The sequence below is a fragment of the Equus przewalskii genome, chromosome 2, assembly GCF_037783145.1.
Source record: "Equus przewalskii isolate Varuska chromosome 2, EquPr2, whole genome shotgun sequence".
Taxonomy (NCBI): domain Eukaryota; kingdom Metazoa; phylum Chordata; class Mammalia; order Perissodactyla; family Equidae; genus Equus; species Equus przewalskii.
In genome coordinates this window covers 93,494,055-93,566,143 of record NC_091832.1, presented here as the reverse complement: position 1 = coordinate 93,566,143, position 72,089 = coordinate 93,494,055, and positions in this window count along the sequence as shown.

The following is a 72,089-nucleotide window of genomic DNA, read 5'->3' as shown; positions in this document are numbered from 1 at the left end:
GACTTCTTTACTGGTTTATCAACCTTATTTTCATAGCTTCTTATTTGCCGGTGTCAAAAGTATTACATACATTTAAAAAAAGTGCACTCATCCATGCCAGGCAATTGTAAGTAGAATTGTATTTTAAGTGATATGGCAAACAAAATTGACCTTGGTAAGGCTTATGACTTGTCAGAAATATGACCATTCCTTCAATTTGAGTTTTATTTACAGAACGCAAGAGCTGAGCTTAAGGAAAATGGACTGTTTTAAGAAGAGAAGGGCACAGTTATTTTGTAAATATCATGTCAATTGTGCCCTCTTCAGCAAATGACAGCCTAGGATTTTATTTGAAAAAATGACCAGAGTCTAGTATTCTTTTCTGTCTCACAGAGGTGATTTCTAACCTGTGGTCCGCTGAGCAGCAGCAGCAGTATCACCAGAGAACTTGTTAGAAATTCAAATCCTCAGGCCACGTCCTCCAGAACCACAGGATCAGAAGCTCTGGGGCGGGGCCCAGAAATCTGGTTGGTTTTCAACGGCTCCCCAGCTGATTCTGATGCACACTCAAGCTTGAGAACCACTATAGTAAGGAAGCTGTAAACTATAATTACAAGCAAGATGAGTTCATGTTCGTTTTTTTTTTTAAGATTGGCTCTGAGCTAACATCTGTTGCCAATCTTTTTTTGTTTTGTTCTTCTTCTCCCCAAAGCCCCCCAGTACATAGTTGTATATCCTAGTTGTAAGTCATTCTTGTTCCCCTGTGTGGGATGCTGCCACAGCATGGCTTGATGAGTGGTGCTAGTTCCACGCCCAGGATCCAAACCAGCCAACTCCAGCCAGTGAAGCGTATCACGTGAACTTAATCACTCAGCCACCGGGCGGCCCCTTATATTTTTTAATTGCCATTTATTTCTACAACTTCCCTGGTCATGATATTCATTATGTGGAAATTAATTAATTAGTTAATTAAAGATCACTGAGCACTGTGCTTGGGAGAAAACTAGAAAATGATAGCTTACAAATTTGAAGCCCATCAACTCACGCTATCACCAAAACTCACCAAGGGTGGGGGGCTGAGGAGGAACTGAAGTGAAAAATGCATATGGTAAACAGAAAACAAAACCGTAAAAGGAGAATAGGAAAAGTCAGAGAGGAAAGAACCCCAATCCCAAACCACGCAATGTTCCCGTTGACTCACTGAGAGTTACAAACAATTCCAATGATTTATGACCAAACAAGGCAAGCATTCGGGACACACGTGCGGGGGATTTACTCTACAAGGCAGCTTACGAAAACAGTGAACCATTTGCCACCATAAAAAAAGTGTGTACTATCCAGAAACTTCTTGAGAAAATACTGCCAGATTGGGTAATTTCTTGATGAATAAGCCTGGAAAGTAAAGGCTTTATGGAGCTTAATAGTCAAGACAGAATCAGGGAGTTGGAAGAAATGCATTTTCGCTTCAGTCATTTGCATAACAGCAGTTTTGTTTTAAAAGGTTTCGTGCTGAAACTAGAAAGGCTCTGAAAAGAGAAATGGCGAGAATCCCTATTTTGAAATGAGCTGAGTAGGAGCGAAAATATTGCCAAGCCGGCTGGCTGCATCTCAGGATCTTTGTAAAAATAAGTTATGGTGAACTGGGGCCTGAGTCAAAGGCTATGGCCGCAGAGGGCAGGATAATGGCTGAGTACTGAGGACTGCATTCCGTTCCCATCACTATGAAAATAGAAAGCAAATACGAAGAATGAAGCTTTGGTGTACGTAGAGATTTACAGGCTCTTCAGTTACGGAATAGAAGGTTTTCTCTTTCCTCTTGAAGAAAGGGTCTATAAAATAGAGTATCTTTTTCTTCAAATTCCTAAACATCAAACATGTGCATACTGCTAATAAGACCATGATATTATTGCCCTGTGCAATTGTTTTTTGTGGAAATGAATACAATTGGAATGAATTGCTTTGTACCAGTATCAAAAAACTTTACTTCCTTGCAATATGTATTTTACAATGTGGGGGCTCCTTTAATCTTGAATAGCCAAATTTTGAAAATCTGAAAAAGTTTGGAAACATAATGACTTCCACATACTAATCTTTAACACATAATACAGCTTTTCAAATCCTCAAACCTCACATAACACTTTTTTTCTATAGATAGTTCATAACCAGTTGACTATCTCAAAATGGTAATGTTGGTTTAATGTTTACTTAATGTTAAAGCCCACATTTTGCTATTGACCACTATATTTCCTACTGATTGGTAATTTTCTCCATCAATCTTTGAGGTTAACATTCATGGTTTTATGAAGGCAATTTAGCTGTGAATCTAAATAAAAGAAAACAAACCTAGACCTCAGCGCTTGAATGCAAGCCATCAATTACTAATTTCCTACTTGGAATCAAGTCATTATAAATAACGTATCCATTCCTACATGCTGGAGAATAATTTTCTATACAAAGAATACTGAAAATGATAATATTTTAGGACCATAAAAAAAATCTTACTGAAATGTCATCTAGTGTAATTCCCATTGCACAGATAAGGAAACTGAGCTTCAAATTACAGTAATTTGCCCATATCACATAATGGCAGAAGTTAGAGCTGAATGGATTTCCAGCAGATTATAAACTCTCAAAGGGAAAGCACTATTTTTTACCCTTTAAAGCATGCAGAGCACATAGTACTGTGCCTTGCACATATAATCACCACGTAATATTTAATGAATGAAATATATTTTAAAGCTTTTTTCAAGTTGAAAACTGGGGATGATATATGTGTGTCTACAAAGTCAAGATTTAATGTTTCATCTCACTGGAATGTAAATTTCTTAAGTATATAGGGATAATATCGTATTTACTGTGTGTATCTCAGAACAAAGCACAGTACCTAGTAAATGTTTAACAAAAATAGTTGAATTAATGAGTATAAAAATATATAACATATTATATACTATACGGGTTGCATTAATAAATTGTTAATTTTAATATTAATGAATATTAATAGTGAAATTAGTGAATATACACATATATTATATCTCATATATTTAAAATACATCTCACTTTAAAAGAAAGCACACTGCAAAACCTGATAACCAGATGTAATGCTTAGTTTTCTGTATCAACTTGGAAAGGCTATAGTATCCAATTATTTAATCAAATGGGCATCTAGGTGTTGGTGTGAAGGTGTTTTGTAGACGTTGCTCGCCTACCATCAGTTGACATTAAGTAAAGGAGTTACCCTGGATAATATGAGTCGGCCTCATCCAGTCAGTTGAAGACCTTAGGAGCAAAATCTGAGGTTTCTTGGAGAAGAAGGAATTCTGCCTCAAGAATAACATGGAAACCCTGTATGAGTCTCCAGCATGCCTGCCATCCCTACCCATTTCAGATTTGCCAGCCCCTACAATCACCTGAGCCTATTCCTTAAGTTACATATATATTTGAATATTAGAATATATATATTACATAATATTCAACATATATATATATATATATATATATATATATATATGATCGGTTCTGTTTCTCTAGACAACTCTACTAGAATTTTACAATCAACTTGGGAAATATCTGGCACTTCCTGTTACCAGTTTTGTTAGAATATCACTGTCATTTTTAACATCAGACAATTTAAACTGTAGCAATACTTGATCAAAAAACAGAAAATAATTGAATTTTTCCAGATTAGTTGGCCAAAAATGTGTATCTCATTTATTTATTTTCTCTCTCTTGAACAAAGCATTCACTCTTAACCAGGGCGTTCTCTTAGTTCATGATTTTCATGAAGATATAAGAGTCCTTTATAAGGAAATGATGTCTAAATATTCCTAGTTTGTGACCAACTTTATGTATTCCCTCCCTTGAATATAATCACCTATTTCTTTATTATGTATCTAAAACATATCATGGATAAGAAAGCTATATTTTATAATATATTCCACCCACATATTGAAATATCTTAAATTGCCTGATTGATCTTTTAATAAAAGAAAGAATAAATTTGTAAAAATAGGACGCCTCAACTGCTTGGCTTACCCTTACTGATTATGTGTTTTGAGAAAAGTTTAATTAAAACCATCTGTTGATGACAGTCACTGTTGATTCATCTAAAATATTCTTTTCTCCAACTTGTACCAAGGTTTGACAAAATACCTTTCAAAATTTCTGAATTACCTTTTTTTTCCATTAAAAACAAAAAGCCAATCAAAGAAGTTAGTTAGAAATCAGGGAAGTTTTTCCTGCAATTGATATGATCATGTGATTTTTCTTCATTAGTCTTCTTTTTTTCTCCATGTAGTTTTATTTTTTAATTTTTTGCCAGCTTTATTGAGATACAATTATTATTGACACATAACCTTGTATAAATTTAAGGTGTGCAACAATGTTGATTTGACACATTTATAAATTGCAAACTGTTTACCACCTCCATCCTGTCACATAGTTATCACTTCTTTGTTGCGTGATAACATTTAAGATCTACTCTCTGAGCAACATTCAAGGATAAGATATGGCATTATCAGCTATAATCCATGCTGTAAATTAGATCCCCATTGTTAATGTTATAAATCAAAGTTTGTACCCTTTGATCAATACCTCACCATTTCCTCCACCCCGCAACTCCTGATAACCACTACTCTACTCTCTGTTTCCATGAATTTGTTTTTCTTAGATTCCACATATAAGTGATATCATACAGCATTTGTTTTTCTCTGTCTGACGTATTTCACTTAGCATAATGCCCTCAAGATCTATCCAAGTTGTCACAAATGGCAGGATTTCCATCTTTCTCAAGGTTGAATAATGTTCCATATATATATGTGATTTATATATATCACATCTTCTTTATGCATTGATCTGTTGACAGACAACATATTGTTTCTATATCTTGGTTATTGTGAGTAACGCTGCAATGAACATGGGAATGTAAACATCTCTATGAGATCCTGATTTCAAGTCTTTTTGCTATATACCTGGAAGTGGGATTGCTGGATCATATGACAGTTCTATTTTTAATTTTTTGAGGAACCTCCATGTCATTTTCCTTAGTGGCCATTCCTATTTGCATTCCCACCAATAGTGCACTAAGGTTCCGTCTACACTCTCACTAAAACTCATTTTCTCTCATCTTTTTGATGATAGCCATTCTAACTGGTTTGAGGTGATAATCTCATTGTGGTTTTGCTTTGCTTTTCCTTGATGATTTATGATGATGAGTGACAGCTAGTGATGTTGAGCACCTTTTTAGGTACCTCTTGGCTATTTGTATATCTTCTTTGGAAAACTGTCCATTCAGTTCCTCTGCTCATTTTTTCATTGGGTTTTAGTTTTTCTTACTCTTGAGTTGTGTTCTTTATATATTCATAGTATGACTCCTGGCACTGGCCACTCTGTGTGACCACAGAGCAACCAAAACCGAAAGGAGCACAGGAAGGATATGGAGACCTCAGGGGCTGGGGGAAGGAAATAAAAGCCTCAGAGGACAGCAATCAGGAGGTGGCAACAAAAGTAAGATTCCAGGACTAAGGCTAGAAGCAGAGTTTTAATAAAGCATTTGGTCAGCAATTTGAAATAAAGGCTGATGCTTTTTCTGTAACGTATAGAACTAATAGTCGGAAAATTGGAAAAGATATAGAAGAATAAACAATACCAACAACTACCTGGATCTAATTGATAGCTACAGAACACTACACTCAACAGTAGCTGGATATACAGAATTTCCAAGTGCACATGGAACATTCACCAAGGTAGACAATTTTGGAGGTTATAAAATACACTTCAATAAATAGAAAAGAATTCAAATAATACCAAGTCTGTCCTTTAACTATAATGGCATCAGCTAGACAGATAACAAAAAGAAAATCATCAGATATCTGGAAATTAAACAGTATATTTCTAAATAATCCATGGGTCAAAGAGGAATTCTCAAGAAAAAATAGAAAATACTTAGAACTGAATGAAAACAGTATTATAGTATATCAAAATTTGTGGCCGCAACAGTACTTAGAGAGAAAGCGTTAAGGCAATGCTTGAGTAATGAAACAGCTAAAGCAATGCTTAGAGAGAAATTTAGAAATGCTTATATTAAAATAGAAGAAAAGTCGCAAATCCATAATTTAAACTTCCACCTTAAGAAAGTAAAAAAAAAAATTTTTAATTAATCTAAAGCAAGCAGAAGGAAATAAATAATAAAGAGTAGAAATTAATAAAATTGAAAACAGACCATTAAGATATGCCTACATTAAGATAATGCAATGATGAATCAGTGAAAGGCTGACTAGTTATTAGAGAGAAGAAAAGAAAAAAAAAGAGATGATATTCTTTGCACTTCAGGAAGAATTTTCAAGAGAAATATGCTGGTCAGCAATGTTAATACTGTAAATATCAAATAGGAAAATCAGAAACAGTGGGTTAAGTGTGACAATCAGGGAATCATTCCTGACTTTTGATATAAAGTCAGGTGATAAAACCAAAGTGATATAGAAGATTTCAATGATCCAAATGGTAAGTAAGAGATGAGGATGTGGAAGTAATTTTGTAGACACTCGTGAGGAGTGAGTGAAGCTTGATGATGTGGCAGGATTAAAGGAAGGTATTTCAGTGTATTTTACAGTCCACCATGATCAAAGGTCTTGACAAAGAGCCACAGGGAAGGAGAAAATAGAAGATGAAGAATGGAAGAGGAAATGATCAATGTAACATGATCAAGGGAATGTAAGCATAATGGATCAGCAGATAGGCTGGAGGTGTCATGGTTGGAAGGGCAGGAGGATGCGAATTTGGAAAGGAGAATGATAGTTCATCCTTTGAAAAGAGAAGTGATTAGAAAATCATGGAAATTGTGCAGAGAGATTTTGACAGGAATGAATAGCAACACTAAAGAAGTTCACATAAGATTGGTTTGTGATTTGTGAATGAGGAGGCAAGGTTAACTCACTCTAGTAGTGAGAGGGTCAGAATGGTCTCAGGGACATTAGAGAGAAGAAAATGCTAAGCTAAGTCATGCATAGAGATTTGCTGATGTATGAATAAAAAGAACACTGTTTATGGAAGTCAAACTGAGGTTGGTGCTATGAATTTTAACAAAACAAGGAAGCATGATTAAAGGATTTCTCCAAAATCTAGTGACAAAATATCTCCACCATTTTCACTAATTGAGTTCTGGAAGTAATAGAAGATGTTTATTTACTGTTCTTGAACATCTAATATAGTACAAAAACCACTTTTTTCTTTTTTTGGCTGAGGCAGATTTGTCCTGAGTTAACATCTGTTACCAATCTTCCTCTTTTTGCTGAGGAAGATTTGCCCTGAGTTAACATCTATGCCAGTCTTCTTCTATTTTTTTTTTAAAGATTTTATTTTTTTCCTTTTTCTCCCCAAAGCCCCCCAGTACAAAGTTGTATATTCTTCATTGTGACATGTGGGGCGCTGCCTCAGCCTGGTTTGATGAGTGGTGCCATGTCTGCGTGCAGGATTCGAACCAACGAAACACTGGGCTGCCTGCAGCAGAGTGCGCAAACTTAACCACTCGGCCATGGGAGCCCCCAGTCTTCTTCTATTTTTGTATGTGGGTTGCCACCACATCATGGCCTTGATAGTGGTACTGGTCTGCACCCAGGAACCAAACCTGGCTCACCAAAGCAGAGCACGGCAAATTTAACCACTAGGCCATGGGACCGGCCCACAAAAATCATTTTTAATATTACTTCCACTCATATTATAATCTGCCCTCTAAACTCAGTTCTTTTTATTTCTCTCCTGTATTTTCCTGGACTTGTTTGTTCCTTTTTCTCTCCTGTATCTTTTACCTGTCTCTTTATTTCACCACTTCATTTGCCTTTTATATATAATGTGCATTCTCTCTCTCATCAGTCCTTCATATTTTAGCACTTATTTAAACAACTCAGTATTTTCTCCATATTATAAAAGTTAAATTCTCTAAGGAAAAAAGTACTTATAAAGTCATGATTTTAGGGATCAGCCCAGTGAAGCAGTAGTTAAATGCACATGTTCCTCTTTGGCAGCCCGGGGTCCCAGGGTTCACCAGTTCAGATTCCGGGTGTGGACATGGCACCACTTGGCACGTCATGCTGTGGTAGGTACATATAAAGTAGAGGAAGATGGGCATGGATGTTAGCTCAGGGCCAGTCTTCCTCAGCAAAAAGAGGAGGATTGGTAGTAGATGTTAGCTCAGGGCTAATCTTCCTCACAAAAAAAAAAAAGTCAACTTTAAAAATTTAATAATACTCTTCAATATTATAGCGATATAATACATAATATTAATTTTTAATCCATGCTCAGATTTTCAGCATAATCTAATCAAAAGCTAATAGCATGTGTGCACGACAAAACTATCAAAATATTCAACAGGAATAATTCTCCTTTTCTTCATATTTGGTTGTTACTTGGCCTATCATTCTTGCTATTGTGTTTATTTACATCTATTAAATTATATACTTTTCAGAGTAAAACAAAAGAGTAAAACTTTACTTGAAGTTTTAATTTCTGATCATAAATGTTGTTAGCAATGCGGTTAACAAAAAAAGAAAAGAAATTTAGCCTTGCACAAGAACAGAGAAAATTTCTTGTGCCACAAAGTTCTACTAGATTTTCAGAATTTTACTGTCGTCTGAGGCTTGGTGCCTCTCTGGCAATGAGGATCCATCCCGGAACAATGTTAATACTTTGATTCACATTTTCAAGTTAATTAAAATTCTTCCCTGTCTTTAAATTGTTTTCCTTTATTTCTGAAGTTCAATCCCTTTGAATCGTCTGCCTGTGGGCCCCAAATGATTTATGTAGCTGCACTGGTAGACAGTTCAAAAACATGCTTAGAATAGCTGATTCCATTTTTGTTGTTTTGATTTAAATACGTGCTTCAAACATCAAGGGCAATCACTTCTCGAAGCCTCTAGGAAAATTGGACGAGGCTCCTTTCTAGTCTTCTCAGTAATTGCGGCGATACTAGACCCACTAACACGCCTAGTCTGAGGACTGCATTTAAAAGCGTATCTAAGCTGTTATAGAACAATTCTAACTGGGAGTGACATCAAACAAAGCTGGAAAGCGTAGCCTGTGAGACATATTCATAGAAATGAGAGCCCAGGCTTAGAAAAACTTGCTGACACTTGTGGACCGGCACTGAAATTCAATGGAAATGAAGGTGCGAATATAACATATTTTAATTTATAAATTGCATAGCCAATTCTGTTGGTAGCAGAGAAGATTAGAAAACTGTCACCCCCAATTATAAGGTAAAGAATCTGAAGGGCACACAAGAGAACAGTATTAAACAGCATTCTCATCATAATTCCATGTGTGAGGAAGACATTTATTACTCAAAATCAAACAATAATCTTTGGAATCAAGTATTTCTCCATGTTAAAAATGTAAATATAAGAAATGTGCAAAGATTGATGATTTTTTAATATGGAATATATTAGGTGTTAATTTTGCTTTCCATAAAATATAATGCTTTTATATTAAGAGATATTTCTCAATAGCCAATAATGTAGTATTTAATTATAGACTCGTCAATACACAGACACACAAAACAAACGAGTAGTTTTAGAGAAATACTCTACAAATTATATGGTGAGTCTCCCGACATTAACTCATATTTATTTGTTAAACCCATATAGGGCTTACCATGGGCCATGAACTCTTTCAAACACTTTATAAACACAAACAATTAATACTCATAACAATCCTAAAGTTATACATTATTAGTGCCACAATTTTACGTATGAGGAAACTGAGGCACAGAGAGGTTGAGTAACTTGTCCAATGTAGTGTCAGAACTAGATTGTGAAAAGCTTCTGAGACAGGCTTCAAACCCAAGCACTCTATATAGTTCATTTGAGCAGCGGCTGTATCAGCTACTGCTAGAAAAGAGCAAATTTAGGGTCATAGTTCTCTATGTATTATCCACAAGTATCTATTTTGGATAATTAGACATCCTCATCTCAGTACCTAACATCACCTGCTTTTCTTCCTTCCTCCCTCTTCCTCTCACCACCTTCTTTTCTTCCCCCTTCATTTTTTCTCAACGCTGAATGAGTGCCAGGCATTTTGCCAAGTCTCCGAGAATACAAAAAAAAAAAACAAAACTCTCAAAATGCTTAAAACAAATACAGTGCACAGACAGGTATATAGACCAGCGTGGGCTGTACACACATGTTCACATTGCATTAAGGAGCACAGAGGACGGAAAACCTTACCCACCCTGGATATAGGACTTAACTAGATTTCCTAAAAGTGACAAAGTAAACTTGGCTTAGGAAAAGGTGGTGATAGTTAAACACCAGAGGGGTGGCTAGCAGAGGGCAAATGACATAAATATGAGAGAACATGTACAGTTCTGGAAACTTCAAATAGTATGTTATAAAACCCAACAGTTAAGCAGGAATTAGAGCATTAAAAGACAAGTTAAGGGCTGACCGGTGGCATAGTGGTTAAGTTCACACACTCTGCTTTGGCAGCCCAGTGTTCACAGGTTTGGATCCTGGGCACAGACCTAGCACTTCTCTTCGAGCCACACTGTCTCAGCCTCCCACATAAAATGAAGGAAGACTGGCACAGATGTTAGCTCAGCAACAACCTTCCTCAAGCAAAAAGAGGAAGATGGGCAACAGACGTTAGCTCAGGGCCAATCTTCCTCACGAGACAAAAAAAAAAAAAAAGACAAGTTGAGAAGGTAAGATTTTATTCTCGAAATTATCACAAGACATTGAAGAATTTCAATTAGGGGAAGTATGTAAATTCCATGTGGTAATAAGATCATCCTAGAAAATACACCAGTTAAACAAGAGGAAGTGTGTAATCCCTCACTTACGAAATTGTTAATGTTGGACCACTTGACCAGAGCAGGAGAATGAAGAAGAGGAGACGTATGTGACAAGTATCGTGTAGGACATTTATATGTTGAGGTCACTGTGGGACACTTAGGCAGTGGTGTAGAGTGGTATTTCAAATAAAGAAACAGCATTTAAAGAAAGGTCCAGATTGAAGGTAAACCTCTTGGAGTCTCCGTCTCATGGAGGATAGTTGAAGTCATTGGAAATGGTGAGATTTCTCAGAAAGATTGTGTATAATGAAAAGAAAGAAAGGCCAGAGGCCAAAAAGCAGAATGAACTAATATTTAAAGAGTGGGCTTCAGGTGGGAAATTCAGGATTGAGAAAGAGTAGGTTGGTAGGAGGAAAATCAGAACAGACAGGGCCAGGGAAAACAAAAGGAGTAATTTTTTAAAAGTATGGAGAGTTAAACGGTTTCAAATGTAGGGCTGGCCAAGCAGTTAATTTTGCACATTTCTCTTCGGCATGCCAGGCTTTGCCAGTTCAGATCCCGATGCAGAGGTACACATCACTTGTCAAGCCATGCTGTGGCAGGAGTCCCCCATATAAAGTACGAGAAGATGGGCACGGATATTAGCTCAGGGCCAGTCTTCCTCAGCAAAAAAAGGAGGATTGGCGGCAGATGTTAGCTCAGGGCTAATCTTCCTCAGGGAAAAACAAATAGATTTCAAGTGATACAGCAATACTAAATAAGAACAGAGGATGTTAAATGAACTTAACAACAAAGATGTAATTAGCAACAAAGGCAAAAGTACTTTTAGTGACCTGTTGGAGTCAAAGATATTGTAGCGATGTGAACACAGAAAGAGAAAAATGAGTTGAAAAAGCAAGTATAGGATACTTTTTCAAAATAGCTTAGCCACAAGGTTCCTTGGCTTCCTTCAGCCAATAAAGTTTCTCCTCCATTCACATTCATTCTGTCCCAAAGAACCAGGGCTGCAACTGAAATTTACCATTAGGTGAAATTTCTTCACCCACAACCACAATGTATTACCCAACAACCTCTCTCTCACATTTTGTCCAGCCCACCACTCCTGCTCTCACTGCCTCTCACTCTATAATGACCTTTCTTTCCAAATTCCTAATCTCTCCATATAACTCAACATGATCAGGCTATTAAATGATACTCCCTGAGGCACTAGAGGATCCTTTCCTCTTGCATTAGTCAGACTCTTGGGGCTGCAAGTGACCAAAATCCAACTCCAACTAGATTCAGCATAAAAGGAAATTTATTGGCTCATGTAACAGAAAAGGCTATGGGTACACTAGCTTACACACAGCTGGACCCAGGTGATCAAACCATACCGTCATGAACACATCTCTCCATTTCTTGGCTCTGCTTTCTTCTGTGTAGCAGTAATTCTCAGACAGATGTTCTTAATGTGTTGGTGAGGAAGACAACTCCCAGAAGCTCCAGACCTACATATTTGTTATTACTTGTGATATTATGATTTATAAGAAGAAACAAACTTTCTCTTTTCATCCACTGTTCCTGGCACAGAGCTCCTAAAACCCTTGGAATTTCCTAAGTGATGAAAGAGAGAGAGCAGAGCAATAAAGGTGTCTTTTGTTATTTTAATGAGGTGACTTTTGGAAAGCAACTAAGGATGGGGGCTGGGTGCCAGGAGAACCAACCATATGATTAGAGGGTGGGAACTTTCAGTCTCATGCCCTAATCTCCAGGGAGGAGGGAGGGGCTGGAGGTTGCGTTCAATCACCAATGACCAATGATTTAATTAACCAATGAACCCTATGTAATGGTGGCTGTCTTGCAGTGTTACATTGTGGTTTCAAATTGCATTTCTTTGATTTTCGTTCAGGTTGAAAACGTTTTATTATATTTATTGGGCATTTGGAGATCCCCCTATGGGGCTGTCTGTTTTTTTCTCATTGATTGTGAGGAGTTTCTTGTATATCCCAGATTGACCATTTTGTTAGTTGTATGCATTGCAAATATCTTCCCCCCACCTGCAGCTTCCTTTTCACTCTCTTAATGGTCATTTTAGTGTTTTACTAACCAATTTTGATAAAGACGAATGGTTTAGTTTAACAGTAGTATACATCCAAGGGGATAGAAAATATTTTCAGCACCTATTAACTAGTATGCGAAACCACAGAAACTATCACTCTCCAGGAGACACAATATTTAAATATAAATATTTTTGAAGTAAACATAGACATACAAACACATACGAATCATCAGAGTTTATATATTAAACACTTATGTTATCAATTTCAAGGTCAAGAAATAAATATTAACAATTCAGAAGCCTCTCCCTTGCCTCCTCCTAATTACTACCCTTTCTTCCCCTTTAGAGATAATTTCTATTTTGATTTTGTAGGGGAGGAGGACATTTCCTCTCCCCAAATGGGGGTTCGTCTGGCCGGAGAACAAATTAAATTCACATGAGACAGAATAGCAAGAGAAAATTAAACAAAGCTTTATGAGGAACCATGGCCTGGGGCCTTTCTTCCCGAAGGAAGAAAGGGCACTGAAGAAGTGGGGTGCACATAGTGGTTATATACCCCCAAACGGGGTGTTTCACATGTGATTGAAATGTCCCTCCCACAATAGTCACAAGATTGCCCTGTCGGCACAGTGCTTGATGGACACAGCAGGTAGTGGTCTGCTGTCTCAGAGGGCGTAGCCGGAGGCAAGTCGATTGTCTGGAGCTGGGCGGGCACAGGTGAGCTCAGCAATCAGTTCCTAGCCTAAAGAAAGATGCTTAATCCTTAAAGAAATGCCAAAGTTGGGAGGGGAGGGAAGTCAGCTACAGGAGGTTACCAGACTAGCACAATAAAATGCAGATTTAAGTCCTTGCCTTTGGTATTGATTAAGAATTTTTGGAGAGAAGGTCATCTCCTTTCTTCTTCTTGGTACAGAGAGGGAGGCACCTTTTACAGATAGAGATTTACCTTACAAGTGTAAACGTGTCCTAACAAAGGGCAAGTTCCATTCCTCAGAGCCTCCTTCCCTGTCCCAGTTTATCAAAAGCAATCAGCCTCAAATAATCCTGATGCCAAAGAGACATATCTTGGGGTGGCCAATTCCAGGTCCCCACAATTTCTAAAACCAAAGTCTAGTTTTGTGAGGTTTTGAATTTCATTTACATAGAATCATTCTTATGTATTCTTTTTGTGTGATTTTTTTGTCACTCAAGTTTATATTTGTCAAATTCATCCATGTTATTACACATGGGAATAGTTCATTGTGTTTTTGCTGTATAATGTTTATTGTATGAATATGTGCTGTGTTTTATTTATTCTTTCTACTCTTGCTATCCACTTAAGTTATTTCTAATTTGGGGCTATTATGAAGAATGCTGCTATGAACATTCATTATTCATTTACGTCACACACACATGCACATGACTTCTGTTGGATATACGCTTAGGACTGGATTTTTGGGTCCTAGGGTATGCGTATTCCAACTTTTGCTGAAAATACCAAACAGATTCCCAGAAGGATTATATTAATATACACCTCCTTCAGCATTGAAGAAGAGTTTTATTTGCTCCACATTCTTGTCAACACTTCACATAACCAGTCATTCATTTTAGCCATTTTTATTGGTATGGAGCAGTATCTATTTGTGGTTTAAATTTTCATTTACCAGATGAGTTTAAACATATTTTAATAAATTTATTGACCGTTGGATATTCTGTTTTCTAAAAATAAATGTTCAGTTTATTCGTCCATTTTTCTACTGAGTTTACTCTTTTTTATTGGTTTGTAGGAGACTATACATATTTTGGTTATGAGGCCTTTTTATTTAATTTATCCAAGTGTTTTAATTTTTATTTGGATATGAGCCATAGATATCTTTTTCCCCCTCTCTTAATTTTCTTCATTTTTACTCTCTTAATACTCCCTTTTGATGAGAAGTCCCAAATTTGATATGGTTCAATTCACTATTTCCTTTATGTTTAGTGCTTTATATATTTTGTTTCAGAAATCTTTTTCAACCATAATTGCATGACGGATGATATACTCCTGTGTTATCTTCCAGAAGCATTTTGCTCTGCCTTTTGTATATAGATTTACAAAATGCTTGGAATTGACTTTTGCGTGTGGTGCAAAGAGGGGGTCAAGTTTCATTTTTTTCCAAATGGATATTGAACTGACCCAGTACCATTTGCTAAAAATACCATCTTTCCTTATTGCTTTGACATTGCCGTTTTTGTTATTATATCAATCATTCCATTGACTTTTGGCTTCTAATGTTCATGTTGAAACGTCAACTACTAGTCTAATTGTTTCTGCTTGACAAATAATGTATTTTTTGTATACATGTTTTGGTTTTTTTTTTGAGAAAGATTAGCCCCAAGCTAACTACTGCCAATCCTCCTCTTTTTCTTGAGGAAGACTGGCCCTGAGCTAACAACCATGCCCATCTTCCTCTACTTTATATGTGGGACGCCTACCACAGCATGGTGTGCCAAGTGGTGCCATGTCCACACCCGGGATCCAAACCGGAGAAGCCCGGGCCGCGAGAAGAGGAATGTGCGAACTTAACTGCTGCACCACTGGGCTGGCCCCTTGTATACATATTTTAAAAGAGTATAGCTTTGTCTTTGATTTTCACCATGTTATTATAACATGTATGTATAGATTTTTTTTTTTGTCCTGCTGTGATTTTGTGTCTTTCTTTGCTACTGGGAAATTTTCAGGCATAGGCATTTCAGATATTGTTTCTGCCTCGTCTTATCTCTTCTGTGTTTCAGGTTATGTACCCAATGGACCAGTGCACTGTATTCTCTAAGTTTCTAACTCTCTCATCATTATTCATTATTTTTTCTAACTCTCTCATCATTATTCATTATTTTTTCTCTCTATGCTTCATTCTTAATATCTTGTTCTGATCTAACTTCCAGTTCCTTATTCTTACCTCAGCTGTTTCACACTTGCTAAGTGCAATCATCACGTTAAAATATATTATCTTATTTTTATTTCAAAAAAATTTTTATTAATCTTTCATGTCATTTGTTTGTAATTTCCAGTTCTTTGATAAATTTTAATGCCCTTGAAGAATAGAAGCTTGGATATTTAAAAATATGGTAGAAAACTCTAACATCTCAGGCACCTGTAGGGCTGTTTTTAATTTCCTGTGTTTTTGCTGGTTCTCCTCATGTTGACTTTCTTGTTCATGTACCTGGTCATTTTAAATAGAGTTGCAAGATTTCCATTTGAAAGTGTGTTAAAATATTTCAGGCCTGGGAGAATACCATCTTCCTTCAAAGAAGATTACTTTCGGCTAGTCCGTGGATAGTGGAAATCTTGGATCAGCCTTCTTCAATTTCAGGGTGAAGCCTCTGATCATCTCAAACCAAAGTATGAAGAATTTCCACACCAATCTTCTCCCTCCATCCCCTTGGTATGACCTGCTCTTTAACCTTGGTCGCATTAGACCGGAAATGCTTTCACAATTGCCACGTGGGCATTTTTCTCTTACTTGTTTCTTCTGGTATCAGCTAACAACCCCAAGAAAAAGGCTGCAGATAAGTGGCTCTAGCTAATTTCTCTTGATTCTTCTTCTCCATTATTTTCATCAGGTAATTCTTCATTGGTTTATTGGCTTCCTGATGCTTAGAAGAAAAAAAGTATATATTTTCAAGCTTTTCTACTTATTTAATGATAAAGATCAACCTGAATTTCCAAATCCACCGTTACTGGAAGTGAAGAACCTCAACTCTGGATAGTTTTGGGGTCATTTAATTTTTTTTCCCTTCATTGGTATGTTCTGTTCTTCCTAGTGGAATATTAAATATCTTAAAAACTAAAAATTTCTGCCAAGTAAGCAAACTTTAAAAAAAAATGATCAATCTAAGCAGTAAAATAGCAGTATGTACTCATAATCATCACTTTCTTATGACTCATTCACTTAGTCAACAGTATTTCTAACATTGGTTTGGATCTTTATACATTGAACAAGTATTTTATTGAGTACCTAACATTCAGCCACTCTACTTACACTGATTTTTTGGTAGATAACTGAATTTCTACACCTAATTGGAAATTCAAAACCCATTACAAACATCAAACTCCAGTAAAAGCTGCTGAGTCTTACCTTCTGTCTTATCCACAGCTTTGATCCTTTGGATAATGCTTTTCATTCCAATTTGCTGAATATGAGTAATTATCATTTGCGTAATCTTCCCATTTCATTAGGAAATTTTCTCTTGCTGTGCTTTCTAAAGCTTTATTTATGGCCCCCTTATGTGTATCTCTTTGTGGTCTTGAAGTACAAAGTAATTATTAGTCAATTTTGGAAGAAGTTTTTGATTCCCTCCAAAATGCTCTGCAAAATGTTGTTTTCCTGTGATAATTATCGCTGAAACACCTGCAATCGTACTCTGCAGCTCTGCTTCTCTAACATGAACATTCATTTATGTTCCCTCTCTGCAATAACCAGGATTCTGAGTGTTCTGTTTTATTGGGGAAAAACATTTTAGATCCCTTTTTAGAAGTGACAGTTACTTTCTGATTAGATTCTAAGCTGAAAATGCATTTTTCACATTTTCTGCATTACCTTCTCCCGGAAAGAAAAGGGAATTGTCTAAGTACCATTATTATTTAACTATTTTATTCACAGTATTATATAGATCTGTAATTCCAAACTGGATTGATTTTTACAACCGTTTTTTTAAACCACAGAACCTCATGGTGCAATGTAGACCTACCGAATCAGGATTCCTGAGGACAGAATCTAGCAACTTCTTGTCGTTTTGTTTTGTTTGGCTCTTGACCTCCTTTGATAACTGTAATAATCAGCTGGAACTGACTACTATCAGGGGTAGATTGCTTATACCTCTCAAATCAAATCTCCTGGCCAAAAAATTGAACTCTTTAGTTTTTACTTAGCGATTGTCACATTTTGATATATCTCTACTTAAATCCATGTTTTTACCAATTATTTTACAATTCCTATCCTCCTAGGATTGTAATACCAAAACTACCATTGACTTTTTTCTCTCCTGCCTTTGCCTCTCCAATTTCCATCCAGTCTGCAAGGCATATTGATTCTGTTTCCACAATATTTTTCTCCTCTGTCTTCTGCTTTACATTTCCAGTGTAACTACTCTAATTCAACTCCCATTTCTCTTGCTAAGACTTTTTAAAAAACCTAATCTCTCTGGCTCCAAGATTAACACCATATAATTCATCCTACAACCTAGTCTCAGAAACCATAGCTTGACCTTAGCAAGACTGTTGCGAACATATTTAATAGCTCTGCATTTTCTACAATGTAAAGTGTTCATAGGCTGCCATTCCAAATCTACGATTACCTGGTCACAATACACCATTTTAGTTTGGACTCTCTTTTTTCCCTTCATGCAACTGTTTGTTAGTCAGTCTGTTTCTCCAAAGATGATCTGTACTTTTTATTTGCTTACAGTATCCCTTTCATCTGATTTGTCCTTCCTCCTTCCCTATCCATTCAAATATTATTTATATTTCAAAATAAAGTTCAAATGCCACCTTCTTCTTCAAACCTTACTTGATCTCACATGGTTGCAATGATCCTTTGGTCTTCAAAATCTTGTTACTTTACGTTATAGGTATTTTGCATGTAGCTTTTCTGCCTTCATTGTTTGTAAGCTCACTGAAAGAGTAAATTATTCAGCTTTCTCTGCTCCATGATGCTTGGCACAATGCCGTACCCACAAGGAGGGCTCAGTAATTTATGGAATAAATTGGTGGGTGCATGAATAAACGACTATACTGAGAATCATAAAATAGCAGTAAAATGACTATCCAGGCATCACTAAAATTTGCTTACAAGATTCTAATGGGAAAAATTGAAAGTAATAGAGCAACAAATATATTAATATTATCTAAGAATTATTTCACTTTGATGAGACTAGCAAGTGATTATCTGTGCCTGCACATATAAAGACTGAGTATATAGAAAGCTCTACTTAGTGATTATTTAAAATGAATTTATTTCCATCATAATATTTAGGTGAATGAATTTCAAATGTAAAACATTACATAGTCTGGGCAAGAGATTTTTTTCTTTTAATAATTCTTATCTGGAAAAATTAACTATTTTTAACATTAGGTGACTAACATTTACATCATTTCTGAAAGCAAATTTCCCGATACATTTGTGATTATTGCAGGCAAACATAGGCACTTAACTCTGCATTCATTATCTGGACCACCAGTAACTTGCACTTCAAAGTAGTTGTCATTTACTGAGGAAAAATGCTCCTGCAAATTCATTTGAATTACTTGCCCCTTATGGAATTTGTTTTCACTTATCTTAGACTATGTTATGTCTTTGGCCTTTGAAGGTAATGATATAAGTATGCTATTTAAATACAACAATTTTGATCTGCATATTGTCAAAATATCAAGAGTTTATGTTTAAAGTACTCAGCTGGCTTAAAAGTTGGCAGGATTTGGAAATTTAATATTTCTGTTTCCTGCAGAGAATAGCATTTACTATGAAAGTGTTCTGCACAGGCCCTTCGGATGATATGTTATCTCCTCTAAGAAATGCAATCCACTGTTTATGGTTTAGAGTTAAGAACATATTTTCAAATATTAGTTTAAAGAAAGAAATCACCTCTGAGAGTGTTTATAGAATTCCTGTTCAGGTAAATTGAAGCCAGTGATTAAAATCTTCGCCTTTTTCCTTATGTTTCTTTACTTTCTGCTCCTGCTCCTCCTAATATTGACTCCCCTTACTCTATAACTCGGTTCACTGTCACTCCTCCTCAGGCTGCCGGGAACTGCTAATGGACTATGCTCATTCGTTGTTGATCCATTGGTGGTGTTTTTTTCCCCTTGGTGTTGTTAGTTTGTTTATTTATTTGGTTTTGGAGATATTATAATATTCCTCAAAAAAAAAAAAGACCTATTGATTGCTGTAAAAGGTCTGGCTTCTTTATTTTTTTATTTTTTGAGGAAGATTAGCCCTGAGCTAACTACTGCCAGTCCTCCTCTTTTTGATGAGGAAGCCTGGCCCTGAGCTAAAATCCATGCCCATCTTCCTCCACTTTATACGTGGGACGCCTACCACCACATGCAGTGCCATGTATTGCACTGGGATTCGAACCAGCGAACCCCGGGCCGCCGAAGCAGAACATGTGAACTTAATCACTGAGCCACCAGGCCGGCCCCCTGGCTTCTTTATTACGCTATCAAAGTTAGTCCCCTCCACGAAGCAAAGTGAACTTGCTCTATGGTCCTTCTTTCCCTACATTTGAAATGTTCCTAAACCTATTAAAAAAAATGTGACAAAAGCATCAGTCCTTAACAGAAAAAATAATTTTGTGCTTTTATTTTCACTTATTTCTGGCAGTCTGCCTATATGCTATGCAGTCACCTAGCATGGACCACATGGTTATATTAGGTAACAGTTTTCATGTGCCTGAGAGCAGGTAAGAATGTAGTCCACTTAAACTGGAAGAAGAGATAATTTTCTTCATTTTCTATAGGAGACAAGTTAGCCTGGGTCTTTTTGTTTACAAGAGACAAAAATCTATCTCAAAACAGATTAAACCCTATGGGGCCAGCCCCATGACCAAATTATTAAAATTCCCCGAGCTCCACTTTGACGGCCCAGGTTCATGGGTTTGGATCCTGGGTATGGACATACTCCACTCATCAGGCATGCTGTGATGGTGCCCCACATACAACATGGAGGAAGATTGGCACAGATGTTAGCTCAGGGCTAATTTTCCTCAAGCAAAAAGAAAAGAGGAGAATTGGCAACAGATGTTAGCTCAGGGCTAATCCTCCTCACACACACACAATAGATTAAACACTATGAAAGAAAGTTGTTGGATTATGCAACTACACTCTAGAATAGACATGGCTTTAAGCAAGGCTGGATCCAGGGACACAAAGGATGTCATTAGGACTCTAGCTCCTTCTATCATTCTCTTTCTTATGGTTAAGCTTCCTTCAAAAATGTAGTTCCAGCTCTAGGCTCACATGCTCTTTGTTACTTGAACCTAGAGAACATAGTAGGTGTTTTCTGAGAGTAGTAGGAGCCCAGGGATAACTCTGCCTGGCTCAGCAAAAGATTCTGGGTCCCATGTTGGTGATGTGGACCATGTGATTGACAGATTTATCAAGTGGGAGGGGATGGTTCCTAAAATAAAATCAAACATGAATGACAACAAGCATTTAATATTAACTATAGGTAGATGCCAACCAGCAATTCTAAAGATGCATTGATAAGTAAAGATGTGAAGAAAGAATCGTCAAAAATGGACCAACTGCTAAAATACTTTAAATATTCTAAAATAGAACAAAAGGCTTATTGGAAAGAAGACTAAAGATACTAAGAATTAGATTTTACCAACAAGTGGTAATTTGTTTTCTTCTCTTAGATAAAGCATCAACTTTTTTGCATAGTAGAACTTTTTGACCAGGATATAGTTTATGTCCTTTCCTCCCAATATGCCCCTCTGCTTTGAGAAATGACAGTCTTCACGCATGTTTTCTCTGCTATCTATAGTAATAGCTAACTTAAGGGGATTGCTATATTGTTTCTACTTTCTTTTTTCTTCCTTTTATTTTTTCATTCATTCAACAAATAATTTATTAATTATTTACTCTGAACCACACCATGCTAGGCACTGGGAATACTCTCCATGCCTGTGAATTATAAATTTTTTAAAAATTTTGTTGAGGTCACATTGGTTTATAACATTGTGTAAATTTCAGGTGTATATCCTTGTAATTTGGCTTCTGTGTAGACTACATCATACTCATATTCACCACCAAAAGTCTAATTTCCCCTCACCGTACACAAAAATTAACCCAAAATGGATTAAAGACTTGAATGTAAGACCTGAAACCATAAAACTCCTAGAAGAAAACATAGGCAGTACGCTCTTCAACATCAGTCTTAGCAGTATCTTCTTCAATACTGTGTTTCCTCAGGCAAGGGAAACAAAAGAAAAAATAAATATATGGGCCTCCATCAAACTAAGAGGCTCCTGCATGGCAAAAGAAATCATCAACAAAATGAAAAAACTCAGCAATTTGGAGAAAATATTTGCAAATCCTATATCTGATAAAGGGTTAAATTCCAAAATGCTTAAAGAACACATGCAACTCAACAGCAAGGAAACAAACAACCCAAACAAAAAATGGACAGAGGATATGAACAGACATTTTTCCAAAGAAGATATACAGATGGCCAATAGGCACGTGAACAGATGTTCAACTCCACCTACTTTTCTTTATTCAACTAGCCTATCACTAATTTATTTCACTACTATCTTTTAAATGTGTCTTGAGTACATTATCATCATCCTGCCTGGCATGACATTAATTTAGGCTGTCAACATAGAGCATCTCTGCTATTGAAATTGTCTCTAAAGCAGTCTCAATATCTGCAACTTTTTTTTCCTGCTTTCACGTGGTCACAAGGGTGGTAGTGCTAAAAGACATATCTAATCAAGTTAATGGCTTACCTTAAATTAATTCTGTAGGTGAGTAGATGGCTCCCATCAAGTGCATTCATGATGTAACACAGCTTTGATTGCAATAACTTCCCTGACCTGTTCTCATCACACTCCAGTGATGTAGAAGTACTTGTACTTCTCTCATTACCCTTTGGTATTAAGTGGCTCCATGTATGGATTTCTCCAATGCAAACAAAGTCATTAACTCTCTTTCAGTTCTACAGTTCTATAGGTATGTCTATCATTGCATTTACATAGAGTACTTTGTCTGATTACACGCCTCACTCTCACTATCCACATTAGCCTCTGATTCTTAAAAGTGTAATCTATCATCTTGCTGCTCAAAGTGGCGTTCCATAGACCAGGAATATTGGGATCACCAGGAGCTATTTAGAAATGAAGAATTTCATGCCTTACCACAGGCCTACTGAATCAGAATATGAATTTTAACAAATCTTCAGGTGATTCAAATATACTTTAAATTTTGAGGAACACTGATTTATGACTTTCTTTTGTATTTTAACATCAAGTGTCCAGCAAACAGGTACTTATACCTGGTATATAGCAGATGATTTACACATTTTGGATTTAAGTGAACTGAAATAACTTTATCCACATCATAATATTATTTCGGGCTTTAGTAAAAAATCCGCATCGTTCCTGGAAATATCATACTGGGGAACTTGCCTCCTAAGAAGATAAGGATCCTGTGATAATGTCATATTCCCAGACTACAAATTTAGTATTTGGCTGTATTTCTTCCTTCAAATCCCAGAAAAGTTATCCCTGTTTCCTCTAAGCTCACCAGTTAAGCGAGAAAGAGAAAGCAGTGGAGAGGAAATAAACTAGTGAGAATTCAAGCTGAGGTGCAGCCTCCTGCAAGAGATTGATGGCATTATTCACCTTCAGTGTGATAGCATTTGAGGGTGCCCTCCCGCACTGACTCTGACTTGGGCACATGATTGCTTTAGCTAATGGAATAGATATGTATTTGATATGAGCAGAAGCTTGTGCACTTACATTCTCTTCCTTTTGCTCTGCCTTCATTATCAGAAAGAGGAGCAGAGCACAGAAGGCCCAGTTGTACCAGTCAAAGCCTAGACATGATGGAAGGCTCAGCCAAGACCAGCAAAGCCAATTTGTAGCCGATGAGCTGCTGACCACAGACTTGAGTGAGCCCTGCTGATCCCAGCTTAGGTAGGCACAACAGTCCAACCAACGCATAGAACTGTGAGCGGAGATATTTACTGATATCTCATTGCATGTTACTGGGGTTTTGTGGTTGTTTGTTATGCAACACTATTGGGGCGATAGATGACTGCAACAGCAGCGGAATGCAGTTCAAGTACACTCAGTCTCAGTTGTGATTCATTCACAACTTGAATAATTTTTTATAGGGCTTAAACTTAAAAACTAACAAAAAGTGTGCTCTAGACTTGAACACTTTAGTTATAAATCTTAATAATAGAAAGTTGCTGCAAAGAAAGTTGCTATATATATCTATATAGCAAAAAAATGTGTTAAAAGTGGAAATGAGGGGGCCAGCCCAGTGGCACAGCAGTTAAGTTTGCACATTCTGCTTCAGCGGCCCAGGGTTCACCAGTTCGGATCCCGGGTGCAGACCTATGCACCACTTGGCAAGCCATGCTGTGGCAGGCGTCCCACGTAAAAACTAGAGGAAGATGGGCATACATGTTAGCTCAGGGCCAATCTTCCTCAGCAAAAAGAGGAGGATTGGTGGCAGATATTAGCTCAGGGCTAAAATTCCTCAAAAAAATAAAGTAAAAAAAAACAAATAAATAAAAGTGGAAATGAGGCAGGTGTGTGAGAAAATACTTCTACGGAAGGAAGGACAAAAGGAAGTTTTGCTATATAAACATCTTTCTTGCTTTCTTATTAGGTTCTCACAATTCCTAATCAGGCAATCTATTCTTTAGATTATACTTTTCTAATTAATCCATTCTATTTTTCAGGTAGTTTGGATGATATTTATTTAAAAATTCAAAGTGTTTGAGAAATCTAGTGACTGCTTGTATTTTAATGATACCTAAGCAACAAAGATCTAAAATATTTACACAGTAATGAGAAAACAATGAAAATTACTTTGGAATAAAATTATTTATTAATTCAGCCATTGGCCAAGGTCTGGAGATGGGTTGGTAAGGTGGAGTAGGCAGCAGCTGGGAGTTATCAGCCAATAGTCACAGCCGCTGTGGAATGGGTTTATCACTGAGGGAGGCAATCCAGGAAGATCTGGGGGGAGGGTCTCAATTTTTCTGATTATAAATCTGAAATTTCAGTCCTGAATGTTTTGCCACTCCTTCTTGTTTTATGCAATCAAGTGTTCCTTGCTCTTGATGCTCAGCCGCTTGTAACTCTTTTCCCCAGATGTAAACCAAAATATCATTGTTTGCTGTCCACTCTGCATAAGAGAGATGACATGAGAATGAACTAAATGAGTCTCTAAGTGATTTTCAGGTGAAATTCTATTGCAATGCCTAGGAATAATTGGTCATGTTCTCCTGTGTCATATTGTTAGGTTATTTTGTAATATACGTTATACATAGTATGCATTTATCAGTTTCAGCTTTGCCCGAGTCTATTGTTTACTCCAAATTTTTCCAAAATTAGATTATAGCAACTGCACGCTTAATCAGGGAGGAGTATAATTTTCTTGCTTAAACTAAAGAAAGTCAAGTAAATTTTATTAAAGTGGCTTATGTATGTTTTTAATTATAGAATTACAAAATGTTTCATTTGTCTTCTAGATATTTTTAATAGCCACTTTTTTTAAATAAAATAATTGTGCTTTATATATTTTTCTTTAATTGAATCTTCTAATACATGTGTGACAACAATTCAAGGAAGAAACGTAAAAGTACCTTTCATGATGTTTGTTTCTGCTCCATCTCTGTAAACTAAGATTTCCATGCTGCAAGAACTTCGCTAATATTTTAGACGAAAAATGTAAAGCGGGAGTTGATTTACCTTTTCCTTAAAGGTGATAACTACTTTCTAAAGACTGTGTGTCATGTATAAGAGAACAGAGGTTTCAAGATTATGTTAAGCAAAATCTAAAAGAAACATAGTGCTTACCGAAAAACAATGACACAAAGCAATTATGGACTATCACCTATTGAATTTTATGAAGTGATTACTTGTAAATTGATCCATCTTTAATTCAAATCATGTAAGCATGTTGAGAGAATTCAATGTATTCTTAAAATCACATACAAGAGAATATTTCAGAAATGTTGTTTTGTGTCAATACAGTGTCCAATTTTAATTTTGAGAAAATTTCTAAAAGAATCTATATTTTATTTGCTACTTTTAGGAATTTAATGTCCTTTATTACTTTATCATTTAGTAATCACATATGTAGTATTTAGCCAATGTTCAGAAATTCTTAATATCTGCCTATTTTAATGGTTGAAGAAAAGCAACAAATATCTTAGCCCATCTACAGAAAGTCATAAGACAGACCAGTGGTTTAAGAGAAGAAGACCAACAGAATTCTCTCTCAGTCAATTTCTCTGCCTCTACTCAAAACTTGACATACTTCATTACAAATTGTAAAATATTATATCAGCCAGGTGAGTTGGATTATACAAAAATTATCTTCTGATATGAAAAAAACTGGCAAGCTGGAGAAATTATGGACAAAAGTCAACTATCCAACCAAAGCAAACACACAAACAAAAAATAAAATACAAAAACTTAACCTAAATATTAGAGTGTATTTCACAAAGTATCTTTTTCATTTATACCATCAGTTTTCATATATAAGGTGAGTTATATTTTCATGTATATGTTTCTATTTAATATGTTGATATATAAACCAACTGAAAGTAGCATCATATTGTCCATATTATTGGGGGGAAAAAAGATAAATTGTGTATGATTCCTGTTTATTTCTCTAAATCTTCATGCAATTATGGAAACTAAATAATAAATTTTGCAATATATTGTTAATCTTGGCCTTAATTAACAGATAACTAAATATAGAAAATATCAATACAATCATTTAAGATGTCATTAGCAAAACTTTCTTGACTATTTTATATCAGGCATTGTCTTCACAGAGTTTTATTCATCTTGTATCTTCGTGCTTTATAATTTCAGAAATCAACGAGTTAAATCTACAAACTAAAATTTTATCTTTTGATAGAAACCAAACATTTGACTTCCCTAAATAAGGATTGCTTTAAAAGAAATGGCAGAAGTAATAGTAAGCTGAGGAAATATTAAGACTCAAGATAATCTGTCCAGAGCTTTAAAAAAATATTGTTCATGGAATTTTCTTCATAACAAGATGAACAAAATATAAAGTCTCACGGGGCCTCTTGAGTCATAATAAACATATCAAGAGATGAAAAATTAAATTATTTCATAGCACTATCTTTTGGTGTACTACACTATGCCTATGCGTTAGTGATAAAAATTACTATGCTTCTTTCAGCCATGAATACAAATAATTTATCCAAATAAAGTCCAATACTTCATTAGGTCAAAAGGAGAGAGAGAAAATAATATTTTATGCCTCAAAGATAAACAATGAAGGGGCTGATGAAACAGGGAAAGAAAAAGCTTTTAAAGGCCAACCACAGAAATCTCTGTGCCAATAATCCTCTATTATCCAAGCTGGCGATCAAGAGTTAGGGTCCTCCTGCCAGAACAAAGATAGACTGTAGTCCAAGATTTCTATGCCAAGAAATATCCAGAGCCGAAATCAAAAATGTCCCGGGAGGTTAAAAGAAGAAACCTTTCAAAGGCTTTCAGCGGAGCAGCTGGTGTCAGCAAATGGTCAGAGAAGTCTCAGGCTGCATGGTTGCTGCGACTTTATTGTTGGGGTCACCTGCTTCGTGGTCGATGGAATCTCTCTCCTTAATGCTCCCTGTCTAGACAAATATTTAAGGAAGTGTTTCAATTCCTGTCAAAATCTTAGGTCTTCAAAGAGAAGCGTACTAAAATATTCTACCAGTTTGTTAAACATCAGCCTGGCATCTTCTCTCATAAAGCAAAATGTTCCAGTTACTCAATTCTGTTATTTCAGAATTTTCTTTATCTTTTAGATTTATGTTTTCCCAGAAAAGAGAAAATTGTCAGCTTAGAAGCTTAACTTCTCAGTTGACTTGAATGCTATATTGCACGATCATGCAACTTGGCCCATTCCACATCGGGTAGGTAGATTTAGATGCTGAAAAGCAAACTGGCCACCTATGGTCTGATAAGTACAGTAATAAGAACTACGTGTCCTATCTGGAATGAGCCAATGTAAATTTACAAGGCATGACGTCTCACATTATTACAAAAACAGAATAATGCTGACATGGAAATGAATTCTATAGCTAGGGGAGATAGATGGATGCCCAAATGGACCCATTTATTTTGGTGGTTAAGAATTATCGCATTAGAGAATCTTGGTTTTACACCCAGTTTTATAGTTAACCATGTGTTAACCATGAGACTATGGACAAGTTAATATCGCTTAGCCTTAAATTTCTCATATTTAAAATTAGGATAATGATCAAGTCTACCTCAGAGGATTATTGAGAATATTAAAGAAGTTCCTGTGGGTTTAACAGAGAGCACAATGCCTGGAGTATCGTAGTTTCACACAAAAAATAGAAAATGTTTCAAATCTATTATAGTTTATCATTTAGCGAGTGCCTAATATATTCCTGACAAAGTATTTTGTAATTCACTGAATTATTCCAAATCACTACAACAGCCCTACAAGTTGGCATAATGAGCCCCAGTATATAGATGTGGAACTTTAGGTTCAGAAAAGGTTTTATTGCTCAAATTTGCATAATTATTAACTCATTCCATGACAATGAGATCTATGTCTGCCTAATTATTTTTTTGTTCCACGGGTATAATTGAAAGTGAGATTTCTGATAGTAAAATACATCTCAATTGTATGTGACCTCAACTGTATGACCTTTTCAGACCTAGTTGGAGTGTAGCTGTGGATTTGGTACCTTCTAAAGGATTCTGGAAATGATTCCTGCTTCTCACTTCCAAGTACTCTTCCTATTTACATAACAATAAATTTGGCACCATAAAACGTCATTCCTCTAAGTTAAACACTTGTCTTTGCAAACATGTTTCTCTTTCAAAGTACAAATATTCCCAGAGAGTGATGAGCTATAAGAAATTAAGAGAGTGACTCCTGGTGCAAGTATTTTTTGTTGCTTGTTTAAGAAGGGTTTCCTTGTTTTTACCATTTCCACGTGAAGATTCCTGGCAACGCAAACCGTACTGGGTGCCTGAAAGAGTGAAAGCGAAAATACCTCAGATCACCAAAGATAAATTTCCAGTTTTAAAATGATACTCAATGTCTTGCTTGCCTTTTAAAGCAGCTCTGTATGACTTCAAACCCCCGCTGAGCCTCTGCTTCCTGAATATGAAATATTTTAAATTCTATCATGGAGGCAGCCAGAAAACTCTTAGACTCAAAATGCTGCGGCAGCCTTGAAGTCAATCAATCCTACATGCCTCCAAATAACTTTCTGTAACACTCTTTTTATGAAAGAAATATGAAGGATACTTTTAAAGAATGTTCTGGTAAACACCAGATTTATCATCTCAAGTAGTCGTGTCTCATAGGCTCATCTTATCTATTATAATGCATTACATTTGTGGTGAGGTAGGTAAAACCCTAGACTTGAAGCAAAGAATTTAGATACATAAAAAGGTTTTCTGAAAATGTTTTGACAATAACAGCATTTAACTATTTTAAAATGATTATCAGATAATCAAAGTATAAATTCAAAAGTGAGATATTCACAGTCAGATATTTTACTAATTTTTTAGTCTTTTCCTCATAAGATAATTACAAACTTTCATTTGAAAGTCATTACAGTCATAATGGTTCCAATAAAAACAGAGTTTTTCATAATATTCAGATGCAATCATAGCAAAATAAATAAACCAGAAAGTTTGCATCACTAAGAAATGGAAGCAGATTTTCAAGACCCCGGACAAAACTCTCAGTAACAAGGGGAGGATTTTGACTAGTTTAAGTGTTCAAAGCTTAGCTGTTAAGATGCCTGTTTCCTTCACATCTTCTTGTCACAGTTGAAAATGAGGCAGAAAAATCTCAAAGGCTCAAAACACCATACAAGTTTAGATTTTTCTGACCCCTGTTGGGACCATGCAAGCCATCAGTCATTGTAGTACATTCTCCATAGAACAAGTAATGAGATGAGAAACAGCTCCAGTTCTGCTTCCTCTGAGTTAGAAAACATGTGGAGCAAAAGTTGCACAGACACAAAGTGAGCCATGAGCCACAGGCCATTGTCTGAGCTCTGAGACAAGGAAGCGTTACGCATGCGCACATCTGTACGAGACCATATGCTTTCCAGACTTTTGTTAAAGAAGAAACTAATTCTTTATGATTCAGAGGAACACAGCTTACTCCTGAGTACAGCTGCAGAATGAGAAGCATAGAGAAGTATCTACAGAGATTAAAGTCACAGGGAATTGCTAATAGCAATAACACATTTCAAAACCGAAAATTCTTTTGAATATATTTATTTTGTTTGAGACCAATCACTCTTTCTGCCCCCGTGTATTTTTATTTCAGGTAGTATAATCCTTTCTAGGGTTTCACATTTCTAAACCACAGTGCCAAATGCCATGTGGTCTTAATAAAAATTAATCTGATTTTAAGCAGAAAAACCAGAGAAGATTTTTTTCTTTGCTTTTAGATTCCTTTTTAATAAATTTCTCTCTTAATATTTATAGTTATAAGTATCTCTTACTTAAAATATGTCACATAATATTATGTTAATAATATTACATATGCAGTATATAAATAGAACTCTTACCTAGCCACTTAAAACTCTTAAATACTATCTCCTCTGAGAAGTTCAAATCTAGTCAAAAGCATGCTCAAAATTTACCTACCTGGCTAGAGTCATCAGAAATGTCTTGTGCATTGGGGCTGGCCCAGTGGCGTAGTGGTTGGGTTCAAGCATTCAGCTTTGGCCTGGGTTTTGCAGATTGGATCCCTGGTACGGACCTACATACAGCTCATCGGGCCACACTGTGGCAGCATCCCACATGCAGAGGTAGAGGAAGATTGACACAAATGTTAGCTCAGGGACAATCTTCCTCAAGCAAAAAGAGGAAGATTGGCAACAGATGTAATCTCACAGACAATCTCCCTCACCAAAAAAAAAAAAAAGAAAGAAAAGTCTTGCCTGTAGACCCCTATTACAAGTGAGGACCTGAGCCTGTTCTTCTGCACATACCAACACTCAGATGTCAGGATGAGTTTATACCCTCAATTTCTTTCCTCATGAAATAATTCCATTTTAAACTGATAAATATCTTTACAAATCATACAACTGGTTTCTCCAAAAGAGTTGTCAAAGGATGACCCAAAAGACAGAAGGAGCAGTGCAGAATCTCTTAAAGCAACTTCCTCTAGATATCTGAAGATTTTCAGAGCAGCACTAATTTGATCTATTTAAGCATTAGGCTTTGCAGCAGGGTTTCTTTTAAATACAGGGATATACGTTCCCTGAAGAAATTTTGGAAAATTCTGAGACAAAAGAATAAAAGTGTCGAGGACATTAAATAACTTGCAAAGTCAAATAATCACGGGTAGAGATGAACTTCCACCTCTACCCCGGTGTCATGAAGACTACTCACACCTAGGCATCTTTCTGACCTTGTTTTTTTCAGATTTCTTTTTTTAAAGATTGGCATCTGATCTAACATCTGTTGCTGATCTTTTTTTTTCTTCCTCCTTTTCTTCTTCTCCTCAAAGCCCCCCAGTACATAGTTGTATATTATAGTTATAGGTCCTTCTAGCTGTGGCATGTGGGACTCTGTCTCAGCGTGGCTTGATGAGCAGTGCCATGTCCTGTCCCAGGATCCAAACCGGTGAAACCCTGGGCTCTTGAAGCAGAGTGCGCGAACTTAACCACTCAGCCACTGGGCCAGCCCCCTTGACTGTTTTTTTTCTTTCATGAATTAAGTAAGAAGCCTCCTAGGTATGCACAGCCCACTTTCTCCTATGCGCTAGTTGAACCAGATATATTTTAAGCTATATTTAAAATAAAAGTTCAAAATCCAAGAATAGATAACCCAGTGCTTAGAATTATTTTATAAATATAGGAAACTCTTAGAAAATATCATAGGGGTTTTAGAGATACACACTTGAGCACCAAACTAAGAAAATAAGGTAATACATATCAATAAAATAATTTTCCCTTTTATATACTTGTGTCGATTACACTTTTATTTTCCATTTTAAATGTCCAAATGAGAAAAGTATAGTCTTATAGAATATTTTAGAACTCAAATATTCTTGTTTTTAAATTTAAATATTTTAATTTAACAAATTGTGAGTGATATGATTGCCTTTTCAAATATGTTTCTTTCATTTGATTTGGTTTTTTTCATTTGTTTGTTTTTTCAGCCGTCTTGTCACATCTTTACAGCATGACAAAATGTCATTTCCAAACCCACTCTTTAGCTATATTCTGCTAAGCTTTTAAAGCAATTTAGAAGAGAGCTGTAACAGCCTAAATTGAGAAGCTTAAAGTAGAAGAACTAAAATAAAGTAATCTATAGTCTAGAATTATTTGCGAAAGTTTTAGCGTAAGATAAACTTCCAAGAGGTTGATATTCCATACATATTTTAAAGTTCTGAGGTATTTTGTCCAACTCAAACTAAAGTTCACTGGCAAACTGGGCAGTTAGTTTATTTAAGCTTGAAAATTCCATTTCATTCATATTGGATACAGTAGTTAAGTAAAACAATGGGGCTTCTATTTTCTGCCACATGTTATTTTTTTAAAAAACGTATACAAGAGCTGTCACACGAGCAGCCTGTTTGCCTGCTCAGTGCGAGGTTTTATGTTTCTGAAAGGCCTGCACCCCCATCTCTTAAAGCTGCAAATAAATCAATTTCATCTGTTGGTTGTTTTATTTCTAGGGTTTTTTTTTCCCTGCTTCCTTTTAGGCCTGTTTCCACAAAGCCATATGGCAGCTGAGAGAAGGAAAGCAACGAGCTGTATTTTCAGATCTTAACAAAAGGGGCCTTGGTGTCAAAGCCGCCCATGAATGCATGAGACACGGCCATGGATAGGAGGGCCTCCAGTGCTGTCACTGAGGACTAAAGGAAAGGCTGATGGAGCTTCCACTGCTTAAACAGAGAAATATTGAGTGCTTTCTTTGCTCATGTCATCCGCTTTCATCCACCCCCACCTTTACCACATCCCTTCCCAGTCGGTTTGGTGCCAAAATCCCATTAGCTATATTAATGGCATATGGTTGGAGGAAGAAGTGTGTGGCAGGACAAGAAAGGCACAAATTGAGCATTCTTTCTATTCGTTTCTGATATTTATATCACAAAATGGAAGAATTGCAACAAAGATTGTGTCTGTAGTGTTTTCAAGAGCCCAGAATGTGCTACGTAAAAGAGCCCACAGCATGACTTGTCTCTCACCTGCTCCAGTTGAACTCTCCTGATCTATAGTAATGGAAAATACTAGGCAGACGTCTAAACATTTAAAGAGTATAGCATGTTCTTAGGCTTTAAGTTTTTGAATCATAAGTTTTGATATGGGGATGTTCAGAAATTTTCGATCCCATTGATGCCCACACACAAGCACACATATACACACACACACTCACTTGCTAACTCATACATCTATTCTTTTGTAGTTTTAGACTAAATATATATATTTAAATATTACAGTTGAAAGCTTCTGAAACAGGCTTCAAACTTTTTAGACATGTAAGACAATTGCATAGCATAAAAATAAAAATTGTATTGATCACCATTTAGAATAACAGATCATGAGGTACATAAGACAATGATCAAAATTTTTCAAAAGGAGTAAATAAATATATATGTTGTTCCCTCACACTAATGGCTTATACAGAACTTTATGCTCACATTGGCAGGTGGTTAATAAGATGGGAAAATGTCAGGTATTCATAATACTTATCTTTTCTAAAGTGAGAACATTGAAAGAGAGGAAGGAAGATATGAGGAATAGCTCCTACCAATACATGTAAATGTCCCTTTAATTTCCATCACTTTAAAACCATGACCAGACAAATTGGAATATAGATCTCAACTGATTCTAATCCTGCTCAGCTTTTCAGAATTATTTACTCAGTGACTGGATATTAGAATTACTATTCAAAGAAGTAATATGCATTTAGATAATTAGGTCATAAAAGAATTACAGGTATGGAAGAAGAGGTTAATAGACAATTAATTATCTACCATTAGAAAAAATACCATGGCTGAGGGCGGGGAAAACTAGCAGTCCTGGGACTTGAGCAATGATAATGATGGTCTAAATAAAATGGCTCATGATAAGTGCTTCCAAGTACTACTCTACCTTAGATAGTCTCAGGCAGATGGATAAGTGTTCTGTGCTGCACCAAATACAAAAGCAAGATTATGCTATCATCCTAAAAGAAAGGTTTACAAACTTAAGTAACAATGCTGGTATAGCTTGAAAAGAGATGGAAATTAGAGTGACAAAAAAACGTTGGGGACTTCTGATAATGACAATGTGAAGAGGATGGGCAATTTCTGCCATAGATAACCATTATAAAAACTTTACCAAATCATTGGAAACAACCAAATTCTGAGAAAATTGAGAAAAGTTTATTGAAAAAATACTACCATGTTAGATAAGAAATGTGAGCGTGTGGCTTTTTAGCCTGAGTTCATTCTCCAACTCCAGCTCAGGTGAAGGAAAGCCACTGACTTCCCAGCTCAAGGTGGCAGATAATTTAATTCGGGGAAAGAAAAAGCAAGCCATGGAATAGCTAAAATCCAAAATTTGAGTATAAATTCTTCCCAAATCTCTGGCTGACTAATGACTATACAGGCATGTGGTAGGTGCTTGAAAGCCTGAAGGACAAGCCTATAGAAACCAGGAAGGGTTGTACCCTTGAAAGATGTAGGTGTTGCTGGTGAGATTTGAGAGTTTGCTACAACTTTGACTGCATATGTTCCCAAACTTGAACACAGCATGGCCATCAGAAAGCTAAAGCATTACTGACCTCTGGTTAGAGAACTGAATTCTTGGGTGACTGAGCAACTAGGAATTGAAAGGGGAGCCACAGAAGAAAGAGCATTACAGAAAGAGTAACCCTCAAAGTCTGAGTATAAATTCTACCCAAATCCATGGCTGACCTCTAACCTATGCAAACACAGGGAAGCCACCAGGTAGCCAGGATGAAAAATGAGCTACAGAAATCTGAAAAAATTGAGCAGAGGCAATGACTATTGACTATTGTGGGTAACAAATTTCACATTTTAAACTCAGTCGGGTTTTCTGCCTACTAGAATAAAAATTAAACAGTTCTCAGAAGGAAAAAAATGGAATCAACAGTCAAAAAATATGATTAAAAAATGCCCAGTTTTCAACCAAAGACTAATAGATGTGACAGAAACAGGAAAATACGACATATTTAAGGGAGGAAAAAAGAATGTAAGAGAAACTGACTCCAATTGGATTGAATAGTACATTTAGCCAATAAAGACTTCAAAGTAACAATTACAAATATACCCAAAAATTATAGGGAACTGTGTGTAAAAAATTAAAGAACAGTGTGAGATTAGTGAGTGAACAGAAACTCAACAGAGAAATGAAAACTATTTTAAAAATGGAAAAATCTAGAGCTTAAAATTGAATAACTAAAAAATTATTTAATATGACAAAAGAGTATCTTGAAGAAAGATAAATAAAAATACATGAAAGTTAAAAAAAAGAAAAATATGAATAAAAATCACCAGTGTCTCAGATACCTGTAAAAAATGATCTAACCATCTAATATTTCTGTAATTGTACAAGAAGAGAAGGAGAATGGGGAAAAATAGTCAAAGAGGTAATTGCTGAAAAAATTCATAAATTTAGCAAAAAATACTGTTGGAAATTTGTGAAGCTCAATGAGCTCAAACTAAGATAAACATAAGACCACAAAGGTACAGCATAATCAGACTGCTTAAGCCAAACGAGAAGAGAAAATCTTGAAAACAGCAAGAGAAAAATAAGACACTGTAAACAACTGTATTGCATTAACAATATGATTAACAGCTGACTTCTCAGCAGAAACAATAACACCAAAAGAGATTCAAATGCTTAAAAGGACAAAAAAAACCATGTGAGAATTCTGCACTATTTAATCTATCATTCAAAAATGAAAATACTACGTTTCCAGCTGGGCAAAATCTGAGAGGATGTGTTGATATCATATAACAAAAATATTAAAGAAAGTCGATAAGGCAAAAGAAAAATGACATTAGATTATAACTCATATGAAGGAATGAAATTGTAAATATGTGAGTATACGTGTATCATTACTTAAATGATGAAGTTTGTTCTTGCTCTCATCTTCAAAGCTTATTATAATTCTCCTCAACGTAGTTTTCCCAATATTACCCCCCAATATACTATCAATATCAACAAATCAGGGCACAAATGTATATATAGTGCATTCTTGCTAAATAGTTCTGCCCTGCTCAGAATGTCATAGCTAGGTTCAGAATCCTAGTATATGCTCACATGGGATTTTGCAGTTGTTTCAGGGGACTGACCCTGGTTGTCTGTCTACTGTTCATTTTTCTCTTTTTCCTTACTCCCAAGACTCTGATACTCTTTAATATGGAATATCACCAATTTAAAAATATGTGAATCAGTTTTGGCAAAGAAGAAGTGAGAGGAATTCTACCCAATCAGGGCTTTCATAAAGCTATAGTTTTTCTCATCAGAAGAACAGATTCAGCAGGCATATGCTTTGTTTCTCATCTTAAATAAACATTTTTATAGCACTCATTATGTTCCTGGCATGATTCAAAAGTCTTTACATAGTCATGTATCGCTTAACGATGACAGGGATATGTTCTGAGAAATGTGTCAGGTGATTTTCTCATTGTGAACATCACAGAGCGCACTCACACAAACCTAATGCTATAACTGACTGCACACCTAGGCGATATGGTGCAGCTTATTGCTTCTAGACTACACACTTGTACAGCACGTACTCTACTGAATACTCTGGGCAACTATAACACAATGGTATTTGTATATCTAAATATCTCGACATAGAAAAAATACAGTAAAAATACGGTATAAAAGATAAAAACTGGTACACCTGAGAGAGCAATTGCCATGAATGGAGCTTGCAGGACTGGAAGTCGCTCTGGGTGAGTCAGTGAGTGAGTGGGGAGTGAATGTGAAGGCCTGGGACATTACTGTACACTCCTGTAGACTTTAGAAATTCTGTACACCCAGGCTACACTAAATTTATAAAAAGAATTTTCTTTCTTCAATAATAAATTAACCTTAGCTTACTGTAAATTTTTACTCTATGATCTTTTAATATTTTTAATTTTTTGACTCTTTTGTAATAACACATAGCTTAAAACACATTGTACAGTTGTACAAAAATATTTTTCTTTATATCCTTATTCTATGAGCTTTTTTCTATTTTCAATTTTTTTAATTATTTTTACTTTTTAAACTTTTTTGTTAGAAACTGAGACACAACCACATACGTTAGCCTAGGCCTACACGGGGTCAGCATCATCAGCATCACTGTCCTCCACCTCCACATCTTGTCCCACTGGAAGGTCTTCAAGAGCAATTACATTCATGGAGCTGTCATCTCCTATGATAAAACTGCTTTTTCTGAAACACCTCCTGAAGGACCTGCCTGAGATTCTTCTTAAGAAGGTATCATTCTTTCCAGAAATATGTCCAAGATGGTTTGCTTGGTTTGTTTCTTTTTTCATCATAGATTTGCTTGTAAGCAGATAGTAGAGATAATCCTCTCTATTAACGAAAGCCTTCAGTGTTGGGGTCCATGTTTTCATACTTTTTAAGGAGCTTGTTGAGGTCTGGACAATTTTTGCTAAAGCCTTCAATGAATTTTCTTGGAGGTTCTTGTTTTTCTTCTCCTGTAGTTTCCTTTCCTTTGCCTTTTTCAGCTATGCGTTCCTGTTTCAGTTCCAACAACTCTTCAGTAGTCAATCCCCCATTAACCACCTCTTGGAGCTCCTCAGTGTCATCCTCATCCACACCCATGCTAAAGTTGTTTGCCATCTCAACCACACCCTGTTGATTTTTGCAACCTCTTCTTCCTTGGCAAAGTCATCCTTTGAAGTCAAGGATGAACCTCTTGAATATCTTCTTCCTGGTGCCATTCATACACTCCTTGGTGACATCACCCCAAGACCAAGCAAGGCTCTTGATACATAGATGTCATTACCCTTCCAGAATTGCTTCAGTGTCTCCTCAGTTGCAACAATAGTCTGAGCAAAGGTCCTAAGGTAGTAGGCCTTAAAAGCTGCTATAACTCCTTGGTCCATTGGATGAATCAAAGAGGTGGAGTTTGGAGGGAGAAACATCACTTTGATCTTGGGATGAAGACCACCAATAAAAGGAGACTGTCCAGTAACATTACCAAAAATAAGCAAAATCTTGGAGGCTGTGCTATTCTCCAAGCAGCACTTTTCCATTTGGCCAGCATGACAATTCAGGAGGGCATCTTGGAAGAGGAACTGGGTCATCCATGACTTCTTATTGCTCCTGTAGTACACTGGCTGTGTGTGCTTATTGATGTGTTTGAAGGCCCTGGTGTTCTCACTGTGCCAGATCATGAAGGGTTTCAATTTGCAATCTGTAACATTGCCCCCAAGCAAGACTGTTATCCTGTCCTTAAAAGCCTTGAAACCTGACACTGACTTGGCCTCCTTATGGATGAAATTCCTTTCAGGCATGCATTTCCAGAGTAGTGAGATTTCAAACATACGGAATATTTGCTCTGGCAAGTAATTTTCCTTCACAATCAGCTTATCTAGAATTTCCAAAAGTTCTTCAGCTGCTTTCACATCAGCACTCGCAGACTCACCGCTCACTTTCACATTATGTAATGAATAATGATTCTTGAGTCATTGAAACCACATAGAGCCAGCAGTAAATTTAACATCATAATCAGGTCCAGCCTTTTCTTTCAACATCCTCAATTTTTGCTTTGGCCATGATCATCACAGAGATGAGAGGGGTACCCTTCTGCATCTGGTCTTCAGCCCAGGTCATTAGAAGTTTCCCCATGTCTGATATAGGCATTTCTTGAATTCTTGTTAGTCTCTTTGCTTTCAGCGAAGCAGATCCTTTAACAGCTTCTGTCACTTTGTTCTTGTTCTTCAAGATTGTAGCTATGGTGGAAGGGGACACGCCTGACTGGCAAGTAATAACCATCACTGATTTTCCACTTTTGTAGTTTTTAATCACTTTAATTTAGTTTCTAGGTCAATCACTCAAATATGGCCTCTTACTGGCAACATCAGCAGTGGCTTTTGTATGCTTAGGGACCATGATGAACCAAACAACACGAGATTAAATCAAATGTAGGAGAAAATGGTGCAATCAAAAAACTCGGCAAACAGATGTATGAGGCTACTGCCAGCATAACCCAGCATACTCTTTTAAAATAAATTTTTTATAAGTAGAAAGAGTACACTCTAAAATAATGATAAAAAGTATAGCAGAGTATATACATAAACCAGTAACATAGTTTTCTATTATCATTATCAACTACATGTACTGTACATAATTGTGTGTGCTATACTCTTATATGACGGGCAGCGCCATAGGTTTGTTTACACCAGCATCACCACAAACATGTGAATAATGTGTTGTGCTACATCACAATGGCTATAATCTCACTAGGCGGTAGTATTTTTCAGCTCTGTTATAACCTTACAGGACCGCTATTGTATAGGCTGCCTGTCGTTGACATCGTTATGTGGCACACGTCTATTATTACTTGTTAACATATTTCACACCTATAAAAAACTGTGAGGTAACTACTATTATTAACTTCATTTTACTAATTTTGAAATGGAAGCGGAGAGAGTCTAAACTTGTGTAACTTTTGCTCTTTGCCCTTAACCTGCCTCCTGCCTGGAATGTATGCATCTCTAGAAAAGCGACAGCCATTTTATGGACACGAGCATAAGATTAACATGCTTAAGGCAGCAAAGCAGAAAGATAAGCTGCTCTGGACCATTGGTGTATTCCGTGTTTATCCATGCCACGTACAGCCCTCTGGATCTGATATTTGCTCAGGAGTCATTTCTTAATGTTAACATCTTTTTTTCTATTTAAAGAGGCAGGAAATGAGAAACGATTTCATTTTTTGAACTCGGCAAGTCCACTTTTACCTAATGCTTCTTTCTTTAGACTAAACCTTTGCTCTCTCATTTTATTATGGGTAGCTTGAAGAAGGTAGACAGCATTTTCAACACTTTGCCTGGTCGAGTTCCTAGAACAAATATGCTATTTTTCATGTTCCTGCAGGTGACAGAGTATCTAAACTTCTTCCTGCCATATCACAAATGCCCCCTTTCTTCCAGCTTACAATGATATTTATCTTGCTTTCCTTAAAGCTCCCACTGACGGCCATTTTGAGGGCCATGAGGCTTCGATTAAGTCTCTCTTTTTTTGGCTTTTATTAACTCTCACTTCAAGGTTCTTCAAGCTTCCTTTTGCTCACTTGCCACTAATTCCTGAAGATACATAAATTTGTACATATATATTTATATATATAAAAATACAGTTTATATATATATAAATTTTGCCATCACCCCAATCACAATGACCAAAGTTTGCTCAAACAATCTCAAAACCTAGTGGCTTAAACAATATTAATTCTAATTTCACTCACTAATCTGTAGTTCGATCGGCGTTTCTCAGGGACCGCTCATCTGTTCCAGGCAGTGTCAGCTGGCAAGGTTTGAAGACAGTGTTGGAATCCTCTGAAGACTCGCTCAGGTCATAGATGTGGGTGCTTACTGTTGGCTGAGTCTTCAGCTGGACCTGGGGCAGGGGCCGGGATTGGAAGCCCTACACGTGGGTCTCTGCAGTAGCTGTTTTCCAAGATCCAACATCCCAAGAGCATGAGGCAGAAGCTTTATTTCCTTTTATAATTTAGTCACGGAAGTTGCATAGTATCATGTTTGCCATGGTTGAACCCCACCAAATTCAAGAAGAAAAAAGCTAAGATCCATCTCTCAATTGGAGAAAGAGCATTTAGGATGGAATATACTGATGGGCCCATCTTTGGGAATTAGAATCTGTCACAACAGAACTTCTTTAATCGGAAAAAGTGAATCCGTATTTGATTAAGTCATTACAGTCAAATTGCTAGGACAGGCATAAACTCTGTGGTGGATATATACTGTATATGTTTTTGATTCTACGTTTAATATCTGTTTCCACTACTATCCTCTAAACTCCAGGAGGGCAGAGATTATTTCTATAGTGTTCCATGTCCTGTTCACACTGGCTGTTAATTTTAGTAACAATTTGCTGAAATGAATAAATGGATGCATACCGAAGCAGTGAAAAGAGAAGGCTGAGCGCTTTGGTAGTTAAGCATCCTTCACTGAGGTTGAGCATGAGTTCCATGTCATGTTACCCTCTGCCTCACGGTCTCATCAGGATGGAGCTTCGTGGATTTGATCTACTCTTCAGCCTTGAAGGTGGGCTTCTTTCTTAGAGTGACCAGAAATTGTAAGTAATTTGTGTGTGTGTGTGTGTGTGTGGAAGTAAAGACTATGAAAAAAACCACAACTGAAAAATGAGCACAGGTCCCTGGCAATAACTTTCTAAGGTCATTTTATTTGCAAGCTCAGTCTGCTCTACAATCTTCTAATGAAAACAATTCTTAAGTAAGCCTGAACTCGAACAGTAGAGTAAATTGGAAGGGGTAAGAATGTTTTAAATTCAGGTAGTATAGCATGAAAGTGTTTGAATTTTACATGAAAGACCATGAAAAACAATGTCAATGTGGGAACCTCTGAAATTATACAGAAAGCATTAGAAAAAACAACAGGCAGTAATGTCATTAGTCATTTTATATTCACTAGAAATAATACAAACTGTTACTATGATTATTGGATGTATTATTTAAAGTAGTTTTGCTATGATTTCATGTAATGGACTGCATAATATTTACACTTATGTTTCTTCTCAAGTATAAATTCAATGAGTGAAAATAATAGTGTCTTATAGAAAAAATTGAAAGTTTTTTCTTCCCTTATGACACGTGCAATTACCTCACCCTCTAAGGAATGTACGTTGTAAACGCTGGATTTATAGCAACACCTCAGATAATTACTCAGTTTTAGGGGCATTGAGCAGAGAGAGAATTGCTAAGTGTCCACACAATGCCCTCTTTTACTCAGTATTATTCTCAGAAGAATGCGATGGTATAGGTTAACTATGTTTGTGTTGTCCTTAAGGAGAAGAAAGTTCATATTTTTTTAGAGGGCAATATTCTTTTAACAAGCTAAACCAACTTGTAGGGAAGAAATAAAGCCTTATAAAAATTGGAATAAATGTCTTCAAACCAATATGCTATTTGAAACACTATTTTACATGGTACATTCATTTTTGTCTCACTCTCACATAACTGCAAATAGCTATTGAATTCAAGCTGTCTCAAGGGTAAAAGCATAAAGCTGAATGTTTCTGTTGGATTTAGTTGAGCTCAAAGAGCATCTGGATTTGTTGGTTGTGGCATTCACTCTTAAACCCTCAAGTGTCTGTTTGAGCCCAGCTATACCAGAACAGTTCAACAATTCAGGGTTGCCTTTTCCATGTAAAAACATCTGTTTACACGTCTCATGTCTGAATGAATGTGAGCGTGTTATCATTTACTGAAAAAAATGACAAGATGGTATATGGCTTTTGTACCTAGTAATCTTTATTCTATCCTTACACTTCAATACTTTCATAAATTGTACGATATGGTCTGCTCTCTTTGAACTATTCCTAGTAGTAAATAGTCAATCGGAAAACAGATTTCAAAACCAATCTTTATAAAAATACATTTTAAAAACAGTATTTATTATTTATATTTAAAGTTACCAAAAAGTGTAAAGACAAATACATCATCAGGATCATTAGCATTGTTACATACACCTGTGTATAGATCTTCACAGAATTCAAACGGATAGAGAAAACAGATCATAAGACAATTACTTAGAGAGATGTACTTCTCTTTACCCAAAGGTTGTACTACAACCGCAATACCTATATGAGCAGAAGAATAACACATCAGACAGTAGAGCTGATGCGAAAGGAAGGAGATGTGGATTTCTGTTTCCTCATCTGCTATCTACAGCTCCTTCTCCTTTTTTTGTGAATTCAGGACTTGACCTTTCCAAAGTTGACATATACAAGAGACAGGAAGCAGGTAAAGACTGGAAAGTATTCACTTTACTTATACTGCTATGATGTCACATCATTAGCCATTTCTCGGTTTCAAAGTTATCTTACAAACCAAAAAAAATAGCAAACCAGAATCACTACATTCTTGAGGTAGAGCTATTTTGCACAACCTGAATGCAAGAATAAAATGTCTTAAACTAGTAACGCATCCTAGAGAGAGAAAGTCCTCTTCACTTCAAGGTTCTACAAACACCATGTCTGCATAAACTGAAGAATGTAATTAAGAAGATGAAGCAATTCTGCTCCTGGACAGTTTTCGTGTGTTCTTTGGAAATTTCTCTAACCCTGGGGATAACTGGCCTACCATTCCATTGTGATGAGTGAAGAAATTTCGTGGTTGGCCATTTGCAGCTCCTTGCTTGTCCCTTAGGCATCTTGTAGCTTGATAAGTTGTTTGGCCCAAGGTATTTTTACTTTTTCAGTCATCTCCCTTTGATAGAATCAAAATTGACCCTTTTCTGGTTATCTTTCATGAGTGAACCCATTTGGAACGTGTATACTGACACATGTATTTTTTCTGCAATAAAATCTTTGAGTGAGTATGTACTTCCCATGCAGCCATCAGTTCTTCCCTCCTGTTTGTGTGGCCTTGTTCTGGTCCTTGAGTGAGTCCCAGGGAAAACGTATCAAGCTCTCCTGTTGGTCACTTTGAAGATTTCCTCTCTCCCCTTAAAGTGAGGGGCAAGGACCTGCATGCCCCAGCCCCTTCTAGCAGGGGTGGGGTGGGGGTAGTAGGACTCAGGCCGCAAAAAGAGTTCCCCATTTAAAATCCCTTTCTCACATTTAATAAGCCTACTCTCTGCCTCCAAATCTCTTCCATAGGCTGTTAAAGATTAAAAACCGCTTTATTCAGCTCATATTGTCTGGACGTTTCAGCTGAAACTGAAAGTAAAAGTATTGTATTTATAATCCTGTTGCATAATTACAACCACTGTATTTATGCTCCTATGTAAGTTCGAAGTTCTAGACAATCCAGTGAAGGAAAGACACTTGTCCAAAATAGTAGAACATGAGATTGCAATGCTACACTGACAGCAATAGAGGGATTCTCCTGAGTCTTGAGTACATGACTGTTTTTATCTGTACAGGGAAGGCAGATTAACATTCATTGTGTAGGGAAACTAATATTTCGTAAGTATCTATTATATGGCAAATTCCACAATAGGTGCATCAACACAGATAATTTAATTATATCCTAACAACAATAAAGGAGGTATTTAATCTTTTTCTTATTTTACAAACAAGTAAGTTGACACATGGAAAGCTAATTTTTATTCCCAGAATAAGTTATTAAGTAACAGGGCAAAATTATTTTTATCCAGGGCTTATTGTTTCTGGGATCTCTTGCTGTCTCTCCGTGGGCTAGGAAGTTTTTATTTACTACTACCACTAAAGTGTTAGAAATTTAGAATGAGTCCTATGGTCCAAAAATGTGTGCCCTATTGAACATTGTATGTTTCCTCTACTGCCTGTATTACGTATCTACTTTGACTAGGATCTTGCTAATACGTATATTGTAGAATTTTTAGCAACAAATAGTAAAGTAATTTTGGAGATCATATAGCCAGTAACTTAGGGAAAGTAAAAAGGACAAAGAAGGGAAAAACTCTGAGTACAATATTGCTAGATAACGTATTTTGGGCTAATCCAAAATAATTGTGCCAAAAATGTTCCCGTTAGGAGTTAGAGAAACAGTCACTTGCCAATATAACCATAGGAGGCATGTTAAGTAGTGGGCATAACAGAAGCGATGGGAGTGAGGAGAAAAGTTTCTGACATCATAGGCCTTGTAAGTAACCTTGGATCCTCAGCAATGTTTTGTTAGCTTGAAAAACCTTCAGTTTGAGAAGATACTAATTGCTTTTTGTTGACTTCATTTTGCTTAATTGACATTTTTATTTTTATTTTTTTGAGGAAGATTAGCCCTGAGCTAACTGCTGCCAATCCTCTTCTTTTCACTGAGGAAGACTGGCCCTGAGCTAACATCCACGACATCTTTAATAGCAAGGAAAAAAGACAGAATTTATTGAGATGATTAGACTGAGTTTACAATTTCACACACACAAAAAAATTATACAATTTGATGATTCATTTCATCCCACTGTTATTGCTGTGGTCTGAATGTGTTCCACCAAATTCGTATATTGAAATCCTAATGCCAAACGTGATGGTATTTAGAGATGCGGCCTTTGAGAGGTGATTCAGCCATGAGGTTGGACCTTGTGTAATTGGGATTAATGCCCTTATAAAAGACACTCCACAGAGCTCCCCGGCTCCATCCACCATGTGAAGATACCAGGAGAAGTTCTATAACCAGGAAGAGGGCCCTCGCTTGACCGTACTAGCATGCTTATCTCAGGCTTTCAGTCTCCAGAACTGTGAGAAATAAATTTCTGTGTTTTATAAGCCACCCAGCCTGTAGTGTTTTGTTCCAGCAGCCTGAACAGACTAGGAACAGTTATAAATAGGAACAAAATAACTCTACTTTTTTTAATATGAAACTGTAGACATGAATTTCAATTTCTCATTATTTCTCATAATATTTTTGTTGCCTTTAGTATATAAATCACACACACACATTTATGGTCAAATGCTGCCTTTGGTTCCCAAGCTTTTTTCTTGCCTACAGCAATTTCACTTGAATACAATTACTTAAAATGTAATTGATTTAGTTAAAAAGTAAATTCTTAAATTACAAGTGAACTAGAGTGACTTTTAAGTCGGTGGTTGATCCTAATCAGATATCCTGGATGAATGCCTGATCAAGTCAGAGTTTTCAACCAAACATCAATTTTTAAATTTAATCCCTTGGGACGAAACTCTCACCAAAGACAATAGCCTAAATGTCTGTCTTCCTTTCATCATTTGGATGAGCAAGGGAAGAGGGAGGCATTACTAGTGAAGTGACATGCAAGTCAACTTTATTGCCAGGGTTAGTAATAACCATTTCCTAAGAGCTATCTTGAGAAAAAATGGGATGGTGCAATTCACAAGGGTTTAAGTTTCTGTTAAAAAAATAATAAGAAAGCTTTCTTCCGATGTATTTCCCTTCGTCTGTGTCCTAATTCCATAGACCATGATCAAAATTGCAAGTTTGGCATCTCAAGTCTCTGTGGCTATAACAGTTTTTCCCAGCTAGTAACAGATTCATTTCTGCTAAAATTCTATTACTCTAAGCAATTTCTCTCAAGGATTGTAACAATTCTTCTGAAAACAGATCAGCAGCTTTCAGTATAATCTTACTTCATCTAACTGGAACGAGGTCCACTTCTGGTAAATCCTGCTACTGGATGTGACAGGAATAGAAAACTCTATTTCAGTACCTTGCAGAGTATGATGAAAGGTGTTTCGAAAGCGGTTTCGATTGTTTTTTGTTTTATTTTCTTTGCAATCTTCTCTTAGAATTAACTTTTGTTCTATTTTATTTTCAGTAATGCTTTAAAATGACAGCTTTTATATTTTAAGCAGAAATAAAATAAAAGAATACAGGAGAATTCTCTTTCAAATGTTTACTGAACGTATAAAACAACATAAACAACAAAACAACAAAAACCTTTTGGAAATATTTTGAAATTACTTTAAAATAAGTTCGGAAATAAACTGCTGAGATCTACACTCAGTGGGGTTCATCCACAAGTTATAAAGACACTTGTACACATTCAAAGGCTGGTACTGCGATACTAAAACTGAAAAGACAAAAGATCAGCATTGCCTGAATGTATATCTGAGAAAGACAAGAGAGGGGAGACAGAAAGAAAACAAAAAGGGAGAAAGAGAGAGGGCAGCAGAGAGAAAAGAAAGTAGGAGACAGAGGTGCTCAAATCACTTCAACCATATTTTTAACAATCCACAATAGCTTGATGAAATTATTTAAAGTTTAATTTGCTCAAGAAAATTAATTTAAAGAAAGTTTAATTTAAATGAAAAAAATTCAGGAAGAACATCTATTCCTGAAGATGGTTAAATTACAGAGAAGTATTAATTACCCCTTTATAAGGGATCTAATGAGCTGCCCAAGGCTACAGAGCCAGGGAGCAATACAACCAAGTCTGTGGGAAATTAAAGAAAAAAAAAAAAGGAACATTATATCAGAATCTAACATCTAAAGTTTTTGTTGATTGAAACTGATACTAATTTTCTAAAATTCTTTAAAATATTTAACAGTTCTTCAAAAAAAATCTTTTTGGATGTATTTAAAATAATTATAGTATTCATAGTAACTTTTTTTTTTTTTTGAGGAAGATTAGCCCTGAGCTAACATCTGCTGCCAATCCTCCTCTTTTTGCTGAGGAAGACTGGCCCTGAGCTAACATCCATGTCCATCTTCCTCTACTTTATATGTGGGACGCCTACCACAGCATGGCTTGCCAAGCGGTGCCGTGTCCGCACCTGGGATCCGAACTGGCCAACCCCAGGCAGCCAAAGCGGAACGTGCACACTTAACTGCTGCACCACAGGGCCGGCCCCTCATAGTAACTTCTGCAAGGATTACAGAGCAGGGAATATCCAGGTCTCCAGGGAAGGCTTTTATGCCTTTCTCCTATCTCCTTTGTCCCTTCCCTTTCCCCTCTTCCTTTTGTTTGTATCCGTCTTTTCTTCCTCCTCCTCCTCATCATAATAGCTACCATTTATTGCATACTTAGTGGCTTTTCTAACGTCCCTGTGCAATGCTGAATATCTGCATATGATATCTGGTCCCGTCTCCAAAGCTACTCTCCATTGTAAACTTTATTATCCCTGTTTATAAACAAGGACATTGAGATTCAGTTTGGAGAGCGGCTAACCCCAGGGCTGTGCTTTTTATGCCGTGCATTGTATTACAGTATTTTGCAACTGGAATCAACAGTTGGGAAGAGGTCAATACATATAGCATGCCAGAATAAACAAATGCTGATTTTTTTTTGACTCTGAAATTTAGGGCTTGGGTTAGTTAGTACATGCGTGTGGCTAGGACTTTACGAGTTAAGAGGAGAAATACAACAATCCAGAGTTTTAGAAGTTGGAGTAAGCAAATACTATTTTGAACTCTTCAGACTGCTTAGAAATCATCTTTTAGGGGCCGGCCTGTTGGCGCAGTAGTTAAGTTCACGTTCCACTTCAGTGGCCCGGAGTTTGCTGGTTCAGATCCCGGGTGCGGACATGACACCTCTTGGCAAGCCATGCTGTGGTAGGTGTCCCACATATAAAGTAGAGGAAGATGGGCATGGATGTTAGCTCAGGGCCAGTCTTCCTCAGCAAAAAGAGGAGGATTAGCAGCAGTTAGCTCAGGGCTAATCTTCCTCAAAAAAAAAAGATAGAAATCGTCTTTTAGCCATTTCTACTAACATAATAAGAAGGTGAGTAAGAACCACAGTAGTTTGAAAGACTCACCAAAAGAGATCCTCTTTTATTAGAATAGTTGTGCTATAGTCATAAGCAATATCTTTATACTAAATCATTACACACTGCCTGAAGTTAAAACCAAAGTGAACAATCTGAGGATATTTAGACAATCAATTCTTGCCTCCACATTGGGAGTTTTGAAAAATTCATATTAGAACATTAAATATTGTCACACTCTATAAAAATTAAAGGGACTTTTAAAATTATATATTTTCTAATTTCCTTCTTCAAAACCTTTTATACAAGTTGCAAAAATGTTAACTCCCAAAAAGTTTTATGTTATAAAAATAGCCGATTAACAATGTGTAGCAGAAAAATTATAACCCGTGATTGGAAGAAATCACAGGGGCTGTGGAAGTTGTCTGCTTTGCATTGTTTGTTAAAGACACATCTGCCTGGGAGCGGGAGGAAGATATCAGAGGCTACTCCAGAAGGAAAAATAGCTGTCTTAAAGTGGGGTCCTGTGTAACGATAGGCTGTGCAAACAGAGGTGGAAATCAGACCCGGAAACAGAAAACAATATAGGGACCCTCTCCTAACCATGGACCACATATGTGGACGATGGTTCAGAACCAAGAGGTCATAAAGTAAGAGAACAGAGAGAAATAGAGGATTCAAAATTTTCAGATATAAACAAACTCTACCACAGAGAAGACATGAAGTAAGGAAATAGAGAACATTAACTCCTAATGTAGGCAAAGAAAAAGGACAATAGCCAACACATAAAACTCAGGGAATATAAGACAGTTTCAGTGAAAATAGTCAAAATGCTCCAAGCACCAGGTAAATACACAGGATTCAGAAATACACAAATAGCAGATGTTGAAGCAAGGAAGAAAAGAAATCTAATAAGCAATCAGGCTAGAAGACCAAAGAACCAGGCAGAATTACATTTTGAATTTTAAATATCTTCCATCTTAAAGGTATGATTCCTTCTGGTGCAAGACAGTCTCTAGGTGAATATATGTTAGTGCTTAAAGATTATAAAAACATGTTATAGAGATCAGCAAGTGGGCAATATTGCACGCAGTGAAAAATATTGGTCAGAGCTTGTTAGATGTCAGCAAAAGCATATAGATTAAAGGTAAACGCAAATGCAAAAGATAGTTGCAAGTCAAGCAGAAGTATCACCTAAAGTAAGTTAATTTCTGTTAAAAATAGACTCTAAAATGTATATTGCTGAAACACAATTGAAGGTTCTTTCTTTTCCACATAATGGTAATGGGAGGTGCCGTCCTCCAAGCACTCATTCAGGAGCTCAAGCTAACAGAGTTCCTGCCATTTTCAAAACAAGTCTTCCAAAGGGTTTATCTTCATCCCAAAGGAGAAAAAAAGCATTCTGGGCTCTAGCAGTCAAGAAGAAACTCCTCTCAAATCTCTGACTATGGGAAGCAAAACTGACTGATGGTCCCAGCTGCTGTGCTCTGAAAGTCCACACTACATAGTGCCAAAGTCACACTTCCCAAAGCCAGTGACTGGGCATGGCAAAAATACTAAGGGAGACAGGCACCTCTCTGATGTGTAACTTTGGCTTCAGGACTCCCCATTTGCCTTGCTGAAATTTTCTTACAATTGCACTACAGTCTAAGACTTTCCCTACACAATTTTCCTTCCTTCCCCCTGTCCTTCATAGGGATCAGACCTGCATCAAGTTCTGAGCACTCTCCCAACTTCTTCTGACTTCTCCTTTTCCCTCTTAGGTGATTTTCCCTAATAAATGACTTGTATGTCCATATCTGAAGCTGTCCATATCTACTTTTCAGTGGACCCAAACTAATGCAAACAGCGCCAGGAAGCAGACAATAAAATGGAGCCTGGGGCTAGGTCACTCATTGACTAGCAGACAAAGAGAATGCTATGCTGCAGAAGGTGAGGCACAGATAGCCCCTGGCAGATCCTATACTCTAAACACTAATGATTTCACCAGGGGTGACCTGGGAAAATATCCCTGTGGAGGAAACACCTTTATAGATTTAATAATTCAGGCATTTGAAAGATACAAGGACCATAATGCTTAGAAGGTATCAGAGCTTATCACTGCAGAGTTGAATTATTGCCCTGCAGAAAGATAATGTGAAATTTAGGACTTAGACTGAATGTGAGAACCAGAGGGCCTCCAGCTTCCAAAGAGTCCCTTATCCTGCAGTGGACCAGAGGACACAACATGCATTTAATGAAAGACCTAGGAGTTACAGCTGCAGAGTTCCAGACATGTTTAAAGGCCCAGCTAAGGTGAGTGAGCCATGCTAAAATCAGGGCCTTGACTGGGAACTTGAAACATGGGACGAGGACTTCTGAATGGACTCCTCCGAAGGAGTGGTCTCTGCAGACATTCCTGCTCCAAACTCTCAAAGTTCACATGGTTTGCCTACTTTTCTTTAGTAAGAGTTAGCTGCCTTGCTCAAGAGGCCCATTCCTTGCGAGGTAAGAGAGTTTCTCTCAAGAGCCCCCCTCAATTCTTCTTCTGGCTACTAAGCCAATTATGAAAGTTAAATCACAGGATGCCTGAGCTGGGGAAACGCTAGGCTAAGAAGGCAAAAGAGGAATTATACTTAGAAGAAATCGTAAGAATTACTTACATAACCAGCAAGATGAGCCAAGGGACTACCCCTATGATTGGAAGGCGACTCGTATGTATGACTAGATAAGTAATATTTCACTGACTTAGGGGCACATTCTAGAAATACAGGGCTTTATCACCCTAGCAATGACCACAAGGAATGATAGATACTACTCACCACTAAAGTGATGCTGACAGGCCTAAAAAAGGGCTCTGACCAATGCTGAGTGAAGTTGGAAATGCTCAAGCTGTCCTGACTGACAGTAGAGGAAGGAATAAAGTAAAGTGGACATGCAGGAATGTACATATTGTCTAAGACCAAAAAAATCACCAGGTTTTGCTCCACTCAAGCTTCCGAAAGACAGAGCATTTCCCAAGGCCATCAGGAATGTGCTGGTGAGAGGGCAAACAGTATCATACAAAAAGTTCAGGAGTTGCCCTCCTGGTCCTCCTCTCCAGTTACAGAGCTGACTTTAACATCCGTGATGCTGATGTGGCATGAAGTAATAGAGGTCAGATGGCAGTACTTAACTGTGGAAATCAAGAGGCCAAAAATACCATATAAACATCAAGGTTGGAGAAGTAGCCAAAAAGGGTTGACCAGCGGGGTGTTTGGAGGTAGCTCACAGACAATGGCATCTCTACTGGCAAACAGACCTGCAGCCATTAAGGGTGCTGCTTAACTTTTACGACCAGAAGAGGGAAAGAATGAAGGAACAGGAGGATAAAGGCAGTTGTCCCAATAGAAAGTCATCATGACTTGTGCAATTCTCAAACACGAGCCAATTTTCAGATCCAGAACTTACTTGCTGAAGAAGTGGCCAGGTATCAAGAAGGAAGGACTCTGTCATACTCTGGCAAGTACATATTATAATGATCACCCCAGTTCTTCCACAGAAGGATCTATGACCATTTATTCTGATGAGCATACTGGGAAAAGTAGAATACTCAAACATTTCCAGGATCATTGAGCACGGGGTGAGTTGACACTGATAACCTGAGAGCTAAACTGCTATCAGGGTCCCTTTATAGTAAGTGATTACACGTGCCAGGTAATAAATGAAGCCCAGGAAAAAGTTTGCTTTAAAGTGGGACTGCTGGCTTCACAGGCTTCTCTAATGGCAATTTCACCAGATCCCAAGTGCATAATTGGAACTGATGCTGCTAGCAGCGGAAGCAAACCCTGCCTAGGGCTGCTGGTCTGTGGAGTAAGAACTTTTATAGTGGGCAAGGCCAAGTGTAAACCTCTGTCACCACCTTCCTCAACAGCTGAAATTTTAAATCAAAGCAGTATTTTATCGAGGAATGGGAGACGATAGAAATTAGTGCCACCATTAAAGAACTAAACAATACAGGGGTGATGGTCTTTATCATATCTCTGTTTAATCCACCAGTCTGATACCTATGAAACCCGGTGGATTCTATAAAATATATGTACACTATCATAGGCTTAACCAAGCCCCAATCTCAAACACTATGCCGTATGAAGTATCATTGATAGAGTATATTACTAAGACCTCAGGTACATGCTATTGAACCATTGATCAGATAAAAAGATTCTCTTTAAATGCAATTAGGAAAGAAGATCAGAAATGGCTTGTTTTCACTGAGAAGGACAATAATACTCATTTAAAATTTCTGTGGCCGGCCCGGTGGCGCAGCTGTTAAGTTCGCACGTTCTGCTTCTCAGGGGCCCGGGGTTCACTGGTCCGGATCCCGGGTGCGGACATGGCACCGCTTGGCATGCCATGCTGTGGTAGGCATCCCACATATAAAGCAGAGGAAGATGGACACGGATGTTAACTCAGGGCCAGTCTTCCTCAGCAAAAAGAGGAGGACTGGCAGTAGTTAGCTGAGGGCTAATCTTCCTCAAAAAAAAAAATAAATAAATAAAATAAAATAAAATTTCTTCTCATGACTATGTTAATTTCCTGCCCTATATCATAATATGCTCCAAAGAAATTTGGACCAAGGTGATATCCGTAAGAACACCACACTGATTCAAAACATTGAAGACCTCATGCTGACTGGGCAGAATTAGCAAAAAGTGGCTAGCAATCTGGAGGCATTGGGAAGACACATCATCTCCAGAGGTAGGAGATAAACTCTACAAAGATCCTGGAACCTTTTTTTCAGAGAAAATTTTAGGGCTCCTATGCTGAAGGATATGCCAAAATTGTTACTCAAAATAATATTGCTTCTTGTATCCTCTACTACAAATAAGGAAACATAGAGTCTGATAAGTCACTTGGGGTTCTGGAGGCAACACATTCTATACCTAGGAAAATTGCTCCATTCCATAATCCTGGTGGCATAGAAGTTATCTAGCTTTGAATCAAACCTGCAACAAGAAAGAGTTCTGCATCAGGTCGAGGCTGTAATGCAAATAACCCTGTCATTTAGCCCATATGATATAGTAGACCATATGACATTGGAGGTGGGAAAATATGGAGGATGGATCTTATGGCTGACTCCACTGGAAAGACAGTAGTATGGACCCCCAGGATTTTAGGGCTAGACTATGCCACCTAAAGCAGAGATGTATATACCTTTTACTAAATAGCTTCTGACATGTCACTTGGCACTAGAGAGAGAGAATGCTTAGACCATGAGACACCATATGTCCACATGTCTGGAATTGCACAGTGCAATTTTAGCTCTGTTGGGCAGGCCAAGCCACAAAGCCAGATAAGACCCAATGTGTGATATGTTTGAGATCAAGCCCGAGCAGGGAGAGAGAGGAAAGCAAGTTGTATAAACAAGAAACCCAGGCTCCATGTCATTCACAACAGTTGCAACAATACTTTTTCCCACCTTACAGTTATGACTATATGGGTTAGGGGAATCCCATTTGATACATTGAAAGAGAATGAACAAAAACTCAGAGCTTGAGTTACTGTTAAGTTGACTCAGTGGGTGGAAGCAAGTTGAAAATGGATGGTGGCTGCATTCCAGCCACATTTAGGGACTACTTTGAAAGGAGGTGTGTAGGGGCAATATTTCTAATGGGTAGATCTATGATTGGTGTACCTGATCACCCATTTAGTATGGAGAAAATGTGACGCAAGGTGAAATTACTGGTCAGTGATGAATGGTTAAGGCCTGGAAGAAAAAAGGACAGGAAGATCAAATACAAGTGGGTCTGGGGTACAGATACATAAGTGCATATATAGAATGAGCATGAAAAATTGAAGATTTTGTATCAAATGATAATGCCCACCAGAGCAAATCCACCATGGAATAGGCACTGAAAACCTACCAGACAGAATGAGTAGGCCAATAGATTTTAGCCAGCCTTCATCATTGGCCATCCCACAACTAGGATGATGGACACATGAATAGTGACTATGGAGACAAAGGGTCTGTATGAGTCCAACAGCATGGCCTCCTACTTTCCAATCTCTGTCCAATATTGCCTCTGGAAGTCCAATATGTCAGCAATAGAGACAAATGCTGAATATCCAATATGGCATTAATGCACATGGAAACTATCCACATAATAGAAAGATGACTACATTGAGCCACTTCCACCCTGGAAGGCTTAGTGACTAGGACAGATACCTATTCTGGGTTTCAATTTGTCTTTTCTCCCTACAAATCCTAAGCCAGTGCCACAATCTGGAGACTTACGGAATGCATAAAATTCAGCACCCAACCAGAGGCTTCATTTCGTAACACAAGAGGGTTGGGAGTGGGCCTGTGACCATATGATCCACTGGTTGTATCACATTCTACATCATCCAGAGAAGGTTGACTTTATAGAATGCTAGAATGGCTTTCTAATAACACAGCTGAAGCGCCAGATCAAAGGCAACACACTTAAAACATGCAGCTCCATCTTTCAGGATATAGAATATACATTAAAGACTTTGAAGTGGTTCTACATCTCCGATAGGAAGGATATATGATATGTGTCCAGGAACTAAGTGGTAGAAACAGGAGCAGCCCAATTGTCATCTGTCATGGTTAATTTTATCTGTGAACTTGGCTGGACCATGGTGCCCAGATATCTTGTCAACGTTAATCTGGATGTTTCTGTAAAGGTGTTTTTTAGATAAGATTAGCAGTAAATCCATGGACTTTGAGTAAAGTAGATTACCCTTCATTGCCCTCCATAATGTGGGTGGACTTCTTCCAATCATTTGAAGGCCTTAATGTAATAAACACTGACCTCCTCCAAGCAAGAAAGAATTCTGCATCAGACTGCTTTTGGACTCAAACAGCAACTCTTCCCTGGGTCTCCAGCCTACTGTCCCACCTTATCAGATTCTGGACTCGCCAAGCCTCCACAATTGCATGAGTCAATTTCTTAAATTAAATCTCTTTCTGAATATAAATTTACATCCTGATGGTTCTGTTTCTCTGGAGAACCGTGACTAATGCATCATCATTCCCAAAGATCCACTGCGGAATTCTGTGCTTCCAGTTTCCACAACTCTAGTTTCTGCAGGGTTAGAGGGCTTAGATCCCCAAGGGGGTGTACTTTTGTCCAGGGAAACAATAGGGGACCTATTGAACTATATGAACTACGAAGCATTTTAGACTCGATACATCAAGAGGCCAGCAGGCAAGAAGAGTGTCATCATACTGGCAGCAATAATTGACCCTGATTAAAAGTGAGACTGACTCTGTATTATATGTGTACGAAGGAATCTGTAACCCTGGTGAGCCATCTTGGCACCCCTTCGTAATTTCATGCCCCACTGTAACTATGAATGGACAGGTGCAACAACCTGGGCCTGAGGAAGGTACAAACACATAGACTCCTCAGGATGAAGGTTTGGGTCCTATCACCAGCTAAGTCCCCAAGAACTGCCAAGGTGAGAGCTGAGGGTGAAGGGAATTTAGAACAGACACTGGAATAGGGTGGGAAGGAGTGCTAGTTATGATCTTGAGAATAACTGCAGCTTGGGGCCCGTAGTTTCTCCCACTAACCTTCCTCTTCTGGGTTTCTTCACAGGAAGTGACCACAGGGACCAGGGAGGAGCTGCTACGTGGAGAAGTAAATCCGTGTGGTGAAAGGAGTGGAATGTGGCAGCCAAGTAAATTCACCTCTCAGATCTCCTACTGCAAGCAGCATAAGGGACTGACAGCCCCAGCTGCTGTCCCTCTGGATCTGCCATCACTGAAGTCACACTTCCGACAGGCTGTCCCCAGCCAATGACTGAATTCATCAGGGAGATTAAGGCAGACACATTCCTGGGAGATGCAGGAACCTCTGACAGGCATCTTTGACTTAAGGACTCCCCCTTGGCCTTGCAGAAACTTTCCCAGAATTGGACTGCAGTTTAAGACATTCCCTACCCACCTTTCCTTCCTTTCTCTCCCTCCTCTGCAGGGCTCAGACCTGGAATGCCGTCTAAAGGCTTTGCCACATGACTCCCTATTTTCTCTCACAGGCATTTTTCTCAATAAATCTTTTGCACATCTAATTCCATGTTGGCACCTACTTCTTTGAGGAGCTGAACTAACCCAGGGAGCATGTGGAAGGTTTGTATGGAGGAGACTTGAAAGGGCACCCAGCTCCTCCCCTCACAGTGCAGTGCCTATAACTCAGTTATATAGCTGCATCGAGCCAGAGTTAAGGAAACGTGGTCTAACTGTGCTCAGACAGAAGAGGAGAACATGCATTTAATGTGTTAGCATGCTATAGCAGTGCTATAGAAGACCAATGGTATCAAGAAATAGGGAAAAAAGTTAAAATGGCATCTTCATAAATAATATGCAATTCTCAAAAGATATAAGGATGTATTTCTTTTGTTGTTGGTTGGTTGGTTTTTAGTTTGCTTGTTTGTTTCACATATACACAAATACACACTTATACATCATAAGATTATAGTCACATGTGTATAATTGAATCATTTTTCACTCAGCATAGATATTCCTGGGATCAATATAAATTTCACAACTATTTTAATAACTTCCTAATATTTTATCAACTGTACCATAACTTACTTAATCAGTTGTCCACTGTTGGACTGATAGTTTTGTCCTTTTCTCTAATTATTGACAAGCCTGGATAATACTTACACACATGAGGCTCTCTTGTTTGTCGGTTGGTGTGGGACATTTACTTAATATATGTATGTAATGTTGGTTGGCGCGGGACACTTACCTAAATAACTCCTCATATTTCAGCTCTGAACTTAAATATCATTTCCTTAGGATGCCTTCCTAGACACTCTAGACTATGGCTTATTCTCTTTCTTTTATGCAATCTCAGAATGCTGTGTCCCACAACATGTGTTATAGTTTGTTGCTGTAAAATTTTACAAATATCTAATTTTTAAGAATTCTCTCTTTTGCTCACCAAAATGTACTGTGCATGAATGTGGGGACATTGTTAGCTTGCTTAACATGTTATCCATGGCACAGTAATCACCACATAACATATATTCAATAAATACCAGTCTAATCAATGATCAAATTTGCTTTCAACAATTTCTAATGAAACTGAGATTTTCTTTGTGAATACTTAATTTTTTTATTGTGATAACATTAATTTATAGCATTATATAAATTTCAGGTGTGTATCATTATATATTTCAATTTCTGTGTAGATTACATCCTGTTCACCACCCAATGACTAATTGCCATCTGTCACCACACTCACATGCCTAATCAGCTCTATTGCCCTCCTCCCTCCCACCTTCCCCTCTGGTAACCACCAATCCAATCTGTTCCTATGTATTTGTTTGTCTTTGTTTTTATCTTCTACTTATGAGTGAGATCTTACTGTATTTGACTTTCTCCCTCTGACTTATTTCACTTAGCATAATACCCTCGAGGTCCACCCGTGTTGTCACAAATGGTCTGATTTCATCATTTCTTATGGCTGAGTAGTATTCCATTGTGTGTATATACCACATCTTCTTTATCCATACGTCCCTTGATGGGCACCTATGTTGCTTCCAAGTCTTGGCTATTGTGAATAATGCTGCGATGAACATAGGCATGCAAGTATCTTTATGAATTTGTGTTTTCATGTTCTTTGGATAAATACCCAGCAGTGGGATAGCTGGATCATATGGTAGATCTATTCTTAATTTTTTGTGGAATCTCCATACTGTTTTCCATAGTGGCTGAACCAGTTTGCGCTCCCACCATGCATTCTTACATTTTTAATCTATTTAAGAAATTCTATTTCATATATGGAAACATCATGTGTGTTTTAAATTAATTCACATGAGCTGCTTGTCTAGTAGGAAAATTGGCTTATTGAAATGCTCAGTACCAAATATTTCCTTACAACATGTTACTTCATGTTATAAATGATTATTTAAAGAGATTGATTGGCCAGATATGTGAAGAAATCTGTGGTTAATAGCTAATGCATTTGACATCACAATGTAAGGATGTGACCTGCAGGAGTGTGAGTTTGTATCTTCTTCCCTACCTGTACATGGTCAAACTAAGAGGCAAGGTAGTAGTTAACTGTCAATAGGAATGGAGGTTTGCTTTTAATAAAACAGATTAGAGGCAATGAATAATCATGACAGGGGAGTAACCTAATGGTACAATCACACAGATACGTTGTAAATAAAGCTATAGAAAGAATAGACAAGCCTAGTGATGCGTTAAATAGTGGTAGAAAAATGTAGCTGTCTGTATTACTGACTCTCAAAAAACAAATAAATCAACCAGCCCTATGTTGGCACTCCTATCTTACCCTCCTCTCTTTACCTGTTTGAAGCTTATGTCATTTGAGGGAGGGGAGAATCCCTTAGGCTGTAGATTAATGTCATTGGGCTTCTGCTAAAGTAGTTTTGAGTCCTTATATAGAATTGTATGGAAGTAATGTTTTTAAATCTACAACGAAATAAGGAGATACCTTCTTGTTTTACCCACAGATTAAAAGTTCATCAGTTGCCACTAGCAGAGTTGATATTTCCTGGGTTAATTTTGTCTATATATTTCTTCATAGTTTGGAGAAATCTTATTGGTTGAAGAAAAGAATCAAATCAAATAAACTTGATAGGAATTGTCTGTTTACATGTCTATTTTCATCAATCAACTGAGCACCACATGGAGTGTTCTTGGCATTGTGTGTGTATTTGTGAGGCATATATTTAAAAATGTGAACAAGTCTTAGTCTTTGCTCTCAAAAGTCACGATTTAATAAGGATGAGAGCGAAAATACATTTTCATTTTCAACTTTGCTAAATAAGCACACTAAGCCTTGTACGCCATTAGTGCCATTAGCAAGACATGAGCAACATGCTGGAGGATCTAGCAGAGCAAGAGACACCGCTAAGGTTTATGAGTGTCAGAAACAGCCCCCAGGTGGTATGGTATTTGAGTGCAGGCTTTAGCTATCAGAAGAATTCCAAGACCCAATAATGAGAAGAAAAGAACCATGTTCCAAAAGAAGGAATAACATGATTAAAAGTTCAGATATGAAAACCAGAAGACACATGCAGCTAACAGAAGAAGCTGTTTGCTGGAGTCTGATGGAGATATATGGGAGGACAGAAGGTTGCTCCAATCCTCTGAAGGGCAACTGAAAGCTCTGGTTCACTTGTGAATTGTGACTATGTTGATATGAGCAATACTACGTCTAATCTCACAATGATGCAGGATGCATCTGAGTTGAGAGAAGTATGAAGGAAGAAAAAGATTTACTGAAATAGACTTGAATTACTCTGAAATAGGGAGGAGTCACTATAGAAAAGAAATGTATAGCTGAGAGAAGCACTTTCAACATAAATGTATAGAATTTAGCAAAATATTGCTTAGCTGGATATTATATAGAAAAAGAAACACAAAAAAACAAAGATGAGCCCAAAGTTTCTAACCAAGGAAGCCAGTGACATTTAGAGAAGGGAAGAAGGAAAGAGAAAGAGCTGTTTGGTCTATAAGATAATTTTACCCCTTTTTCTATAGTTAGTAGCTGAATCTACGTTATGTCAGCCACCATCCCTAGATCCTGGAATGTTGTAAGTTAAAAATGAGAATGTAAAAGTACAAGATTTGGTTTACATCGCATTGAGTGTTAATTGTTCATCAGATCTTGGTGGAGATGTCCGAAGGGCAGGTGGAAACAAAAACTTGAAACTGAGTATTACGGACTGGATGTTTGTGTCTCCCCCAAATTCAGATGTTAAAGCCCTAAACCCTCAATATGATGGTACTGGAGTTGGGGCTTTGGGGAAGTAATGAGAGTGGGGCCCCCATGATAGGATTAGTGCCCTTATAACTGGAGGAAGAGACACGAGAGCTTCCTTTCTCTGCCATGTGAGGATAGAGCAAGAGGGCAGCCCTCTACAAACCAGGAAGAAGGCCGTCATCAAAAACCAAGTCTGCCAGCTCCTAGAACATGGGACTTCCCAGACTCTAGAACAGTGAGAAATACATGTCTTTTGTTCAAACCACCCAGTCTATGGTATTTTGTTACAACCACCCAAACAGACTGAAAACACTAGTTCTGAGAAGACCAGATGTCTGCAACAGCTAAAATCCATGGATTTGGCCAAAGAATGACATTTTAGGACATTCTCATATTTAAGGGATCACAGAACAAGAGTGACGAAAATGACAAAGTTAAAGTTATTGGATAAGTGACAGGACTAGAAAGTATAGAATCAAAGAAGAAGTGAGGATAACTCTAGGAAGAGGTGTTCAATAGTGCCATATCCAATTTCAGAGGCAAAGTACAAAGAAGCTGAGAAAAGTAAATAAATGTAAAAAATGGTTGTCTTCAAAGAGAGTGGGAGAAGCAGATGGATTCCAGCGGATATCAAAGGTTTTTATTTAATTCAACACAACACACATTAACACTGTTATCTTCAATCTTCAAGATGTTCTGCAAATGACTGCAGATTCAGAAACAATGCAACAACCTAGACGCAATCTTCCCTTGTACTGGGGAAGGTCAAAATAAGCAGCGAAAATTTTTAAAATATAAATTGTGAAAGAAACACACAAAAGCTTTGTGATTGACAATAACAGAGCACCTACATTGTGCTCAGGAAAGAATACTTAAACTGAAATTTGAAGGATAAGGAGGAACCAGCCATGAGAAGATTGGAGGGTTGGGCATTCCAGGCAGAGAAAAAAACCATTTGTAATGGCCCTCTATGGAGTTTATTAAATTCCAGGAACTGAAAGAAAGTCATTAAGGCTGGAGCATAAAGAGTAAGGAAGAGAGTAGGTGGATGTGAGATTGGAGATATAAGAAGGGGAAAGATCATGACGTGCTTGCTCAGTAAGCATAAGGTGTTTGAGATTTTTTCTTTTCTTTGTTCAATGGACATCTGCGTGGGGTGTTTAGCATGACTGTGAGATGATATGATTTCTGTAAACATAAACATTTCACAGCATTATGTGGGCTAGATCAGATGGAGCAGGAGTGATAAAGAATACTTGTTAGGTGGCTATTAAAGGAATGGTGACCTGGATTAAGGGTTTGGAAAGGAAAATAAATAATGTTTAATAGCCTAAGAGGTGTTCAGTTAAAAATGCGTGGGTCTAGGGCTGGCCCCATGGCCGAGTGGTTAAGTTCGTGTGCTCTGCTGCAGGCGGCCCGGTGTTTGGTTGGTTTGAATCCTGGGCGCAGATGTGGCACTGCTCATCAAGCCACACTGAGGCAGCATCCCCCATGCCACAACTAGAAGGACCCACAACGAAGATATACAACTATGTACCGGGGGCTTTGGGGAGAAAAAGGGAAAAAAAATTTAAAAATCTTAAACAAAAATGCGTGGGTCTAATAACATCTCTGCCATGTACTATATTGTGATACTAATCTCCATTTATTTTCAGAGCCTCAAATTTACCATATGTAAAACAAATTTACCATATTTAAAATAGATAAAATAGAAATGCTGCAAGCCAAAGTGCCTGGGGAAGAGATTTTGAGTCTTTGAGTTTATGAGAGAGGACTCAGGGTCAACATGTGGCAGAGGGAAGGAAGCAAGATTGAGCATTTATAAAGGAATGAAATCAATGTGGAACAAAAGGAATTTTAAAAACAAGAACAGTGGCCAGTCTGTTGGCGTAGTGGTTAAGTTCATGCTCTCCACTTTGGTGGCCCAGGCTTCGCCAGTTTGGATCCTGAGTGTGGACCTACACATAGCTTATCAAGCCGTGTTGTGGCAGGCATCCCACACATAAAGTAGAGGAAGATGAGCATGAATCTTAGCTCAGGGCCAGTCTTCCTCAGCAAAAAGAAGAGGATTGGCAACAGATGTTAGCTCAGGGATAATTTTCCTCAAAAAAAAGAACAAATTTGGAGAATATACACTATCTGATTTCAGGACTTATAAAGCTACAGTAAGCAAAAGGATGGTATTAATGAAAGGATAAACATGTTGATCAAAGGAATAAAATAGAGAGTCAGGACAGATCAAAATATATATCATCAGTTGCTTTTAAATAAGAGTTCTAAGTAATTCAATGGAGGAGAGAAAAGTCTTCCAACATGTGGGGCTGGAACAACTAAATATCTGCATCTATATGCAAGAAAAGTAAATGCCAACATGTCTCACCCAGTACACGAAGGTCAAATTAAAATGGATCTAAAAGAAAAAGTTAATAATGTGAAACTTCTGGAAGAAAACATAGTAGAAAATGTTTAACATTTTGGACTGGAGAAAGATTTCCTAAACAGAACATCAAAACTATTTAGGAAATGAACATAATTTTCTCGAAATTAAAAGCTTTGCCACTTTGAAAGACATCATTAAGAAAACTAAAAAAAGCAAGCCACAGAATGTGAGATAATATTTGCAATACTTATTTCTGATGAAAGATTTGTATCCAGATTATCTAAAAAACACTCACAGCTCAATAAGAAGAATCCAATAATGCTATAAGCAAAGATTTCAACAGACATTTCACCAAAGAAATATACTAGTGGTCAGTAAGTTCATGAGAAGTTGTACTATATCAGTAACAACCAGGGAAATCCAAAGTTAAAACTCACTAAGATACCACTTCACAGAAACCAGAACGGAAAAAATTGAAAAGACTTATATTATCAAGTATTGGCAAGGATATAAAAGGATTACAATATCAAAATGATGTTTCTAAGTCTTTGGGTGACATAGACAAAAGTTCAGTAAACAGAGGCGTCTCTAGGTTCCTCTCCAGCTATAGGAAAGGAACTTATTTCAGACCAATTCTCCCTCTGAGATCTGAGAACCCCAAAGATGTATACCACAGCAGTAAAGGCTTACAGGAAATGAAATTCCTTCCAGGTACTCAATGTCAGCTTTGAAGCGTCTCAATTGCTGATTAGATTAAGTTTTTCCACCCTTAATTAAACTGACTGCCAGAAATGAAACCAAATGCTCTCAGCAGGAGTATAAATTATACAGAGACCCGAATAAAGTCTAAAATTTTTCGTTTGTAAGGTCTGGCATTTGAGCAAAATTAACCTAGCATAAATGTATGCAACAGCTGACAAAAATCAAGATAAAATATAGACAACGGAAACAGAAACACAAGAGAGTCATATATTAGAGTTGTCTGAGGGAGATTTTAAAATAATTTTGATTAAAATGTTAAAGTTATTAAAAGAAAAGCTAGAAGATTTTGTCATAAAACTAGAGACTATAAATATGCAGAAACTCTAGAACTGAAGAAGACCATAAGTAAAGTTAATAATTCAACAGCACACAGACTAAAGAATAGAGACTAAAAGGTGGCAAATACCAAATATTCCAAAATAATATACCCAAATACCAAAATAATAATAATAACGATAGTAATAATAATAAAAAGCACAGCAAGAGACATATGGTTTTTACTAACAAGTTTAATATCCATCTAATTTGCAATCCTAGAAGGATATGTATAGAATCAATATTTGAAGTGGTAAGAGAATTTTCTAAAATCAATGAAAGAGTCTAAGTTACAGACGCCAGAAGCACTGTGGACCCCAAGTTTTAAGAGTGATATTTCATAATGATGAAAGAAACAATCCACCAAGAATATATCACAGTTCCAAATTTGTGTGTATCTAGTAACCTAGCCTCAAAACATATAAAGCAAAAATTTGCAGAACTGAAAGGAGAAATAGACATTTCTAAAACGAAAGTGGGAAATTTCAACATACCTCTATCAGTTATTGACAAGGCATGCAGGCAAAGAATCAACAGAACATAGGAAATTTAGTATTGTGCTTAACAAGTCTGATCTAACTTATATGTATGACCTTGCACGAAACAATTGCAGAAAGGAGTACTTAACGGAGCGGGCCCCTTTCTCAGGTTGTATAAGGCCAGTTACATTTAGGAAATGAATATTTTGAGCTCGTGGCTATTTTTTTGATCTCTTATTTTTATTTTCTGAGGCCATATCAAATTAATGTATATTAAATAAAATACATTGTCTTAATAAATCACAGACTTAAAACCGGAAGATTTTATAAGGAATAACATTGGTTTACTTCAAGGTAAATAAATTTTCATTGTTTGGATGGTGGTTTTCTGATTATTTTGACTCCAGATCAGAATCATGTCTCAACTTACCTCACACTCTTTCCTCTATCTTTTAAAACTTTTTTAATTTTAAGAAAGAAATTCTTAAGGTCAGTAATCATATCAATTCCTATGAGCAATTATCTGCATCAAGGGTCAGCACACTACAGTGGTTAACCTGTTTTTGTAAATAAAATTTTATTCCCACACAGCCACACATCTTTATTTATATATCGTCTGTAGTGCCTTTCACATTAGAATGGAAGATATGAGTAGCTGTGACCAAGACCACAACGCCTATAAGCCTGAAATATTTAGTCTTTGGCCCTTTAAGAAAAAAGTCTGCCAATCCCTGGTCCCTGATCCACATGTTTGAACAAGCAGAGGCTAATTTGAAGAAATGTAAACCATATGGCTATCTGAAGTCGATTACTCATTTATGTTCAAAAATTTGCAAAAAAGTCAGTTGTTGCATTTTTCTGATTGTTCAAGTACAAATCTTTCATATTAGAAATTACTGTATGTAAGAAACTGCTGGGAACTTATACTGGAAACTTCAATAAATGAGAGCTAATATTGCAAATATTTTAATATGGCATGAAAATAATTGTGTAAATGTGTAAAGTTATCACATCCTTCTCTGCAAATTAAAGGTAATATTGGGGCAAGGAAAGTTTTTGGAATCTGATCTAAATATTCAGTTCACTCTCAGGACCACCACACAATGAATTGAATAAGTAACATTTCTAAAGCGGATAGAAAATGACAATTTATCAACAATAACTCTCTGCTCTTTCCTCAGCTTCTGGGTTTTTTTTTTTGAAACTTAATTGTAAGAACATCAAATGCATCCCAAACTCACTCCATAACATAGTTGTTATAACAAAAGAAAGGCGGGGGGAAAGACAGGGAAATAAAATCGCGACTCTACCCTTCTGGAAACAATCATGCTGTGTGAGTCAGACCGCAGGTCAGCTCTTTTTTGCCAGAATACCGTGGTATAACTCTATTGAAAAACCAAACCAACAGAAAAAGTAGTAAAAAGAAAAAAAAAAAGGTAAACATTAAAAGTATTACAGACTGTGTAGTTTGACGCTGTGTGGATGGTCTTCATTTATGGCTAGCTATTGGAAGACATGTTGTGAAGAGTAGCAATTATACCTTGAAAATAAAAGACTGGCAGCAATTCCAGGACAAACAAACTGTCTGATTTAGAGGGAACCTTTCAATATTTAAGGCCACTTAGTGCCTGTCTTTCAAGACGTGGGACCATGCATTGTTTTTCAATTTAATCCCGCCTCTCTATATCCATTTTGTGCTCCATACATCTTGTAATAATTAAAATTTGTACTGTCCTAGAGAGGTATATTGCTGAATTTTAACTCCAATATACCTATTTTAATTCTGCTATGCCTTTTGTTAGTTTGCTTACCCATCACACAAACATATTAACCACAATAGAGTAGACCTGGCAAACATGATTTTGAATTCATGCTTGAGGGTATTGGTAGACTTCCAAATCTAAGCACTTCCTTTTTATTTTATTGCTTCTCATTTTTGTCTTGTGGTGGTAACATATCCTTGTTGTATGTGTATGTGTATTTATAATATAATTATTTATAAATATAATGTCTAAAAAAATTTAACCAGTATATCAATCATTGTTGGAACAATAAAATTTATTTTTCTATATGAACCCCACGAGAAAACATGGTAAAAAGTTGAGGAAAAATATTGACAATTTGATACTTCACATAGGGTATTAAGTTGCATAGAATTTCTGTAGTCTTGTTTAAGTCCAAATGAAGAAAAATAGTGTATAGTTCTAGCTATCAGTACTATCAAAAGATGAATAGACACATGATAGGATAAGTAGATAGATGGATAGATACTACCACATATGCACACACAGAAACATGTGTAGGTATACACACGCTATTGGACAACTCAAGGCCCCTAGGACTTTATGATCATGGTCTGTAATGAACGTTTGTAAAAGGCCTCTGCAAATCCTGTTTCACTAATTTCGTATTGATCATTATACTTGAGAATGACTTAAGTACTCAGTAAAAACATTAACAGTTTTCCTTTTAATAGCACAACAATTTCTATCTTTCAAGTCAAATATTTACTTTATTACAAAATTGTGAACAAAGACTAAAACAAATTTTAGAAACATGCCATTTTATCTTCGTAAAGTCTACAATGATTGTTAATTACATAGCCTCCATATTTCTTATTTACCCGAAAGACTACTAATTATATGATAGTATTTTGCACATATATTAACAATATGATTAAGAATTCATTGCAAAATTTGTTCAGCTTTTAAAAATTAACACGTGTAAATACAATATCAAAGAATAGTGGGAGAAAGAACAATTTCTTTGTAATTTTTTAATAAATGAAAGCAAAACATTTAATAATAATTCTCTAGTGTTTTCAGAACTGGTGGATTAGATTAGACAAACATCAACTACACGTATTTTTTGGCAAGTAATTATTCATTTGCATTATTTAAAATTTATTCTTTAATTTTTCAATAATAGGACATAAGTAATATTGACAGGTGATTATTGATAGAACTGATGGAAGGAGTTCATTTGTTTATCCATGCATTTATCAGATTCCATCATGCCCATACCACGTTTCAGTCTGTTAAATTCTAAGAACACAGAAATGAGTGAAGCATTATCCCCACCTTTGTAACTCCTGTCTAGTGAGAAATGTTGACTTGCGAACACTCAACATTATGCATTCAGTGCTAAAATAAAGACAGACCCAAAGAGCCCCAGAAACCTTAAAAGCTTTTTTCTCATACATTGTTCTCACTTTCCTCCATTTGCAAATGCAAGGAATTTCTTAATAAATTTCTTCTTTAGAATGACAAAGTCTTTGCCTTCCTGTTCTTCATTGTTGCTTTCTTCTAAAATGTCTCCAGTAAGTGCATTTTCACATCAGTTGTCCATTTGCTTTGCTTATTCCTAGAACAAGACAAGCAAAAGGAAGTACTAAATGTGTTAGTCAAATTATTTATGCTAAAAATTATTTTACCAAGTGAACTGACCTGAAAATTGTGGATTTCTCCTTTTGGTTTTTCTAGTATAAAACTCATATGATTTTAGATATTTTAGGTAATAGTTTCTAAAACTTTGCATTTAACTATTAAATTAGTGTATCAATATTTATTTCAAATCTGAGCTAATATTTGCCGTATCTTGATGTCATTTGTCTGCCAGAGTTATAATGAAATACTGGTAAGGGAGCCAGATTTGTAGTAGAAGGCCAGATAGTATATTATCATGTTAGTATGGAAGTTTTCTAATTTTCAGTAGCTATGATCTTTTTAAAAAAGCATTAATTCTCCAGGAACAAGATATCAATTGAAAAAGCTGTTAATGTGGAAATTATTTTGTTCTAGGAGCAAATTCGAAAAATGATGTTTTCTGCAGACAGTAAAACTGTGGTTGTTTTGAGTTCAAAATGATCAGTATTATTTTCTCTTGAGCAACACAGGAAGTGAAGGGACTTCTTTGTTAATTCCATCTGGCTCACAGATGTCATTGATTGCGAAAATTGGAAATATATGAAAACCTTATGGATCTGTTTTGAAACACATTCATTTTTATGGAGAGATGAAAGACCTAGTAGATATTATAGGCATGCTTAAAGAGGATGCATTTATATATTTATGAAATCTAAAAAAATTGTTACTAAATCATCATTTTTTTCAACTAATGATTCCCATTTAAAATAATATTCAACAACTTTTTTCACTAGTCCATAAGATGATTTTCGAACAAAACATTCTTTAAAGAAATGTGCTTTTATTACTAAAGAATATATGGATGCATGCAGCTATTATGTTAGAGGGAAACTAATATTTATTTAATAACAGTCTTGAAAAGTTTTGACTTGTTGATCATTTCTTTGGAAATTCTGCTACATTTTTTGTTTCCACTTAAATTTGGCCTCTAAGAAAACATTGAGTAGATAACTTTATATTTTTATTTTGGAATGTATATATAACACTTAAAAAATATGTTTTTTTTGTCTTTTAGAATGTATATATAACATTTTAAAAATATGGTTTTAAAAGTGCAAAAGTAGACCTTTAAGATGTCCATAGTGCCAGTCATAACACTAAATCTGTAAAAAACGTATGTTGATGGTTTTCATTCCATATCCAGCTTTTTCACCACATGTGCCTTATGCATGAAAAAAAATCTGACTAATAATACAGTGTGTGAGTGAACTTGAATGTGGCGCCTGATGTTCTTCTGATATAGTCAGTTATCGTCCAGAGCCTGAATTACTGAATCTTACTTCCCTACTCTTCTTCCCACTGAGATATAAATTCTTAAATGTCTCTAGGGTCCTTGCAAATCTAACGTCATACTCCTTCCAGCAGGTCAGCTAAGAGGGAAAGGTTACAAGTTCAGAAAATACCGCTGAACCAAGCAGCTTATGATTTCACCTATAAGCTTGTAGGCATACAAGTAGTTTTTCTCAGTATCACATAGAAAGACGTGAACTGTTGCCTGTAATTTCGGGTCAGGCATCTGTGCTGAGATGATAACACTAAGGTCCAGCAAACACAGCATTACTGTGATATACAGGTTTCTCTTTAAACGAACAACAAGATTACTCTTAATTATGGTCTCATTGAGGCTGAGTTAGATGTGCTAAGGGCAAAAATAGAGCGAGGAAGGAAGAGTTAGAGGAGGTAAATGCATAATAGGAAAAGAAATGCTTATCTGTGCCTTTCCAACATGTGAAAACAGTTCCAAATTTTGATTCCATGAATATCTCCTACATTCTTTTCATTTCTTTGACCCATTTGTACAATATTTCCTCGACAAGGTACATATTGCCAAAATGGCACCAGAAATTTCATTACTAGATTTAGATTGGAAGAATTTAAATATGATGTCATAAAACTAAATGTTAATTCTTTTCACAGAACGTGCGAAAAGAGCATTTGGGTGCACACTTTAGGCAATGATACTCTCTTTTCACAAGCACATGCCTCTCAGGAAAAATGGATGGAAAACAAGCAAACAGAATAATAGACAAATGTACCCAAATTATCTACCCAATCCACTCAGCTGAGGCTTAGAAGACTTTTGAAGTCACATGCAAGCTTTAAAGCTGTTCGCAATACTGCTTACCCTATGAGACACTCTGACAGTTAACAATTCAGATGACTGCAAGACTCAACATAATTTTCTGACATAATTACTTGGGGCAACAGGCTTACCACAATTTTTGAGCTCCTGAAACCAACAACTCTACAATCAACTAAAAATCAATAACAGTACGTGATTTTAGTCATATTTGTTTGAATTCTGATAGGTACGATAATCTTGTAGTATTAATCACTATCCCATGCTCTGTGTCTATATAAGAAACACAAGCATCAATTTCAGTTACTTGGAAAAGTTTATGAGAACTCATGGCAGCATTTCATCCATCTTAACACTCTCAACTACAGGAGTTAGCAAATTTATCCTTTCTTTATGAGCCTGCATCTTTGCCTAGGAAAATCAAGCATTTGTCTACTATTCAAGTGAAATCACCCATGGTAGAAAAATGTTTAAGGGTTTTGTTGTTTGTTTGTTCCCCAGTTTCTTGACGGATTAGGGTATATTTATAATGGAAAATCTTTTGAGTAAAATATAATTTTATTATTCAAAGCGTGGATCTAGAGCAGATTTATCAGCTGTTTTTCAGAGCATACACTTGCATAAATTTTAGAAAAGAGTGCTTCAAAATGCAACATTAATTGCCTTCCTTGCAGCTCGAAGTGCTTACTCTTCCTGGTGTGTGTGTTCAGCTGGTTCTCCAAACCTTGGTCACAGTTTCACTGACCTTGGTTGCCTGGTTACAAAATCCTTTTTGTGATTTGTGAGAAGCTTGTGATGGAGAGCAATGGATTTTTTTTTCCTAAAGTAAACTTAACAGAGTTTCTATTTCAGAGTGGAACTTATTAAAACCAGTATATCTTGCCAAATTTAGAACTTGTACTTCTTTGGGGCTAAAATTATGAACTGGAATTTTTCCCGTCCAAATTTTATTTAACATTGCCGACGTTTACTTCCTGGTTCTAGAGAATACCACATAGACAGCTAGTGTTGCAATCTAAACCCCTTAAAAAATGAAACAGCTTTCTAAACCATAAAGTATAAAACATAAAGTAAAATGTAAGAGTATGTTATGAAATGTCATTGTACGTCTTCTGAGGACAAATATTTTAAAAATGAATCAATAATGCATAATACACTGTTTTTCCAAACTTTCTTGAAGTGAACTTAAGAGGAACTGTATTTTTAATAATTTTTGATGTCAGAAAAAATAATCTGTGATGTACATTTCATTCTGTTCACACTCATGGTATTTTTCTCTTTCTAAAGTTCCATATCCCTAGGCTAGTGTAAAAGTATAATTTTTTTCCAGAAAAATAAGATCCAATGGTGTGTATGTACAATTAAGCAGTAATTTAATGAGCTTGTAAGAACACACAAAAATAACAACCCTTGTTTATTGTGAGAGCGTAAGTATATAATTCTGGAGATCACTTTAAATAGGAGCCAATGGGCAAGCGGACGCACTACGATCAAGTTACAAAAGAGCAAGTCCATTATGTCCTAGATCCAGTTTGCTACTTGGACACTTGAGCATGTAGTCCCACTGAAGTTGGTATAATTGGTACCAGCTGTTTAACTGTTGGTTTTTTTTTGTTTTGGACAAGAGCCAACTTGACTTGAAAGCAATGCCACTAAAAAGAAGAGACTGAAGAATGATGCCAGTGTGGATGTGTTTCTTTCAAGCCATTTTCCTCAAGGAGTTCATCTCAAGGCCGTGATGATTCAAAAACAATAATAGTGATAATGGGTTGCTTGACTGCTGAAAGGCAGCTGGACTGACTGGAGCCAAGATGAGTGGGAAAAAACATTTCACTTTTAAACTTTTTCTTTATGAAAGAATGATTTCCCTTCCACAATGTGGCAAATGCTTTATTTTCATCCTCCTAATATTTTCTGTAACATAATCTTCTATGAGATTTATTTGTAGCTAAAGCAACAAATGGGCCCCGAGTCTCCAAATTTTAGCCTTATAATTTTTTTCTTTCATGAAGTTATGGAGCAAAAAGTTTTGGGGTTTTTTTTGCTGAATTCAAATATCAGAGAATATTCTTTCTCTCCTCCAAAATCATACGGACATAAAGCATTGTACAACTGAAATATATCGCAGATATCATTCAAGAGGTTTATCAAAATTCACACAACTACTTAATGTTAAAACCTGGATTAATGAATTAAAGTCTCAATTCCCAGTTAATGATAATTCTACTCTATGACATACTGGCCTTCTTACCTATTTTGCCAGATAGTGATTTAAATATATATATATAGTAGTTTAAATAAAGTGTAAAATTCCAAGCTGATTAGTGAAATTAAAGTGATAAAGCAAAATTCGTTAAACTAAAAAGATAAAAGTTTCATTTCAGACTACAGGAAACTTTGAAATGTGCTAAAAGTAGTAAAAAGTATGCAGAAAGGTTTTTTTTAAAAGGAGTAAGTTGGCAGCAAGGTAGTCAAAGGATGTTAACATTAAAAACATAAAAAACAACCAGGAGGGTTGTACCCAGTGACATAGAGGTTAAGTTTGCACGCTCTGCTTCACTGGCCTGGCATCTGTAGGTTCAGATCTCGGGTGCAGATCTACACACCCTTCATCAAGCCGTGCTGTGGTGGCATCCCACATGAAAAATAGAGGAAAATTGCCATAGAAGTTAGCCCAGGGACAATCTTCTTCACTAGAAAAAAAAACACACACAATAACCAGAAAACCGTGACAAGAATGAAAGTGTCTTTCAGGATGTTATAAGAGAAAGGGAGAAAAAAATATTAGGAAAGCTATGAAGAAAGAAAAGTCTGCGCTTGGAAACCACCGGATAAAAGAAAGGAGGAGTATTAATGCATTAAAAGAGAGTTCATGTCTTGGATAATGAACCATTTATTCATCCAACCAATATTTACTGAGCACCTGCTGCCTGCTAGGCACTATTCTATTTCCTGATTAAGAAAAGAGTAGTGTAATAGAAACAGACAGAATTGTAACTACCATCTTTATCATTGCTCAACATTTTTACCCTTAAACATATTTGTTTGAGTGCCTT